The sequence below is a fragment of the Durio zibethinus genome, chromosome 1 (assembly GCF_047325235.1).
Source record: "Durio zibethinus cultivar Kanyao isolate XHJ-2024 chromosome 1, ASM4732523v1, whole genome shotgun sequence".
Classification (NCBI taxonomy): domain Eukaryota; kingdom Viridiplantae; phylum Streptophyta; class Magnoliopsida; order Malvales; family Malvaceae; genus Durio; species Durio zibethinus.
In genome coordinates, this window is record NC_143162.1 from 5,497,604 (window position 1) to 5,569,692 (window position 72,089).

Genomic DNA, 72,089 nt, shown 5'->3' on the forward strand with positions numbered 1-72,089 from the left:
AAATATAAACATATTTTAAAGTTTAACATGAAAAATATCCCTTGCATATGATTATGAAGTTGGCCGCCTTGCTGGCTGCTGCCTCAATCAAATTCATAGTGCCCCTTGTTGATGGGAACTCAAATTTAGAACACACGTTGTGGCTAGTCACCGGCCATTTCCTATGTAGGGGACCTAACACCAAAGAATATTTGTGGTTGGTATAGTCCTTCGAATTCCATCATTATGATGTGTTTTTATCTAAAATCCCAAGACAATTTTGTTTTTCTGAAATGTTTTTGATAAGGTTATCCATCATTACCGAATATGATATGTTATTTTGGCCTCTCTCTCTCTCTCTCTCTCTCTCTCTCTATATATATATATATATATATATATATGAACCCATTATAAGTGAAGTTTCTACATGAATAATAATAATGTTAATTGAAACATGCTTGCATGTTCTCAACTAAAACAATGGAGCAGGAAACTAAACATTAATACATTTGTCTCATTAAGGTTATGCCAGTAGTAAAAAACCACTTTAAAGATTAAGTATATTTCCTTGCATCAAAAAATAAACAAATAAATAAATACAAAGGTGTTAAAAGCTGAGTTATGGACCATTTTTCATATACTTAGCTTTCAGTTTGGGACCGACGTGCAGCTTGGTTAGAATCTGATTCGGCTATAGCAGCTTAGCAGTTCATAAGTTGCTTACACCATGTTCCATTGCCAAAAAAACAACAGCAGTGGGATTTAAATTTTAGTACTTGAAATTTAATTTAATTAATTAATATAATCATTTTTAGATTTAATTTAATATTATTGTTGAAAATAACTTTTGTGTTCCAAAAACTACTTTTCATCCAACCTCAATACTAAATAACCAAAAAAAAAAGCTTTTCAGTTTAAAATTTTGATTTTGCAAGCAAACCAAAAGGCTACTAAAGAGGTATTTTTGCAGTGATAAAATGCTTTTTTGATAAAAAAAAAAAATTATTATATTACCCTATTTTATAATATTTTATTATTTTATGCATATCTTTTTAAACATTTCAATTACTCATAACGTTTTTTTTCCAATAACATTAAATACTAAAAAATTTTTAATCATTCTTTTCTTATAACACTTTTTAAATGCATTTTTTTCAATCCAAAATTTTTTATCTGCAACAGTAATGTTAAATTAATCTTTAATATATGATATTTAATAAATTTAGAATTCAAATTTTAACATTTACAATCTCTTCTCCCATCCTCAAATTTCAATCTCTTTGTAATATATATATATATATATATATATATATAAAATAGCATCTCTAGTTTGGACCTCATTAAGTATTACATAAATATACCTTTGAACTTGATGACTTAGCCAAGGAAATCAAGGGATTACTTTTTTAGTTTTTAATAATTAATTGGTTAAGTGTGTGTGTGTGTCATCACATTAACATAGCCTTATGAGTTTGGCTCCCTCTATAAAAAATTGTTAGGAAAAGGTTTTTTTTTTTTTTTTATCAAGGAAAATTTAATTCTAAGAGCAGTTAACTTCTTTGCATATGAAATCATTTAATTTGTGCTTGCATAGAGTGAATGATATCACCAAATTCTTTGCAAGGTTGGTAACAAACCAGAAGTTTTGAATGCTAACTTCTCTATTGGGAAAAAGATAGGGATGAGCTTTTTAAGTACTAAAAAATCAATAAATATTCTAGTACATAACTTGGGCACGCTGCATGCAGCAAAAATAATAAATAAATTAAATAAATGGTGGCTACAACAAAATCTCAAACCATAAAATTAATGTTTCTTACAAAAGTTGACTTTCGTTGTTACAAATTGTAAAATAATACATCAGTTAATCTAACCCTAAAACGATTTGATTCAAGTTTGTTTATCTCCTTTTTTTTTTATTATATTTTGCATTTTTTTTTAAATTCTCTCACAATTTAGTGTCATAAGGTCAACTTGACCCTGTGGCTAGCCTCGTCCATTGATTTTTTATATTGTTTGGGTATTTAAAGTTCATAGAGGTTGGAATTGATTAAGTTCAACAAACAAAAACCATTGGTGTCTGTTAGTTAATGGGTTAAAGATTTTTTTTTTTATTATCACAAATTAAAAAATTAATTAATTAGGAATAATGAATGGACAAACCAATTTTTTTATAGTTACTAGTGGCTTGCTAGTAGAATATTAAATTTTTAGTCTAAATTATTAAAATTCAAATTTTAATGTTTTAAGTATAAAAAATATATAAATTTTTAAATAATAGTAGACAGATTCCATATGAACAAAGGAAGGTAATGGATATATATCTACACAAAATAAAAAATATATTTGAATTAATTAGTATACATATATATACCCTCTTCTTTGATTATTTATATAAACAACCAAAAAAAAAATTCATTTTGTTTATGATTATCTTATATGTACATTCTATTTATCATCTCCTTGGCGTTGACGCTAAGTTGGCGGCTGAAAAAAGGAAATGGTTTCCTTTTCCTCCTTATTATTAATTTCCATTGAAAATGACGATTGAACAGAAAAGAATTGGCTAATCAGACACGAAGAAGGAAATATATTTTTATTTATAAAAGGCCAGAAATGAATTGTATTGAAGATTTCTCGCCGTCAAGACTCAAGAGGCAGCCATGGGGTCATGGGATATTGACTTAATTTTTGCTCTTTGAACAAAGTTTTGTCCAAAAATTTATAATGAAAAAGTCAATTCTGAGATGATTTGGTGTTCTTACCACTAGGGTCAACAAATTTTTGGTTTCCACTATTCATCACAACCCATGGAAACTTGCACCACTTGAACTTTGTTTACTTTTCATATAGACTACGGCGTCTTTGAGCTTTATTTAGACATAATTTTCATTTCGAGAGGTTTTAAGAGTGTATTGTTTTATATCAATTTAATGTATTTAAAATTTTATTTTTAAAATATTATTTAAATATTCAAATGTAAATAATTAAAATTTTTTCATTTCTTATCAATTGAACTAACCCGCATAAGTGATATCGAAAATTTGTTAAAAGATTTCATTGCTAAGTTCTTGCATAATTAAAAATTAATAAATGAAAAAGAAGGGTAGATTAGTAGGGTTGAGGCATGGGAAATTAATTGGAAAGCTTTGAAAGTGACATGTTCATTATTTTTATTGTTAGAAGTTGAGGTCGAGAAAGCTTTTGGAGCTCAAAGGCAACAGCTAAATGCTACTGTCCAATAGAAACTGTACATGAAGAGGTGAGAGCTAAAAAGGAAACATTTGAAAAGAATAGAAATTATCAGCTCTGCATAACATTTATGATATATTTTATAGTCACGTCATTTTCCTTTAATATCTTTAGGGTTTAGGATAGTTAATGACAACCTCAAGGACAAGGGAGTTAAAAATATTTGAGCCCAATTTGAAGACATTTTATTGGTAATTAAAGGTTAGAGAAAAGTTTCATTTAATTGTGAGTGAAACATATTAAAAAAAAAAAACAAAGATCGATTTTTTTTTAAGATAAGATTAGATTCAATCAACGTATAAAGAAAATAAAGAATAATTTTTGAAAAAAAATTAGATTAGATAAATTTTAAAAATATTTATGATTTAAACATATTATTAAAAAAAAAAAGGAAGTTGGTTGTTGGAGAGTGTAGTTCCAAAATGCAATTCCAATTCATCAATTCAACAATAATTCAAGAGAAACTCAAGTCAAAATCTCCCTCTCATCACTTCCATTCGGCCCCTTTTGGCCCTAATTACAATTCACCATCTTCTTCTTGGAATCTTCTTATAGAAGTTGGCAAAGTTGCAATAACAATTATCTTTTAAACTATCATTAATTGACGGATAAGGATGAGCTATCACTAATGACTGCTTCGTGTCGTTTTCCACCTCCAAATTTATCATTATAAATTCCTTAATGACCGTTTCTAAATATTGAACAATGACCCATCCAAACAAGTAAACCGGACAATGTAGTATATATTATTACTCAAATTAAAATTGATTTTTTAAAAAAATATATTGAAAAAATGTCAAATCACTTACATGAATTTGTTGAAATCAAAATCAGGAATAAAACATTCAAAATTCTTCCAAACTTATTATTTTAAAATACTTGAAATTATACTCTACTAATAAATCAACAAATTTTGATCCCACCAATTCAGTTCTACGGTTACTTTCACAAGATCAAGTTTATAATATCAAAACTCATAATACTTATTTCCCTGGGTTGAAACCATAATTTTTACCATATTAAACCACCAATGGCTACAATGGGGCAAATTATTTTCCATATCGAACAAAAATCCACCACACCAAAACCTTGCAGCCTAAGTTGGCACTTTGCCCTTTCATCATCAAATAGCGGACCACATCCGGAATTTTTGTTTTTCATTTTTAATTTTCCTTTTTTACTTCAAAGAATCACTTCTCGCTCTCTCTCTTTCCCCCTAGATGGCCACCTTACCTGCCTATATAATTACGGGCAGTTTCCCTCCCCTGTGTTTTTTGTATCAGCTTGGTAGAGCTGCAGACGAAGTTCAAAAAACGGTTTTTTTCTTTTTTTTCTTTTTCTTCTCAGAACCCCATAGTTTAACCATAAACACCCATCAGCTGTCTCTTCTGAAAAAGTTTTGTTCTTTTCAGAAATCTTCTTATGAAACATGGAAAATGAAGGGGACCATGTTGTTGAGAAACAGAATGGTGAAGGAACAAGCAAGACCAACAATAACACTCTCGATCCTTCACTTCAAAGGGTACTCCTTTTTTTTTTTGCTTTGCTTTTTTCTTTCAGTTTTTTGGCTTCCCTGCTTGTTAAAAATTATAGCTTTTTTTGGTAAATTTTGAAACTTTAGCTGTTTGTTGCTCAAAATGGTTGATGGGAATTCTTTCTTGCTTAAAGATTATGAATTTTTTCTCCTGCTTTTTCTTTCCCTTTTTTAGCTTTGATTTTTTCTCTATGTTGATTGAGAAAGCCACTTTTCAAGACCTAAGCCTTTAGGGTATCTCTGTTTTTTAACTTTCAAAAGAGAAATTTTAAAGAATGATAGGTTCAACTTCACCCTTGAGCTGTCTAAGATCACTTGCCTGAACTTTATGGACTTTCTTTTTTCTTTTCTCAAGCACATAAAAATTTGCTTTTTGCGACTTCTAGATAAGTTTCTCTCTGTAAATCAGCTCTACTGTACTATCTATACTGGGGAGGTACTGACTTCTTCTCTGGTAGAAAAACTGACTTAATTCTATATTCTGAGACTTGGCTAGGCGAAAGACTTTGCTGCAGTGTGCTAATTTTTGAAGAAGTCCACTTGCAAGGCAGACATAGGTTATCTGGAATTGTAACAAACACTAAAGCAATCATACCATATTTTTTTGAAGTCTTTCTAATCACAAATCTAAACTAAAACTAAGCCATGTTTGGAACTTGCAATTCACAAACATTTTGTCATAACAGATGAGGATGGACTGCCTAATACTTTTTAGTTCTGTAATACTTAAGGTAGCATTTTTGTCAGATCACGTTCCACTTTGTCTTGCTTGGCTACTTAAATCAATCACCTATTCAGCTTTCCCCTATCCTTGTGATTCTATGACGTCATACAAATGCAAATTAATATCTATTGATTGAAGCTAATTCTTTGGTTTCATTGGAGATTGTAAGTTGATTGGAGTTGGTGATTTTTTGTGACGCTATAGAAGCTAAGATGCCTTCTATATAAAGATTGATTGATTAAAAATGTTAACTTTTGTTTTACACCTGATGACCTGATGGATGGGAGTTTTTTACAGGTTGGAGATTCAACTGAGATAATTGAAGAGACACCACTTGGTCAGCACCGAAGGCAGGACGACCTTGTCTTAGAGATACCGCCAAGTACTCTCGAAGATGCCAGGGAGGATTTTGTGAGAATAGACATGGCCATAACACCATCAACTACTCCTAAAAGAGTTAACTTTTCACCCATGTCTAGCCCTATTTTTTCCAGATTTGATGAGTCTCCAGCCAACTCATCAGCAAAAAGTAAATCATCCTTAAAAAGCCTCCTTCCAAAGTTAAGTTTCAAATATCGCAACACTAATTTGGAGATTGAGAAGGCTGCCATCTTAGCACTGGGAGGCTCATCAGCAGACATACAAGAGAAGCCTCGCATCCCAAGGACGTTTTCCGTCTCAAAGCTTTTCACACCAAGAATGAAGAATACATCATCCTTACCTGGTACTCCAATTGCCCATTCAAACCCAGAGTCCATGCATGGTGGACAGGTAACTGGCCTACTAAATCCTGCAGTAAGAATTGAATACATTAGCTATCATCTCAACTTCACTGAAGTCAATTGTGAACTACAAACACAATATTTTGAATTCAGGAACCTCCTCCCTATGCGTCAACTACTCAAGATCCTTAACAACTATTTATGTTGTTAGTACTTTAAGAGAGCTGTTAATTCATCTTGCTCATTATATTCAGTGGTATTTTTTTATCAATAACTGATGCTTATATACTTTGATACCCAATTAATTTCTTTCTCTGAATTTTCTATTCATGTAAATGTTTGCTGCACTTTAAAGTTTGAAGAGTACCCATATTTCTTGAACTTTTTGTATTGCATTTGCACATTCATGACCATTAGTTTTGTCAGGCATTGGCATCTAAAATTTTTAAATTGAATGGGGCCCATGACTTTGTGGATACAGCACAAGGTAGTTTCTATGCAGAACATAAGTTGGGGAACTTAGAATTTCCTTTGTTAATGTTAAGATTTATGCTTCTGAATTTGATAAATATTAGTGTCAATATCTCTTCTAAGGATTGCGGTTTTATTTTTGCATATTGCCTCAAGATATTATTTATGGCATGAATTTTCATTTTGACCTTTATCCTCACAATGTGTCATACTATTTTCTACTTGATTCTTACAGAATTGCTCACTTTACAGAAAGGAGGGGCCAGACCACCCATCCATCGTTCACACTCAGTTCCTGTGCTCAACAAAGATGGAAGCGTAACGCAGTTGGATTCTTTAGGAGGTGTATTTCGTGTAATTCTTACAACTCCACGAGCAGTCAAGGGATCTGTCGTGACAAAATCAAACATAGTTACCAAAAATGATACTGGTAATTTTAATACGCAGATTGTCTTTATTTGCTCTTAGAAGTTTGAACTCCTCACACCTTCCAACCAAGCCCAACATTCCACCCCCACCCACCCCCACTCTCCCTCGAAAACAAACAAACAAAAACTTTTAATTAAAGAAAATTCTGAGGAAAAGAATTAAGTAAAGAGTAGTACCAAAAAAAAAAAAAAGAATTAAACAATGTGTGCAGGACTATAATTTTGAAATCAATAACTTGACATACTAGAAGGCCTCCATCTGTTAAATGGGCCAAGTCAGTTCAAATTGTGTAAACTTCACAGAGCAAGAAATACCTTTGGATTTTCGCTGAGGCTATCTGGGCACTAGATAAAGTATCATTTTCATACAGTAGCAGAACTAAATAACAGCATAAAAGCTTCAACTTTTTGTACCAAATCTTGATTACTTGTCACCTAAAATTGAAAACCACATGCTTCTTATCACATATCTTTCTAAACAGAGTGGCTGCATATGCTGGCAAATTTTTTTATTAGTGAAACCGATTAGATGCTTTCTAATTATTGTTAATAATTATATTTAGCTTGTCAGTTGGATAAACTCTGAATGCTATGATGTTCTAGCTTAACCTCTGCTTTCTTTTTATGCTTCTGATAACCAACCTATGTCTTATCTTAGTCTTATTGTTCAGATGGAAATGATGATGGTGGTGAAGATATTCCTGAAGAAGAAGCTGTTTGTAGAATCTGCTTGACTGAACTGGGAGAAGGTGCTGAGACCCTCAAGATGGAATGTAGTTGCAAAGGTGAACTTGCCCTTTCCCACCAAGAATGTGCCATAAAATGGTTTAGCATCAAAGGTAACAAAACATGTGACATTTGCAAGCAAGAGGTTCGAAACCTACCTGTTACTCTTTTACGAGTTCAAAATGTTCAGGCTCATAACTTGAGAGGCAGTGGGGCACGACTAGCTGAGGTTGCTAGATACAGGCAAGTATTTAGTGTCCACCTATGCAGTTGGCAACAAGTGATACCTGTAATCCATTTTTCCTTCTTTTATGACTACTTCAGAATGTAGAAGTTCTAAACTACTTGGCCGTGGACATTATGCATTTTCTGCTCTTATTTTGGTTCAATATCACTTTCAATGATTGCATATTCTTAACATAAAAGTATTTTTCACAGGGTCTGGCAGGATGTTCCTATTCTTGTCATTGTTAGCATGCTTGCTTACTTCTGTTTTCTTGAGCAGCTGCTGGTAAGTTTAGCAATTTGGAAATGCTTCCTTCGATTCAAGCTTTTCACTGTTCCTAAAGTTGCTATCTGCTCAGGTTTCAAAAATGAAGTCCGGTGCGATTGCCATCTCTCTTCCTTTTTCCTGTATATTGGGTCTCCTTGCGTCCATGACATCAACAACAATGGGTGGGATTAATTTGTTCATGAAAAACTTTCTTTTGATAGTCATTTTCTTGTCAATTTGGTTATCTGTTTTACTGACTCGGAATCTTTTTTCTTTTTAGTGAGGAGAAAATATGTCTGGATTTATGCTACAATTCAATTTGGATTGGTGGTTGTTTCTGCTCATCTTTTCTACTCATTGGTAAGAGATATACTCTTTCTCATAATGGACATGGTTGAACAGTTAGAGTTCAGAAGCTCGGATTATAGCTTGCAGTATAGAACCTTTTTCTAATTGAAAGTGTATCCTTTTTTCTTGTGATCTACAGCTCCATGTGCAGGCTGTTCTTTCTGTTCTTCTCTCTGCATTTGTTGGGTTTGGAAGCACAATGTGTGGAACCTCTATTATTTATGAGGTTTCAAGAGGGTGGAGAAGGCGGTATGCAGAATCAAATCAACAACTTGGTTCTCAAGAGGTATCGAGGCCAGATCAACCACAGGTAACTGCACAACAAACACAGCCGGATACTCACTCTAATGAAACTGAAAGGAGAGTTTTAGAAAGTAGGAATGACAATTAAGTTAGCATATCTATAGAAACCATCTCATTTGGTAGAGATGCTTTACATGCTTGTCTATTTTTGCTGCTTTTATTAACACTGCATGGGGAAAAGCTTCCTTTTTTTTTTTTTGGTTTAATTTCAGTTCCAGTAATATGCTGTAATAATGCTTCAATTCCCGTAGATCATTTTCACAACTCAATGACGAGTGAAAATGAAATGACATCAACAAGTGTAAAAGATGTTGAATCTCAATATCTCAATTCCCAACTACCTCAAGGACGACAACAAGGGGTTCCCTCTCTGCCTTTGATAAAAACAAACATGAGTTGTATGGTAAATGTTTTGGCTAGGGACAAGTTGATGGTGAAAAGATTTGAATCTTGATTCGGTTCCTTTTTCTTCTTATACGGGCTTTGAATTCATTCAACCTTGTTTATCTCAACATAGTTTATTGGTCAAAAGTTTTTAAATGTTTACTTCAACCTTGAGCAGGTGAGCCTGAACAAGTCTTGGGATACGTAAGAGGGAAACATTAACTTGTAAAATTTTTTTTATCATCGTAACAAAAAGAATTATGCAAGATACATCATATAAGTTTAAACTCTATAAAAATTTTGGGGCTGGTTATTCAGTCTATTTAGTTAATTTCAAATTGAATTATGCAAAATCAAATTAATATATTTTATTTTGAATAATTTTGAACACCGAACTTTATTTCCAAGAGATACTTTTCAATTTTATTTCATAGAATAAACAGTAAAATCTTGTGTTTCTACCAAGTACCAAATCATCAAATAGTTGCCCTAATTTCACGACAAACTTGCCCACGTCCAGTCACCTAGATGCGTGAAGCTATCCGCTTGTCTAACATCAGTTTTTGGATGATCAACAAAAATCATATGGTAATGTTGATGATGCATCACCATTAATTAATAATCACTCGAATACACATCTAAGATATACAAATCTTAAAGGAGCAACTTCTTGTTATTCCTGTCTATGTCATAAATATATATATATATATATTCTAATAATAACCGTTTGTGCTTACAATGGAGGTTTCTTTCTTCCTTCAGACCTCTTCGTGCTGTCAATGGCATTTTCAATGGATTCAGTCGGTTCATCTCATTGCAATTCAATTACGTTCACACGGTCGTACTTTGAGAAAAACAACTGCATAAATAGAGATGAACGTCCACACTAGCAAATTGAAACGCAACTCCAGCTGAAAAAAAGAGAGCTTTGATTTGGCTTAAATCTTTTGAGGATAGTCTGGTCATTGTTTGTAGCTAGAACCGCCAATCTTGCAGGAAAGTAATGGCTTAGATTGGAACTAGTACTTAACACAGTTTCACTGTTGCTTCATTGGCTTTCTGCAACACCCGGTCTCATCCAGATTTTTATGTGCCCCTCTCGACAAACAGTAAGTACAGATTCCTGGGTAAAAGTCAAGCCCGAGAGGGGTTCAGTGTGAACACGATGAGCAACCACTGGTGAAATTTTTGGAACATCTCGAATGTTTGGGGCAGGTTGCAGGGTACCCAATGGGAATACACTGTCCCAGTGGGAAGATTGGCTCCCGGTGCTGTAAGTGGGAGACCCACCAGGAGGGCATCGACGCAATGGCACTACAATTTCATCCATTTCCAGGTCCCACAATAGCAACTGCGTGTCCTATAAAGAAGGCAGTAATGAGACATGAAGTATACAGCAGGTGCTGCAAGGGAGTTTCTTTTTTCTCAAGGAAATACCATAAACAAAATGTTCATCAAGTTTATTCTTAGCTATATTACTTGGGCTCTTCATTTTCTCTTAAGCATCCCTATCCAACACATAACCAACCATGGATTCTAAGATCTACCACTCCAAATATATAAAAATATATATATGAAAAAATGTAGAAAAAATTGAGCATATTTGTGCCCACACACAACCATTGTTGCAATTTGCGAATTCAAGAATCCGACCGTTTAGATGAATTTTAAAATTAAAATAAAAAATCACCACTAATCATTTTTATTATCACTTAAAATTTTATTTTTTTAATAAAATTAATTTAAAATTTATCAAAAAAATAATTTTGATATTTAAAAACAAAATTACATTTAAAAGTATGATAACACGTGAAAAATATTTATAATCTTACAACACTTATTTTAAAAATAATATCAATTAATTATGTGTTATTTTTACGGTGTTAGACAAAAATAATTTTCACTTTATTTTATAATAATTCCCTTCACTTTTTGAAATCAATATTTATTAGGTAAAAAAGAAAATATGATTTAGAAATAAAATAAAAACCTTAAAATTAAAGAATTATCTTAAAACTCTCCATCATCTAGATGAAATTTAAAATAACCCTTTTAACTAAGATTCATTATAATAATCCCTTAAAAGTAATATTTATTGCAAATAATAATTATTAATAACTCTTCGACGTCTAAACAAAGTACTAATAATTATTTCCCTCATAATGTTATTTTAATTATATTTCACAAAATCTCCCTTTTTTTAGGAATATCATTTTGATAAAGACCAAACAATTTATGCAACAAAACTGGAAATAAAGTTATTAATAAATAAACAGTAATAATTGAAAGGAACAAACAAATAAGATTAAATGCATGCAATTATTTAAAAAAAAAAAAAAAGGGTTTCAGAAGGTCTAGGTTTCATAAAAATTTAAGGTTTCGGGTAAATTTAAGATTTTAGATAAGTTTAAAGTTTCAAGAAAGTTGAAGGTTTCAAAAAGGCTTTAGGGGAAAACCAAGAATCGATGGTAAATTAAACTTTTCATAAATCCCCAATATTTAAGTGCACCTTTAAAGCAAGTTTAATTAGCATTATCTTTACTTTTTCACATACAATCACTTATAAACAAGGATCAAACTTTATGCAAGGTGTGATTAACATGCATGCAAATAGTTATGACATTTATTAATGCTAAATATGATACTAAACGATGGATAAGGCTTAAACTAATTCTAATGCAACAAAATGACCAAATAACACAAAGTAAACAAAAGGCATAATCTTTGATCAAGATTCATTTCCACTATCATCATCTCACAAACAAAATATTAATGAGCATCAAATTGCAAGAAAAATTAAAGGAACAAGAAGCTTAAACCAAATCCAAACAAAAAACTAAAATCTGGAGCAGCCTTCAATCAAACTCATTTCAAGCTCAAACTATGAGGTGTTTGGCTATAAAATTTTATGCAGACTTAACTAACTAATATATGAACAAGTAGTAAAAATCCTAGAACAAAATAAAACCGAATGGCACTTGAAATCTAACCAAAACCGTGACCAAACAAAATCTAAAATTTCAAATCTAAAAATAGAACAACTCCAATAACTAAAAAACTCAGCTCTAGCTCAAATTACTAGGAATTTTGCTCTCGAATTTTATGTAGAAGTAGTTAACTCATAGATGAACAAGTTTAAAAATCTTGGAGCAAAATTAAATCGAATTGCACAACAATTATTTAAAGCCGAAGCTAAACTGAATTTGGAAAACAAACAGAATCTGGAGTAGCATCCATTCAATCTAGGTTCTAGCTCTCATCTCATGGAACTACTCTCAAGTTTTATGGAGGTTTAATTAACTGATGTATAATCATGTAATAAAAAGCTTAGATCAAATTAAAAACAGTTAGTGGTCATTAACCAAACAGCAAATATATCAAAACCTAGAAACAGAAAACCAGATTCTGGAGCAGCAGTTGAACAATTTCAATTTAAACTCAAAATACATGGAGTTTAGCTCTAAAATTTGATGGAGACCTAGCTAACTGGTGTAATTACAAGAGTTAAAAAGATTAAAACCAAATAAAACTGAATTGCACAAAAAAATTAAATGAAACCGCAAGCCAGAATCCGAAAATAGAGTTTGCTAATTATAGAGTTGAAAAAACATCAAATTATCAATGAATTTAAACATCAACTTTAAAAATGAAAAGACAATGGAAAACTTGAAATATGGTAGCTCAAAATGCATAAAAGATGCTTAAGCTATGAAAGAGACTACATGCAAGGGGATGAAGTCACATGGAAGAAAAGATGAAAGAATGGATAGAAGATACTAACTTTCAAGCTTTCCAATTTTTTTTGCAATTTTTTCCTTTCCTTGTTCAGGGGGGCCGTGACTTCAAAAGAGGGAAGAAGAGAGCAAATCCTCCATTAGCTCTCATTCTTTCTTCTTAAAGAAATCCTCTCTTCCTAGCCATTAGATCAATGTAGAGATTTGTTTGACATTTTCCGATGACACTTAATGTGAAAGGTTTTGAATATAGGCCATTAGATTAAGGAACTGCAATCTAAAGGTTGAAAATGCTCCCTACATTTTCTCGTCTTTATGCATTTTTTTTTAGACCGTAGATTGAAATCATGCCAAACTTAGTTAGCAAGGCTATGAATGTAGATCCATGGATGATTGTACTACAAAATTTGATGGTTCACATTAATTACAGCACATTCCCTTGGTTGTATTGTATATGAAGCTGTCCCATCATGAATGTAAAATTATGAATTTGCCTTTCTTTGAACAAATTAGGCATTTTCACATTTTTCTTTTGATTTTTTGTTCCAATGCCACTCCTTTGATTTTATTATGTATAAAAATAATAATGCACGTCTCTAAACCTAAATTTGCCCTCGCACCCAAAATCCAACCTCGTTTTAACCAAATTTATGAAAATGCCCTTAAAGCTCGTTTTTGGACTTTTGTGGTGCTTTTGGAGTCGAACTTCAATTTTTTAAGATCCCAATTCATATTTCTATTAATTTTAAGCCTCAATAATCCCAATCAATACAATTTTGAAAGTTGACCTAGACTTGACCAAAAGGTATTTTGGTCCAAGATTAAATTTTTTATCAAATTTAAAGTATTTTTATTGAATTAGCTTTTATCCAAGTTTGACCAAGTTAACTCGACTTTGACCAAGTTGACTCGAGTTTGACCCAATTTTAACCGAATTTGACCAAGGGATATTTTGATCAAAATCCAAGCTTTTTTCAATTCCAAAGGTTTCCCACTTAATTTTTTTCAAAACTCTAATATTTGACAAAGTTTGACCAAACAAACCCATGATTGACCAAACAAACCCATGTTTGACCAAAGTTTGACCCAAAAATTTGACTAAAGTATTTTCAAAGTTTACACATGATTTGACCAACGATCCCAGTTTCAAAAGATTTCAAAATTTTCCACACGGTTTTTTGTCTCAAAAGTATAAGTTTAACTAAGTTGACTTTTGACTTTCCTTTGACTTTCACCATCTTTCTTTATTGTCAAGTCCAAAATCAACTTATTCAAATGACTTGAAATATTCATGAAGTTCAAAGTATTTGGAAAAGACCCGAATCTTGACTTTTAAATATCGAATTTGATTAGAATATTTTTGAATAAAATTAGATATCTACAGTTATCTCTCTTTGCATATGTCTGAGAATCAAGAATAATACAAAGATAAAGACTAACAATTTTGTCCAAGATTAACAACTTAAAATGTTTTTGTTTTTTTTTTTTGTTTTTTGCCCAAAAATGCAAATTGAAAAGCTAATCTCATTAAAGGTTCCACAACTTTTGAAAATAAATTTGAAAAAGCTCATTTCAATAAAGGCTCAACAACTTTAGAAATATTTTCACAATGTTGGGGGTTCTAGATGCCGACTAAACTATATTTACAAGACTCTGTGCTAGCTAGGTTGGGCTTGAAAAATCTATCAACTGACACCAAGGGCTTAAGACTTTTATTCAGTACCATGGACTTAAACCTCCATTTCAGCTAGGTTGCGCATAAACCTTACCTAGTATCAACTTTAGTGGTCTTAAACCTTACCTAGTACCAACTTCATTGGTCTTAAAACTCTCCTAGTGCCATCTTCACCGGACTTAAACTTTTGGGACAATTAGATTCGGCTTAAATCTCTCCTAGTGCCAATTTCACTAGTTTTAAACCTCTCCTAGTGCCAACTTCATTGTGCTTAAACTTTATTGCCAACTAAATTAGGCTTAAACATCTCTTAGTGCCAACTTCACTATGCTTAAACTTTTGTGTCAGCTAGATTAAGCTTAAAATATCATCTTAAATAAACTATCTAAAAAAATCTAACTTTTTCCAAAAATCCTCAATGTCTTATCTTTCTAAGAAAAACTTTTCTTATCTTTCTTGTTTTCTAGACATCATATATCTTTTCTATATTTTCTTCGTAGCTTTTTTTTTTTATGATTTGCTTTTTTGTGAACTCTTTCTTTTCTTCCTTATTTTTGAACAGACTTGTTTTCTTATTTTTGACTTGTCAGACTCTTTTCCTCTTTTTTTTTTTTTTTTGACAGATTCTCTCATTTTTTTAGGACTAAAAAAATTTTATACAACTATTTTCCTCAATGTCTGCAAATTTGGCAAATGCAACTATGATCCACACGTCTATTTCCAAAACAATAGCAAAAATGTAAATGTCTTTATGTAGATACAAATGATGTCAAGACATGTAAAAATCCTTATCAATAATGTACATGAAAATGTCCTTTTCATGATGAAAATACCCTTTACAAAGATGCAAATGCATAAAATTTTTCAACAATGAAGATGTGAACTTTTTTTCCATAGTGCAAATGTCCTACAAAAATGCAAATGCAAAATTCCTTACCAAAAAATTTCCTTTTCAAGATGTGAATCCCCTTACAAAGACGCAAAAGCAAATATTCATGCAAATTCAGATGCCTCCCTTTCTTATGATAAAACCTTTTACATAAATGTAAATGTTCAAAGATGATGCATATGCCTCCTTAAAAGATTCTATCAATGTCGCAAATGCCAATGTCTTTTACAAGTTGCAAATTACGCGAATGTAAATGCTTTTTCCAATGATGCAAATGTTCCACACAAAGATGCAAATGCAAATGTCTTTTTCATGATACCAATGATCCATGTGAATATGCAAATACAAGATCCCTTTACCCGTAAATTTACTTTTCGAGGTACAAATGCAAATATGAAAAAGTAAATGCAAAGATCTTTACCAATAATGGAGACGTACATTTCTTTTTCACGATGCAAATGCTTCTACAAGGATGCAAATATGAATATTTGTCCCAACGATGCATGTCCCTAAGAAAAATTAAGACCATAATTTTTTCCGGGCACATTCCAGTCAAACTTTGGCTTTTAGAAGCAAGACTTGGGTCTTTGTCCAAAAAGTTTTGTACCCTACAAGCACTTTGAGTCTTTTGAACAAGTTGATTTTTGGACTTGACACTAAAGGAAAGTGATCAAAATTAAGGTAAAGTCAAAGTCAACTTGGTCAAACTTCAATTTCAAGGTCAAAATCAAGGAAAAAGTTTTGAACCATGTTGAAACCCAAACCGCAAGTTGATCCACACATCAAAACTTTGAAAATTTTTTGTCAAATTTTCAGTCATCCACAGGTCATACCCGATCAAACCCTAGCCAACTTTGTCAACTTGAGCCAAATCGCATGATTTAGATAGAACTTCATGGACAAACCCTAGAGTTGATCAAAACATGCTTTTTTTACCAAAATACCCATCAATCAAGCTTTAGTCAAAGTTGGTCAAACTTGATCAAACCCCGGCCAATTTTCTTAGCCCAAGCCAAATCGTCAAATTTTTATAAAACTTCATGGAAAACCTTAGATTTGATTAAAAAATGCATTTGAACAAAATACCCATCGGTCAAACTTGGATCAAACTTGATCAAAATGATCTAAAGAGGATCCTAGCTTATTCAACTTGTAGTCAATTAGGCCATATGATCTTTGTTGAAGGCATCTCTAACTATTATGTTAGCATCTTTCATTTAATGTATCATGTGTTTTTCAAAACATTACTATTCCTTAGTGTAGGTTAGGTGATTCATGCCATGTCGGATGAGCAAGATATGTGGAAGATGGGGGGGGGGGGGGGGGGTTTGCCTCCTCGTTCCCTTTACCTATGCCATGATGCTCATGGGCAGCTTATCTCTAATTGGATTCCTTTTCTAACTAGATTTTATTTCAAAGATGTGACCTTAAGAGCTCGCTTACACTAAGTATACAATCAGCGCGAACTTTGCTTTCTAGTCAAACCTTGAAAATCGAGTAAATTGGAAATAATTATTAATTAATTTTATTTCGGCTCTCAAAAATCAAATTTTAGTCTCAAACGAGCCACCAAGTCCAAAAACTCCCTTTAGGAACATACCCGTAAACTTGGTCAAAACGAAGTTAAATTTTTTATATGAACACGAATTTAGGTTTAGAGATCCCACTATCATTTTTTCGAATTAATAAAGTTAAAAGATCGGCATTGGAAAGGAAAAATCAAATGAAAATTGCAAAAAGGCCTAATTCGCTTAAGAGGGGCAAAATCATCATTTCACATTGTAAAATTGAATGGTTCACAAAAAGATGAGAAATGTTGGGAGCATTTTCAATTATTTCATTAAAGTACTTTAATCCAATGGCCTACATCCATAACCTTGCTCATCAAGTTTGGCACATAAAGACAAATCAATCTTCTCCCTCGATAGATGTTAATCTAAAGGCTAAGAAGAAAAGTACATAAAGATGAAAAAATGTAGGGAGCATTTTCAACCTTAGATTAAAGTACCTTAATCCAATGGCCTACATTCAAAACCTTCTTCATAAAGTTTTAGAGAAAAATGCCAAACAAATCTCCCCAATTGATGTACATTGATCTAATAACTAGAAAAGGAGGAAGGTTTCTTTAAAAGAAAGCTTTAGTGCTAATGAATGGATTTTTCTCTCTTGGACATTAGAAAAGTGACAGCACCTTAAAGAGGAAAGGGAGAAAAAAAAATGGTGAAAGCAAGGAAGGTAGCATTTTTATCCCTTTTTCCATCTTTTCTCCCATGCAAAATACATTCCCATACATGTAGTCTCTTCCATATCTTAAGAATCTTTTATGCATTTTGAACTACTGTTTTTCAAGTTTTGCATTGTCTTTTCATTCCTAAATCATCTTACCTTATAATTAAATGTTCATCTTGTCTTTAAAAGCTTTAAAACCTTTGCTTTCCATGCAAAGTTTTTTTATTATTTTGATTTTCCCACACTGTTAAGGTACTGTTCTATTAATTTTCACTTGCCATTTGATGTTTGTTTGCTGTAAGATTTTTGTCACTTGTCCATCTATTAGTTAGCTAGTTTCACAAGAAATTTGAAGTTTAAATTTGTTGATTTGAGCTTGCAATTTGATGGTTTCCCAAATCTGTTCTTAATCAGCAAACTTTGTTTCCAGGTTATGAGTTGTTGCAGTTTTGTTTAATTTTCTTACACAATTTGATTTTATTTGGCTCCAATCTTTTTAGCACTTGTTCTTACATCGGTTAACTAGGTCTCCATCAAATCTTAGAGCTAAACTCCTTGTATTTTGAGCTTAAATTGAAATTGTTCAGCTGTTCTGTTTTCAAGTTTAGATGTATTTACTGTTGGTTAATGATCAATAACATTTTGTTTTTAATTTGGTCCGAGCTTTTTAGTACATGTTCATACATCAGTTAGTTACATCTCCATAAAATTTGAATCTAATTCTACGAGATGAGAGTTTTCTAGATTGAATGGATGCTACTCCAGATCCTATTTGCTGATTTCTAGATTCAATTTAGCTTTGGTTTTAAATGATTTTCAGCTGCAATTTGGTTTAATTTTGCTCCAAGCTTTTTAATACTTGTTCATCTGAGTTAGCTATTTCTACATAAAATTTTGGAGCAAAATTCAATGTATTTTGAGCTAGATCTGAGTTTTTTGAGCAGTTGTTCAGTTTTCCAATTTGAAATTCCAGATTCTGTTAGGTCACATTTTTTGTAAGATTTCAATGTCATTCAGTTTTATTCTAAATTACCATCGATGCTCATTTTTAACCCGTAAACCCTAAACAAAACCCTAAAACTTACCCCTTTATCCGAAACCCTAAGCTTAACCCCTAAATCAAAAACCTAAACTCTTAACCCAAACCCTAAATCCAAAACCCTAAACTCTAAATCCAAACCCTAAGCCTTTAACTCTAAACCCTAATCCAAACCCTTGACCCTAAATTTGAACTCGGGGTTATACCCTAAACCCTAGGTTTGCCCTAAACCCTAGTTAAACCGTAACCCTAAAGTTAACCCTAAGCCTTGAATCCATACCCAAAACCCTGATTCCGATTGCATTCATTTGCATTTTAATTGACATTCACATGTTTTGTTTGTTTCATACTCCATTTACATGCATTTTAATTGGCATTTGCGTTACATAATTTATTGCATTTACATGCATTTTAATTGCCATTTGCATTACACAGTTTATTGTATTTACATGCATTTTAATTCGTATTGACATTGTTTAACTTATTGCATTCACAGGAATTTTATCATTTTATGGCAATCAATGGTTTTAAACACGGGGAAGTTTTTTTTTAGAAATAAAATAAGATATATCCTAAGTAAAAATAATTCTTGAGACCTTAAATATTGGAAAAAATATCATCTTTGATTTTAAGGATTGTTATGGAAATCCCAAAATGGAGAATGTTTGCCATATTCCACCTAAAAATTGGGAAATTTAGATAATGTTCCGAAATCAAAGGTTTTTGTTCTAATCCAAAATAATATAAATCATTTTCTTTACAAATGGAAAAGGGATTTTATGATAATAAATTAAATTTGAGGGATTATTTCTAAATATTAAGATTAAGACCACTTTTATCAAGACCAAAGGATGAAATGCGTTTAAATGGTACTGTTTTTAAAACGGGTGCTGTGGGGTGCTAATCATTCCTCACGTATAACTGCACTTCCAAACCCAACTTCATTTTTCATAGACTAAATATGTCTTTTTAATATATCTTAAACTATTTTTAAGTTTTATTTTAAAAAAAAAATTAGGTGGCCGATCTTACCTAATCAAAAAAGATTGATATGACTCCTTGTTTTGATATTTTTTTTAAATTCATCTGGCAGTCGGGTTCTACAAGCCCGCATGTTGCAACATCCATGTTTGACACTCATCTTTCAGTCTGAGTAACATAGATTCTCAGAGCCTAACTTCAATTCTAATATATTAATTAATGCTTAAAACCTGCAGTTAGTTGTCCCCCTCAACAAGAAAGTGGGAATTACTTATTGATAGTCTACAGAGAGAGAAACCATCTCTAAACCTTTTCTGTCGACATATCAGGGACTTGGGGCTCCACAAGATGCTATTTAAACAAGAACCTAAACCAAGTAACCTACAATGTATGGTAACCGATGCAGACCTATAGTTTCATACAATTAAAATCTAAATATTTCCTACAATCTATACTCGACCCATGTACTATACCACCGCTATTCCATCCTGGAAACAGCCAACTGGGGCATAGGTAGAAAAAGGAGGCAACGACAACCTCTAGAAATGTTCCTTCAGCAACAATGATGCAAATGTCAGGCACCAATAACTTGCAAAAGCTAGACTTTTGTGGAACTTAGTAATTGAATTAACATAAACATGATCAAAAAACATGAGCATGAAACAACATTTAATTATTTTGACAAGACTACGAACATCTATATACCTGACCAACAGAGCCAAACCGGTACATCACAGTCTCCCCTCCGCCATCGGAATTAGGTGAAGACCAATACGAATCAAACACAACTTCACTAACCTGCCAGCACATTTACAAAGAAATAAGTACAGAAACATCATCATCCACAATAAATAAACAGAAGCCTTATCTATAAGATAAGAATCTTACCCATGAGTTATGCCCCTCACCCTGTGCCACAACCTTTCGATCCTCCATACTCCAAACTTGAACCAAGTCATCTTCGCCTCCGGTCAGAATATATTTCCCATCCATACTGTTCAGTGGACATTTTTGTCAGTAACAAGTTTTATTTTCTCCAAAGGTGATAGTTCAGATACCATATAAAAAAAAATGGAAAGTGACATTCAAAACACGGTATACTCTAGATAAACAGCATACACAAGTTTAAATAGTTTGTCTAAAACAAGAATACAGAACCTCCAAGCACAACATAGTAGAGCACCATAATAACTTTTGCCACCAAATACAAGCTGTTCTTTTGAATAGTCAAAAACACGCAGATAACCTGCACTCAGTATGTGGAAAGAGAAAAACTTCAAACAAACTAGAAAAGAAAACAACCATAAAAAGCAAATGATGTCAATTTGATTTGATACCATCTCTTCCGACGGTTGCTAAGTAGGCCCCATCAAAGGAGAAAGCAATGCTATTAATTGAACCTTGACAAACGTGCCATCTTGCAATTGGGTTACTCTGCAAGGAAATAATGTCAAGTCAAAAAAACAAATAAAATGTGGAAAGATAGGAGGAAAATTTTTATGGCTTCCTAAAATGATGTCAAACAACAGGCTAATACCAATTTATCTTGCTAAGGCAGGTCCTATCTTGCCAGATATCAAGATTATCATGGCATTAACTGTAAAAAAATAAAAAAATAAAAATACCTATATAAACCAAAACGCAAGCACAAGACTACATTGCCAGCTAAATGTGTTGAGGAAAGGTTTTGAGCATGCATGATTAATCGGGGTTTCTATTAGAATTCCTAGCAGCTCTTCAAAAAAAATACCATGGGAAAAGTTAAGACTACTTACAGCTGTTTAAGAAATTTAGGTGTCAATTCCCATTTTGACAATGTAAACTATGCAACCTCAGCAACACGTGCATCATCTAATTTAAACAGAATGTTGTTTGGCTAGAACCTAGAAGTACATATAGTGAAAAGCTATGCAGCACCTACTATAACTATACACATGATATAAGCATTAACAGCGTCCAGCTTTAGATAATAGTTCTAAGGTAAAGACTACCAATTTTTGGGAAGCATACACAAACAAGAAAGTCCAAAATAGTTTTCCAAAATAAACACTGACTGGTACCTTACTGTAACGTGCATGAGAAACAGAAAATTGGTTTTGGTCTTTGACAACAGAGAATGAAGAATCACTGGCACCATCCTTGTTCTGGAGGGCACAAGAAGAAAAAAAAAAGAGAGAAAAAAGATAAAAACTTAAAAAACAACTTACTGCATAGAACATCATGAAATTGTAAGTTGTACCCCCAGAAGTGAAAAAGTCTTCTTTAATTATTGGAAACTTGCCTTTTCATACACATACATGTTTCCATCAGTATGAGCAACCACAAAAACACCATCACCTCCAGGAACCCATGCAATACTAGTACAGTGACTGCTGGAAATAACAAGCATTAATCAGATAGGCGACAGAGTCAACCCAATTAAAAACATCAATTCAAGATAAACAGTCACAAAAGTCAGTGCCCCTTTTATCATCCTGAGGGAAAGCCCAAGAGGAAAGAAAATTATAGAAATAGCAGCAGAAGACAAGTCGAATATTGCTAACCTTATATTGGCAGTATTGATACCTTAGAAGTACAGCTCATATATTGAAGGTCAAAGAGAAAACAAATGAAGCAGTCTATAGCAAGGTCCCAAGGCAGATAGAAAATTAAATTTATGGGTTACTGAAACACAATATTGCCCCTATAAAACAACAAAAACAAATTCCTGAAACAAGATATTTTCATAATAATTAAAGCGAGTAAGCTGCATATGCACCATTTGAAAGAAAAACTAAGCTATGTAAAATGTCAGTGAAATTATCCTGCTCCAAACCATTGGATGTTACAATCTATCTTTACAACATCCTAGACCAGTTCAGAGCACAAAAATCTACGAATCAAATGCAGGAAGACCTAAAACAGAACATCTTGAACTTAAAAATTTTTAAAAGAAAACTCAGATGGTAAAGAAAGGTTCAAAAAGTCAAAACTTTGAAAAGTCAGAAAATGTATAAAAGGATTTAGTGACGTCAATCTTGCCTGTTATTGACAGAACCTTCTTTATTGTAATGCTGTGCCCCAACAAGCCTTTTTCCAACATCCTGTAACTGCTGTCTCAGTGACACTGAGTAAACTACAGTAATAACACAGAACCCATAAATTTATAAAGTTTAAACCTTAGAATTAAAATTGGAAATTAGAAAAAGCTAAAAAGGATTACCATCACCAGAATTCAACCCAATAAGCAAATCATGCCCATCCTTGGCATCCTGATCAAACGCATGGCAGACAGGGTTTGAATTGCTGAAATGGATAGACTTTATTGGATCCTACATTGAAAACCAAGATACTTAAAATAGCAACATGTAAAACTCTTCACATTTTTCAAAAACCCTAACAACAAAATTCTAAATTACCTTATCCTGAGAATTCAAATCACTGATAAAAATAGCATCACCAACATTGAAAATTAAATAAGTTCCTTTCCCATCAAAATTTGAATTAGTCATGGAATTACTCGAACTCGAAGCACCTAATGACCCAATCCTACTACTACTACTACTACTACTACTACTACTACTAATACTTTTACTCCCAACATTCCCACCAACAAAGCCAAGTGCACGGCTCCCATTCCCAGCACCTAGCCACCTCGCTGCTGCTGATCTTACCCCACTGCTAGCACTGAAGCTGGACGATGAAGCTGTTGGAGTTGATGGAGCTGGTTTGTCCTTCAGATGCGCTAGGGTAACCTGACAATCAAACTTAATCAAATAAAATCTAGAAAACCAATACTGAAACATAATATAACACAAAAAGATTGAAAATTGAATTTAGAAATATGGGCATTGATTCAAAGTCCTTAAAATTCAATCTTTCAACCAACAATGCTCAAATTGATAATACAAATTAACCTAATAAAGACGTTCATTTACTGCTTCCAACAAATGGGTACTTGTTAAAAATCCTATTTTTACTAATGAATTGAAAACGTTCTCATTATCCAATTATAGAATTTAAGTATCAAAATACCAAAAAGGAATCCCATACTACAAAAATAAAAATAAAAAAAGATCAATTTAAAGTGATATCAAAAGAAGGGTCTTGATTAAAACCCAAAAAACAATAACTCAAAAAATAGTTTTTTTTTTTTCAATAATTTAAGAAAATGGACACTAAAAAAAAAAAAAAAAAAACCTAGAAATATGAAGTTACCTGAGTAACAGTTTTGCCGTGAGCATAGTGAAGAAGGCCAGAAGGGTGAGTCTTTTCATAGTGAAGCTTATATCGACCTTCTGGGGTTTTAAAATAAGTCTTCAAACCCGGCGATTGAGCGTTCGCCGATGAAGATGATGCCGAAATCATACCGTTGGCTGTGTTGATCATGGTGTCTCTTATCATATACCCGATAACATCTGATCATGACACTCAAGGGTTTCTTTTTTTCTTCTTCCTTTTGTTATCAATTTTGAACTTTTCTTATTTCCTAGGACAAAAGCAACAAAACCCCAAAAAGGAAAAAATAAAGTAAAACTTTCTTTTTCTTTTGTGTTCTTCGATGTCTACGGAGATCAAAGAAGGAGAAGGGATCCTCGTTGTGGCTTACGAGAAAGCTTTTCAGTTTTCAATGGTGTGTTTGTAATCTGGGTTTTGACAAAGGTTTGACTTTTTGAGAGAATTTGGAGAAAGTCCACTGAATGGACGATGGAGATGGGGTGGAGGATTGAAGAGAGTGCTTTTTTTCTGGCTTTGAAGTTATAGTAAACTGAGAAAGGGAGAGGAGAGAGTGATTAAGAGAAAATGGGAGAGATTTTCTGTGTTTTTCTTTATTTGTGTGAGTTCGAGATTTGATATATTCAGATTTTGCACCTCTTAGCGTGCTCTTTACTGTTTGTGCTCCAAAGTTTTTTTTTTTTTTTTTAAATGATTTTTATAAAGTTAAAATACTAAAAAAAAAATTCGTATATTTTACCATTTTATTTATTTAAATAAATTTTTATATTTTTATGTAAATAAATTTCTGTTTTTTTATTTATATCTAAATAAATTTTTATTTAAAAAATATTAATTTATATTAAAAATTATTTAAATATAAATTAAATATTTAAATTTTATTTGAATACTAATTAAAATTAAAATTTTTATTTTAATATAAAATAAAAATTAATAATCTAATTAAATGTAATAAAAATATAAAAATTTATCTAAAAATAGGATAAAATTAAGAAATTTTTTATTTTTTTTATTTTTTTATAAATATTTTTTAAAAAATATATGCAAAGCTAATGGAAATTCCGTGGCTTTCATTGTGGGTTTGAGTTTGAGGGCTTGAAGATTGAAATGGGCCTTTGGATGAAAATTGGGGAGTATTTAAATAACCATAACTGGGCAAATATACAAGCAATGGTGAAAATTTTTCCATGTGATAAATCAAGAAAGAAAATGAAGGTTGTCGTTGAGGAGATGCACTATAATCAGTTAAAAGGAAAGAAATATTAATTCTTTAGGCAAATTAAATAATTAATTAAAATTTATATTTAATTATATAATTATTTTTAAAAATTAACATTTAATAATTTTAAATTTTAAATTTTAAGATATATAAGTCATGTTTGATATATAAAATTATGATAAGATAAGATAAAATGATATTATAAATATAATTAAATTAAATAATATCATCTTATTTTATATTTGATGTGTGTAAAAATTAAGATATAATAATTTATTTATTAATCAAAATTATCTTTCCTTAAAATTTTTATAATTTAAATTATTGATATAATTTTTAAAAATATAATATAATATATAAATTTAATTTTATGAATTAAAAATAATTTTTTTCACTTTAAAAAAATTGAATCATCATATATCAAAATAGTGATAATTTTTTTTTCTTATAATTCTATCTCTTTCAATTAAATATAAATCAAATATAATATAAAATAATTATTATACTGTTATATATCATCTTATACATCAAATATAATCGTAACTTTTCTTCTATAGTCATATTAAGATTTTTTTTTTTATAAAAAATTAAATAGACACATTGTATTTTCTTGTTTCCATTTGGGTAAAAGAACAAGCTTATTCATTTGATTATTGGGCTAAGAAAAGCAAGTAAAAGGCCCAGTTAGAATTCCTCATTTGGACTCTTGAGCCTAGAAATAAAATGTAACCCTTAGATCGATTGAGCCCATAAAGGGCTAGTTCTTTTCTGAAGCTAGAGCCCATATCATTCCAATTCATGGTTTCATGAGTCCAGTCCAGTTGAATTTTCAATAATTCATCAATTTTGGTCAGGAAACTAATTACTACTAGAAAATATCTGGTGTTGCCGTAGATATTTCTTTATTTTTTTCATTTTTTATTCATAAATTTTTTTATAAAATTTATATAATAAAAAAATAGATAAAAGATAAACGAAAATAATACTTGAATACCTGAATTATTTTTTATAAAATTTATTCAATAAAAATATTAAAAGCAAAAAAGGTCAAAAAAATGTGAAGAAGGAGAAAATAAAAAAAAACAAAATGAGAATGAAAAAAAATAAGGCCTCCTTTTTTTCATAAAATTTATCCAATAAAAAATAAATACCAAAAACAAAAATGATCTAAAAAAGTGGTGAAGGAAAAAACAAAGAAAAATGCATGAAAATGAGAAAAAAAATTAAAAACTCATAGAATGTGCCACATTGACACTTCATACTGAATTTAAAATATTAATTTATTAAATTAAAATAAAAAATAATTTTATTAATATAATACATGCATATGTATAAAATTAAGTAAATAATAAAATATATATCTCAAAATAATTAAGATAAAACAACCTAAATACGTTTTCAAACCAAGTTTGTTTCTCATTAAAAAATTCAAGTTGTCTCAAACCAATCTCGATTTACAAAATTATCCTTTATCAAATCGAAATAGATAGAAACTAATTGAATATATATTATTTTTTAATTAAAAAATACATTAAAAAAAGGTACAAAGAGCCAAATTGGGTGCCATATTGACACCTCTATTGATTTTTGCACAAAATTGCTTTAATAAAACATATTAAAAAATAAAAAATAGAGAAAAAGAAAAAGAAAGAAAAAAGAAAACTCATTCTGTATATTATTTGAACATCTCAATTAAATAGAGATCTATTGAGTATAAATTGTTTTGCCATTTGTTTCATTCAACTCATTTGTTACAAATTTTATTTAATTAAAAACAAAAAAAAAATGAAAGGAAAAAAAAAACAAATTAGAGTATCACGTGGACATTTATATAAGTTTTTTTCACAAAATTTATTTAAATTTAAAAAAGAAAAATTAAAAAGAAAAAAATATATAAAGTAAAACGTTGATATTTTAAATAAAGGTCAAACAAAAATAAAAATAAGTTAAATTTAAATAATGGATTACATCTTTATAGACATTTATTTTGTAGAGATAACTAAGGATCATATTTGAATAATCAAATATAGTTAGGTCTAATTTTATTTTGAATCATAGATTTAAGATTTGTTAAACATTTTTAATTTGAAATTTTGGTTTAGGTTTATGTCCGTTAGTTTTCATTAAGCCTATTTTTTGGGCTTATTTTTGGGATTATTTATAGATTAAATGTTGATTTGATTCATATTTATAGGCCAAATAGGTTTGAATGCCTGAAATAAAAATAAAGCCCACGATAAGTGTTTGCCATCTCTCTCAAATGTTGAAAAAGGAAATAGTTGCAAATACAAAAATTCAAGTAATGATAAAAGAAAATTCTTAAAGTTCATTATCCTAAATTTAGCAACTTTAACACATTTATCTTATATTCAAAATTTTTCAGTTTTCATTGCTACACCTGTATAAGAAGACTTTAAAATTTTCAATTATCAAAATTAAGCAAGGGATTTCAAGAACTCTCTAAAAAATATATAAAATCGAAGGTCAATTTATCAAAGAGAGGGAAAACATAATTTTTATTTTTTTTTCTTTTTCCTCAATCCACAACCTCTTGCAACCACTAAAAATAATAAGCTTAGCCTATCAACCTCATCACCATTAATAATGCTATTACATAACCAATATTACTCTTTCATCACATTTACTATTGTTCCCTTTATCAACACAAAATCATATCAGAATCATTCCACCCATACCCTAAGTACACTTTGTCAATACCTTTGTGACCTAAACTCAAACAACCATTATCTCAACACATAGCCGAATCACCCATATCCCATCAACAAAATGAAGAAAAATATATTTGTAAAAAAAAAAACTACTCTAGCCTGCCATAAACCCAAAAAAAAAAAAAAAACCTACAAAAAATAAAGAGATCCAAACACCCACAAACAAAAAAACATATCCCTCGAGGTGAAAAAAGTAGCATAAAAAGAAACGATGACAAATAAACAATCACAAAAAAATAGGAAAAATGTTTCATTTTATGAGAGTTTGAGATGATTTTAGATTTCGATTTTAAAAAGATGGGGAAATAAGATAGGTATTGTAAAAGATAAGCTCAATCAGCATAATGAAAGAAGGATTTCAAGAGGTAGAAACCATGATTTTTTTTGTTTTAGATCTAGGCCATTGGAAGGAGTTTTAGCAAAAACTAAGGCTAAAAATAAGAAAATGAAGGAAAAAAGAGTCAGAAGAAGCTTTTTAAGATAATTTCAATGCTGACGAACGATGAACGATGATAGAGACGCGATGATGGACGGTAGCAGACCGTCAAAATCTAAAAAAAAAAAGGGGTGGCTAGTTCTTTAAAGGTTTGGGAGAGTTTTTTTTTTTTTTTTTAGAGAAATGGTTAAAATGAAGTAAAAAAAATTTTAACATTTTATGGTTGAAAAAAAAAAGCCAAAATGGTCATGTTAGAGAGAGGATCCACGTACCAACTTGACCTATTGACCTACCAACCAACCCAAAAACCCACATCAGCTTAAAACCAAGATTAGTTTGAATCGAACCATTGGCAAACCGCTTCAAACTATGAAAAATCACTTAAAACCATAAAGAACATCTCTAAACCACTTAAACCGTTTCCTAGACTATTGATCGTATTGACCAATCATTTAGGGTAAATTTTTTATTTTTTTTCGATTATTTTATTTTTGCTAAGTTATATAATTTCTTATTCATGTATATTTAAAATTTCAAATCCCTAAAATAAATATTTAATATTTTCTAGAATAAAATAGTTAGTAAAAATAAAAATTTAGATTCCAAAAAGGTAAAATTTAATTTATTCATGCTAAATGATAAAAAAAATTTATAATAAACAAAAAGAAGAAAAAGAATAATTTTTTCTGACAAAAGGATTCTAAAGAAGTTTGAGTAATGATTTTTAAAAAATCTCCAAGTGAGAAAATATTTCTAAAACTTTGCTAAAGTATTAGGGTGTCTAGAAAAAACTTTTAATACAAAAATTTTCATTTTCCCTTTTTTTTCAAAAGTCATTAAATGATGAAAATAAAAATAGTGAAAAATAATAAACAATGAACAAAAAGAAATTAAACAAGATAATATATAATAAATAAATAAATAAAAAGAAAAAATAAGCAAGATTATTAAGACATGTGAAATTGTATGCATATCATGTTTTATTATTTGCATTTCATACATGTACATTAATCTTGAAAATAACGTGAATTTCCAATTATGAGATTTTAAGCAAATCTGACTTGTGATTTTTAAAAAATCCTTAAGTGAGAAGAATGTTTTAAAATACTATCGAAGTATTAGGGTAATTTAAATAATTTGCAATACCAAATTCTCGTTTACTTTTTTTTTCTAAAAATAAAAAATAAAATTGTACATAAAAAATATAAAATATCATAAATTAATTCATGAGGATCATGTTTATATATATATATATATATATATTAATCTTGAAAATAAATGTGAATCTTAGAAAATGAGACTATAAAAAAGTTTGAATAGAAATTTTTAAAAATCTCTAAGTGAAAAGATTTTTATAAAACACCACAAAAATATTTGAGTATTTAGAATAAATTTTAATAAAAATTTCTCATTTACCTTTTATTTGATAAAAAATAAGAAATAAATTTTTATAAAAAAATATTATTTGAATTAAATTATGAGTATCACATTTTATTATTCATCCTGTAAGTATTGATTATGAGAATAAATATAAACCATCAAATATGAGATTTTAAGAAAATTCAAAATAGTGATTTTTAAAAAATTCGAATTTCTAAAAAATTCTTATGTGAAAAAATTCCTTTTAATATTGTTAAAGTATTGAAATATTTTTAAAAATTTTTCAATACACATGGTTCTTATTTTTTTCAAGCAAAAATTAAAAAAAAAAGATTTTTTTTTTTTGTAATAAGACAAATCAAGGGAGTTATTTTTTAAATATCAAATTTAAGATCGTTTTAATCAAAACTGAAATGATATTACATGATTAATTAATATCATTTTTAAAACAGACATTGTAGAAGTACTAATATTTTTTCACTTATAATCGTACTCCCAAACTTAATTTTTATTTTCGTAAACCCAAAAATAATCTTTTTAAATAATATTAATTAATTTTAAGATTTTATTAAAAAGATAAATTTTTTATATGGTAAATCACACTTAGCTAAAAAATATTGGTGACGATTCTTATTTTAATTTTTCTTTAAAATTCATCTAACAGTCCCGAAACTATTATGACAATCCTAATTACGGATAAATATAATTTAGTAAATAAATATATCAAATTATATCTTTGTTAACATAATATATATAAACATAAAATTAAATAATAAATTAAAAATATAATATTATATATATAGTTAAGGTAAAATGAAAATCATAAATCCGCTTTCAATTTTATCTTAAAATTTGATAAAAACTCTCAATTCAATCTCAAATAAAAAACATACATATCGAATCTAAATGAATCAAAACCCATTAGATATGTGTTATTTTATTATCCATACCTCCATTGATTTTTTTAAAAATTATTTATTGATTTTTTTAAAAATTATTTATTGATTTTTTTATTGTAAATTATTTAATTAAAAATTAAAAATTGATAAAAATATATAAAATATAAAAGGCAAAAAAGTGAAATAGAGTGTCACGTATACATATTTGTATTTTTTTAATAAAATTATCTAATTAAAAAACAAAAAAATAAATGAAGAAAAGATAGCAAAAAGAAAAAAGAAAAGATGAAAAAGCAAAAAAAAAAGATAAAAGTCGAGTTATCATTTATCATTGGACACTAGCAATGATGAGTTTTGCCTAATCTCTTTTTTTTTTTAATTATCAAATTAAAAAATAAAAAAGGTAAAAAAAAAACAAATAACTTTTTAATTAATAAATATCAAATGAACTCCACATTAAAAAGTTAAAATACTTTAAAAATTATAAATATTGAAAAAAATAAATAAAAAAATGATAAAAAAAAGAGAAAAAAAAAGAAACAAAATAATTGACATGTGGCATACCATTCGTATTAAGTTGGCAAGGCAAAAAGAATTTAAAATCTAAAAAAATGTATTAAATATATCAAAATATAAAATAATAGAAAAAAGCAAACGCATGGTATATTTTTAGTATCAAATGGATTCCATTAAAAAATAATTTCAAAATCTTTAAAAAAAATAAAGGTAAAAAGAAAAAAAAAGAGTTTGGTATATACAAAGGGGGTTCACCTTTAAAAAATACAAAAAAAGGAAAAAAAAAGAAAAAAAAAAAAGAAAACAAATTGAATGGCATATGGATAGCTTGATTAGCCTCTTTTTTCATAAAATTTATCCAATACAAAAGACCAAAAAATTGAAAAAAATGAAAAATGGGGAATTAGGAAAAAATGATAAAAAAAGAAGAAGAAATGAGCTTAAAGCAAATGCCATAATTATCACTTTATATCAAGTTTAAAATATTAATTTCATAAATTAAATATAAAAAAACTAATATAATACATATATGTATAAAATTAAAGAAATAAAAAATATATATTTATATATGTATCTCGAAATGGGTCAAAATAAAACATTTTAAATACATTTTCTACCTAAACTCGTTTGTCTGTAAATAACTCAACTTGTTTAAAATCAATTATGATTTTAAAAATAATTTTTTATCAAATTGAAATAAATAGAAACTTGTTAGGTATTAATTATTTTTGTATCTCTATCGATTAATATTTTTCGTTATAAAACTTATCTAATTAAAAAATATATTAAAAAAAAAAAGTCAAATAGGGTGCCACGTCAAACCTTCATTAATTTTTTTCACAAAACTACTTTAATAAAAAATGGAAAAAAAAAAAAAAAGCTCATTTAGATACCATATGGAATTGTGGATATCTCAATTCAATAGGAATCAATTGGATATGAACTTTTTTGTTTTTCCTATTCATTGACTCGTTTTGTTGTAAAATTTATTTAATTAAAAAGCAAGCAAAATGAAAGGATAAAAAGCAAGTTGGGGTGTTAAGTAGAAATCTAAATAAGTTTTTTTTTCTCACAAAATTTATTTAAATTATAAACAAAAAAGGTTAAAAAAACAAAAAAAAAAGTAAAGTAACACATCGATTACATTAAATGAGAGTCAAACAAAAGTTAAAATAAGTTAAATTTATATAATAAACAGATTGATTGATGGGTTACATAATAATTATGGATAAATATAATTTTTTTATTAAATTAAAATATTAAATAATATATTTATTAATATAATACATATATATAATTAAATAAATAATTGCAAATATAATTTAATATATATAGTTAAAACAAGACAAAACACAACATAAATCCCATTTACAACTCAACCTTGATTTTTGAAAAAGATTTTTGATTTGATCTCAAATAAAAAATACACATATCAAATTTGAATGAATTTAAACCTATTGCATATGAGTTTTTTGTTATTCATACCTTTATTAAGATTTTTCTTAAAAAACTTATTTATCGATTTTTTATTATAAATTATCCGATTAAAAAAATAAAAATAAAAAATGTAAAAAAATGAAATAGAGTGTCGCGTATACACATTTGTTAGTTTTTTTTAATAAAATTATCTAATTAAAAAACAAAAAAAAGAAAAAAAAAACAAAGATTAAAAAAGACAAAAAATAAAAATAAAAATAAAGTAGACTTGCCACGTGATATTAGCAATGATAAATTTTTTTAATATAATATTTTAAAAATAACTGAATTAAAAAAATAAAAAAATAAAAAAATAATTTTAATAAATAATATCAAATGGGCCAAACATTGTAAAAGTTAAAATATTTTAGAAAATTGATAAATATTTAAAAAGGAGAAACGAAAAAAAAAAGTAAATTAAAAAATGACAAAAAAAGAAAAAAAATAATTAAGAAAATAATTTGGCACATAACATGCTATTGATATCAAGTTGAAGAGATAAAAAAAAATTTAAAATTTTAAAAAATATTTATTAAATATATAAAAATAAAAAATAATAGAAAAAAAAAAGCAAACACATGACACATTGTTAGTATCAAGAGAATCTCGTAAAAAAATTTGCTATCTTGAAAAAATAGAAAGGTAAAATAAATTTGATATAAAATGAGGTTACGTTTGAAAAATAATTTTTTTCAAAAAATATTTATAAAATATAAAAAAATTACAAAAATAAGAAAAAAATGAGCCAAGTCACGTGGCATTTCTTATGGTAATATGAGAATTCTATTTACACCTCACACTTTTAATAGATATGCTTATGGGTCAGGTTTAGTATTATATTTTAGCATTTTAAGTAAAATAAAGTTCGACTTGATTCGAATCGATTTTCAGATTTTGTTTTTTGTTTAAATTCGTTCTTACATATAATAATAAAGTTTAAATTTGTCAAAAGCATTGATATTTAAAATTGAGGAAATGAGTTTTTTTTTCAATTTTTTGTTAATTATTAATTTAACTAATTTAATCAATTTTAATTGAATTTATGAATCATTTGAGTTTATGTCTAATTTAATTTTATTGAATGTAATTTAAAATTAGATCATTGTTTTGTATAAAGAAGAAATTAGCTTTATCCTATTATAAGTAATAAAGCAAATGGGTTTTGTTCATTATAAAAAATAAAACAAATTGACCTTTTTTCATTATAATAAAAAAATATTTTTTAATTTAGCCCGACTTGAGTCTTAAATGGTGAAATCCAAGTCTAACCCTTTTTTGGATCAAATCTCATTTTTTTGTACATGCCCATTTAATGAGTTTAATATTCATGTTCAAGCTTTTCAAATTTTCATGCAGGCTTTTAGGTTCGAATGGGCCACCCAACCCATGAACAAGTTCACTTTCTACTCTATACATTCTACTTCTAAATACATTTCAAATTTAAAACTTAATGTCTTATTTTTAGTAAATACAATCCAACTTATCACTTGATATTTTTCATTCTTACATTTTCTCTCTTAGCTTTATGAAATCAAGTTTCTAAGAAATGGATATTTGAGAAATTTTAAGACTTATCAGAAATAGATATTAGAAAAGCTTTAAGGATTCTCAAATATTCATTTTCGAAAAACCACAAAGCTTTTTAAATATTTATTTTCAAGAAACTTGATTTTGCTTTTAATCATGCGTTTATGAACCCAGTTACTTAATCATGTGTGCGAACGAAACTAAAATTGATATTTTCAAATATGCATGGTTCAAACTTGGTTTTTCTCTTGAGATTCTAGAAACCCAAGAACACCATTTATTGGTTTTCTGGTTTTTTAATTTTGCATGGGTAAAAAAGCGTTCTTGGTTTTCTAGTTTTAAGACAAGAACACTTTTATGCTTATGTTTGCTTGAGAACTAACATATTTATTCCATTTGCACAAATGATCAAGTAAGTATGGGCATATCAATGACTCATGTATATGCATATGTCACGCCCTGCGTGGGCGCCCTAGACGCTCCAGCTCAAGCACTAAAGGTTAAGGCTCGTGCATAAAGGGCTTGGTGGGGGTTGTCGGAGCCTGTGACACATACATGCTAGTCCGAACTCAAAAATCTTATAAAACATTGACCCTAACAATGTCACCAGTCGACTATCAAATCTAACAGTAAAAACCTCAAATCTTTGGGCCACCAGGGTACTAATAACCCAAAGATTAGAGGTCATTATTGCTAGAATTGAGCCATACCTCGGAGAAATCATTAAAGACGTTTAGAAATCTTGGCACATTCGATTTTTTCATGCTAGACACTGATCAAGAGATTGATTTATTTTAGTATTATTTATTTTAAGATTAAATGTATTTATTTTATTTAAATTAAAATTAAACGTTATCAAAAGTTTATAATTAAATTTTATTTAAACAAAAATTTATGTATTTTTGAAAATAAATTTTTAAGAATACAATATGACTCTCGAAAATTAATTTTTGAGAACATAATATTTTTGAAAATAAATTTTCAAGAATTATATTGTATTTTCAAAAATTAATTATCAGATTTATGAAGGTGGTTTTAAGATATAAAGCTATTGAGAGTATTCTTGTCATTTATTAAAGGTTAAAATTACTATTTGCTATATGGGTATTTTTGAAAAAAAAATTTGAGGATGTACAAAGAAAATTTTTTAATGTATTTAGCAGCACCTTTTGGAAAGTATATTAGCAAAATTTATATTACGAAAGGATATAAGTAAATCAATGGTAGCCCATATATACACTGCTATGACAACTTGCCATCAATATCTTTTCCTTGATAAAATCGGCTATGCTATAGATAGATTGATGAATCTCATGTCAAGATTGATGAATATCATGTCAAAATTAGATTGCTCAATCTTATACAACTTTTTTTTTCCTTTAGTTTTTTCGTGTTCTTGCATCTATGCCTGTATTGTTTTAAGCAACAACCTTTAAACTTTGTCTTAGAAAAGAGTGAAATTTCCATCCATCATTTGGGCAACCAAAACCATCAGCTTTTATTGACAACTCAAATAAAGCAAACTGTTTACTTGTTTACTATTCCCTGGTTTTGCTTATTGAGACCCACATTCATTAGCTGAAATCTGATCCCAAAAGCCCCTGCTCTTTTTTTTCTTCCTGTCTTGTAAAGCAATCCCCCCACTTTTGATTGAAATGTCTTAACAAAAAAAAATGCCCCCGACATTTTCTTTTGCAATATTTCAACTAAAAAGTGACCCTTCCACCTAACATTTATATGAACAAACCATCTGTCATCATCTCTCAATATATATATACCTCAACAAACAAGACCAAACATGCCGTAGGAAAAGACCAGAGCCTAAAAGAATGAGAAAGCAACTGTTGTTTCCTTTTCTTTTCCTGGTATACTTCTTCCTTTGCACCAAAACTTTTGCTCAAATAGCCCCAGCTCCTCCATTGCGCAAGGATAATATCACGTCAATCCTTGAAAAGGGTGGCCAATTCACCTCTTTCATTAGGCTGCTGAAAGCCACCCAGGTAGCTGATCAAATAAACAACCAGCTAAGCACCCCTGATCCAAATGATGGGTTAACGATATTTGCACCAAGTGATAATGCATTCAGTGGCCTCAAGCCTGGAACACTGAACTCCCTCTCTGATCAAGAAAAACTCCAGCTGGTTCAATTTCATATCCTCCCTACCTTGATTTCCACGTCACAGTTCCAAACTGTCAGCAACCCTTTGCGTACACAAGCAGGTGATGTTAAGGGTGGTAAGTTCCCACTAAATGTGACTTCTTTAGGGAATCAAGTGAACATAACCACTGGTGTGGTCAATGCAACAGTGGCTAACACTGTATTCTCTGATCGCCGGATCGCGGTTTATCAAGTCGATCAGGTGCTCCTTCCGTTGCAAATTTTTGGACCAACCCCAGCACCAGCTCCTGCACCAGCTAAGCCAGAGAAGGATGTTCCAGTTTCAACTCCTAAAGCATCTACTGGTGACACTGATTCATCTGGTGCAATGAGACTGAAATTCCATCCCAATGCAATGGTTTCTTTCCGATTTGCATTTTTGGGGCTAATTTTTTGGATACTTTGAGTGTGTGTTATTCGCGTGGGATGTGTTATTGCTTGTAACTGCTGTATCATTTGATCTGATTAAATCTTGATTCTTTGTATAATCTCTTTCTCTTTCTGTTTCAATATTGAAAACGCTATGAATAACATTGGCCAGAGAAAAGACCAGCATTTGTTCCATGATCTCATCCTACTTATTAATAACCGATCCTTAACAAAAGAACGAAATTTAGTTACAGAAGCACATTGCCTATCTATCCTTCTGCTATACAAAAGAATTGGAGGCATTTTGGTCCTGGAAACAAAACTCGAACTAAAGTAGAAGACGTTGCTTGAATTTTGCAAAATTTATATGCAATGAAAGGGCTTTGTTCAAGCACATTTAAGCAGTTGATATAGTTCAAAGCAGCAGCGCAGTATAAAAGAAACCCTAGCTCTACTGAATGAGCAAAAAAGTTCCTTCTTTTCTTCGGAAAATATTCCAGCTCCTTGCACCCTCAAGTCTTACAACGACCGGAATGTTGCACAGGCTGGATTGTCCAACCCCATCTACAGAAGTTATGGTAATGAACTAAAAATGAACCAACTATATTCATTTTTTTTTTGTTTAATTAATGAATTTCAAAATTTTATTTGTAATAGTTTACTAAACTTGATAAATAAATAAAAACCAAACTTATTTACCAATTATTCATTGAACACTGTCGTTTAAACTCTTCAAATGTAAAAAAAATAAAAGAATAAATGAATCTATTATATTCGTTATTTATTTATTCGTTTAATTAACAAATCTTGAAATATTATTATTATTATTTGTTAAATTTAATAAGCAAATCAAAATCACGTACGTTTATACCATTTAATTCGTTTACACTCAATTTTTTACCGCACTGGTTAAACGGATGCAATAGCCTCTGCTACTTCAAAAATGGCTAAAAAACAAAGCAGAGACTATTACTACTAAAGTCGGATGGGATCCTTAAACATATCATCCAATCATTTTCATAGCCACTAATAATACCGCCCACTGAAATGTTTATGCAATCATTTAACTTCTACGTTAAGCAAAATATATATTTATGTCATTATTGAGAAAGAGTAGAATTTACGACAGATTAAGATTCCAAAGCGAACCCATAGAGAAAGACTCAACATATAACTAAATTGACGCTCTTCAAGTTCCTATCAACAACTGATACAAATTTTAAAATGAATAAAATGGAGCAAAACTTTGTGAAGGGGATAAATTGTTCATGTAAGAAGCCAGTTCTAGTGGTGTAAGTTACATTCTCTGCTAGTAATATTCGTGTTAGGGCTCAAGATTGATAAATGCGCTCTTATAACGATTTCTTTAAGGTATCAAAAGTTGAAACCAAATCCACCACCACCACCTGGAAAGCCTCCTTCAAATCCTCCTCCAAAGCCTCCAGGAAACCCTCCATCAAACGTAAATGTGAAATGCTGTCCCCCACCACCGCCAAATGGGTTGAAACCACCACCTTCCATACCAATCTCCTCAATATCTTCTCCTCTGTCATACCTTGATCTCTTTTCCTCATCCCCAAGAACCTGGCTAGCGAAAAGCAACATGTTATAAGCATTTAATTTATTTTATCTAGAATAAATGGCATTGATTAAAAAGTATTAATGATCACAAAGTTTTATCAACCAAAAGTTGATGGTAAAACAATATGCAGATGATAGAGAAAGTTAAATATTAATGAATCAGACCTCATATGCAGCAGCAATTTCTCGGAATTGTGCCTCAGCTTCTTCTCTATTATCAACATTCTTATCCGGGTGCCATTGCAAAGCAAGCTTCTTGTATGCACGTTTTATTTCGGCTACTGAAGCAGTCTTTGAAACCCCCAGAATTTTGTACCAGTCTTTGCGTTTGCTCATCTTCCAAGCTTTCTCAGCCCTCATAAGCACTTCATGGATATTCATATCCTGCAAAGAAATTTTTAGTTCTCATGAAGCAAAAACACACATGATTAGGATAATAACTAAAATATCTCTTAAGTTGATCTGAATTTTTATTAACAGTAACAAAACATAATGAATGTTTAATATAAGGATTTCTATGATGTTACTGTATGATATTCTGTTATCTTATTCTCACTTGGCAACAATTCTAACAAAGAATAAAAAACCGTGAAAGAAAACCATGTATTTTTGGTAGAATTAAAAATTCTTCAAAATGCACAAAACAAAAGAACTTCAAAACTAGTCTTAAATCTACAAAATTCTTATCCAGAAAAAGCTTTGTTTTTAGGTATTTACAAATATACAAATGCATATGAGGTGTCTCATACATAACATATTACTAAACCAAATACCATATGAGAAGCCTAAAACTACGCCCTGGGAGACGAAATTTTAATAGGGACAAATATCATCCATATTTAATATTATGACTAACCTGAGGTGACTTTTGAGCTGCTGATTTCAGATCTTCCACAGCACCTTCCCAGTCCTCTGTTAAAAGTTTAGCCTCACCCCGCTGAAACAGCAAACACAGTTAAATAATAAGAATTATGGCATTATATTCAACCAACTGCGGTAGAAAGTTAGACAAAGTGAATCGAATCTACAGCAAACCTGTACTAAAGCTTCAAGAAGCTCCGCATCAATGTTAAGTGCCTCAGAGCAACTACTTAAAGCATCCTTCCCTCTTCCAAGCTTAACCAAGACCTTACACAATCCAAGGTGAAGATGCACATTATGAGCAAGATGATTTGGGTCCAATGCAAGTGCTCCTTTGTAGTCCTCAACTGCAAGGCGTAGCTTACCCTTGTTTACATTATCTTCAGCCTACACAAGATTCCATGAGTCCAAGTATCTTGACAAAATTAGGACACATAGTGGATGACATGGCCATCTTTAAGTTAAAAAATAAAATAAAATTGATAGTTGTTTGATAAAATTGGGCCAATATCGAACTCCCATGTATCTAAACCCTACACTGATCTCAAATAGGACAAAAAAGGGAGGGAGAAATCAAAAACATGTTTAGTGGGCCTACACTTTTAGTCTTCTTCAATAAATTTTTCAATCCAAAATATGCTTTCTTCAGTTCACTGTGTTCTGGATCAAGGCGGAGACCTTTCTGGTAATGCCTGAAAAGATCATGTAACATATCTATTAAATCCCAATTCTGTCTGTTACCCAAGAGCACCATAATACTTTTTTCAAAGAAAAGATTTAAACAAACCTTTGAGCAACATCATGATCTGCTAAATAGTAGTATGCACGACCACGAAGAAGTAAGGCCTCAAGATTGTTCTCATCTTCCTTGAGAACAAACCCAGTTTCTGATATAGCACTAGAATAGTCTTTAGCTGCTAACAGCAACTTTACCTTGAGGAGCTTAGCCTGCAGCAAATGAAGCACATTAGAGTTTATAAAGATAGCTATAACTCGGAAAAATAAAAGAACAGAAATTTAAAGTATGTGCTACCTTTGAGCATGCTGGAGAAAAAACTAGTACAACTTTGTCCACGTAGTCCAAAGCTTTTGTATAGTCTCCAGAGTCAAAGAGGCTGAAAGCTGTTTCCAAAGCACTTTGAGCCTGATGCAATTGAGACAGCTCCTTTTCAGCGACAGAATTTCCATGTTTTAGTTCCAGAAACTTTTTGTAGCTTTTCTCGGATTCCTCATATCTACATCATTGAAAAAGCGCCTGTGATATAATTTTCCAATCAGAAGATGAAGATAGGGTGGGAGAGGGTGGGAGAGTGAAAATACCACAATTTTCTGGATAGTATAGGAAAATGTCATCAAAGACTTTAGAATATCTCAATAAAGCCACATTTCATAATAATTTCTTCATTTTTGAATGAAACATGAAAAAGAAAAAAAAAGTATTGTGACTGATGGAAAACAAGTATATATCCTAACTTCGTTTCAACAGTACCGGCATAGCTGACGCAGAATGGATGCACGGCGAAAATATGCTTCTGAAAGTGCTGGATCTGCTTCAATAGCAGCATTAAGATCATTGAGTGCTTCACTGTAGCGCTTCACTTTTATACTTTGTGAAACACTCTCAAATAATTCAGCAGCATTTCCCGGCTTTCCATCTACACAACCAAGTGGAAATGTTAAGGCAAAGGAATAGGGAAGGTATGCATTTGCTAACCTACAGTTGCAATCAAACTAATAAACTCCAAGAATACCAATTCTGATATTCAAACAAGATGCACCAACTAGTCAGCTGCAGGGACTTAAAAAGTCGTACAAAAGTCAAACAAAAGATGCATTTCTACAAAAACACTAGCCGAGTATGCAGTCATCACTTTCATGCTTGCACCCGGTGCTTTTCAATTCATTTTGTTAACTATAGTACATTTCAAAAGTAAGAAAAAGAAAATGGAATTTTCAAGCTGAATTATCCAATAAACAATTCTAATCCACCAATATCAACCAGAGTAGGGTAATAACCAAAAATGATGATAAACCATAAAATATGAGGAAACTATTCGTCCTAACCCAATTAGGATCCTAAATTTGATAATCCTTTTACAGGATAATAGCCCCTTTGCAAAGGAGGGCTGGTCTTTCACGTCTTATTTTCTGTCTAGCAATTTGTGCACATCATAAAATTCAAAACTTTTTTCCATATTTATAAAAAAAAAAAATCTTCTTTTTTTTCTCACAGTTCTACTCATGTTCAATAAATAAAGATGGCAATGCAGAAGCAATTAATAAAGCATAAAATGACTAATTGACCATTCAAAGGCTTCTCTTGCAGAAAACCGCAATCCAAGAAAATCTCAAAAAGAGTTTCTTTGACCAAAGATAAATATAACCAACACTGAAACAAACAATTAATATAAAAATTTTGATTAAAATCCAAGACTTCAATTTTCAACCAATCTCTAACCCAAAAACTTCCGTTAACCAAACTCAAGCAAGACCCAGATAATCAATGAAACTATACAACCCAGATTTACAGCAAAGACCCACTAATTTTATCCGAAAAAACCACAGATCAAATCTGAACCAACTTAATGGGAATCCTCCAAAAACACACAAGAGTAAAAGTAAAAAGGTGACCAACCCAATGCAGAAACGAGAGGCTGAAGAAGCAGAAGCTGACAAACCAATACAAAATGGAGTATAAAAGCTGTGTAGGCCAATCCTCTCCAAGCCATTGAATTGAAGGCCCAACTCAAACTCAAACACTTTAACATTGCTCTTCCTCTCTTTCTATAAATCTATAGATTTACGTGGAAATATTTTTTCAATGTTTGTTTGGTGATTTTGATTTGGGATTTTGTTGGTAACTCCAAAGTAAAAGAAAATAATTAGTAATGGGATTTTAGTTTATAAATTTCTTCGAGTCTTTGACATTTCGATGAAGCGTTCAATGAACCGAGGATTTGCATGTCGTTACACGTTGTTTTAGCCAATTGATGGAATACACGTGGATTGTAATGGTCCCAGCATTGTTCGCACCTGAGGAATTTTAGCCAATAGGAGTTTGACACGTCATAGAGTGATTTTTCTCTGGATCAGAGACTGGCCAAACCAGACACTTTCCTGGACTTCCGCAACCCAACACTTCCTTACAGTTGGGCCATTTTCTTACCCGAAAAAAGAATTGCCCAAAGAGGGGAATTCATTTGGCGGTTTTGCTAACAGTTAAGATTAATTAATACATTAATATGGTAAAAGATAATTGGCAGTTAATTTGATAATTTCAGTGCAACAAAAGAGATACTTTTCAAACTTGAAATTTAATTTAATTCAGTTGATTTATATGATTATCATTAAAAAATAATATTTAATAAATTTAAAATTTAAAATTTAATATTTATAATTTCATTCCTATTCCCAAACTACATCCTACTTTGCACTAAAAAAATACTTTGGTAATATGATTATATAATAATAGTCAAAATCTAAGGCTCACAATTGCTATATCATAAACAAAGTTTAAAGCCCAAAATAAAAACTAAGCTTACGAAGTCTAACAGTAATATGTACATCATCAATTAATGGTATAAAAAATATGAGGTAAGGGGACAAAAATCTGGATTGAATATCTTGATACCGAATAGCTCTCTTTTCTGGTTAGCCTCCTCTCTTAGTTGATTAGATTGCTGATTTTACCATCGAAACGCATCTGAAACTCAAACTCTGATGCTCTTTAATTATCTTCTATTCTTTGGTAAATTCTTATCATCTTAGCAGGATAATCTCTCCAAATCGATATTAACAAGTTACCAAAAACCATCAACATTAGAAATCTTAACGAGTATTTTTAAGGTAGTGTTTGATATCAGAAAATAGAACCATTTTCTGTTTTCATTATTTTAGAAAATAAAAAATAAGAGTGAAAACGTGTTTGATAATTAAAAATGAAAATAAATTTTTAAAAAATAAAAATGAAAATGAGTTGAAATTATGAAAATAAAAATAATATTTTCAATTATGAAAACAAGAGATGTACATTACTTTTTTTTTATGTTTTGTAAGTTATCATATTTAAACACTTTTTAATATCATTAATTAATAAATATATATTATATTTATAATTAAATAACATTAATAGTAATATTATTGAATAGTTTATTTATTTTCTTATTTTTACATTTTAGAAAATAATTTTTATTTTTGTTTACCAAATACATTTTTTAGAAAAAAAATACAAAAAATAAAAACTATATTCTAAAAAATAAAAACAAAAAATATTTTTTCAAACCAAACAGAGCCTTGTCATCTTTCTATTTTCTTTCATTCATTCTTTCTTAGTACGTACACGTAACGAAATCTAAAGGATAGGCATTGGATTGTTAAATTAAATATGAATTATTGTTATTTCATGAGAATGCATAATTAATTAAGTATAGAGTAGGCATTAGGAATCTTTTTTTACTTAATTAATTTGGCTCCACAATCAAATCTAGTATATCTAATTTGGTTTAAAACTATTCCAACTTGTTACAAGCATAGATGCTGTGGGAGCAACTTGTTTTGTAAATGTGGAGGCTAGTAAAAACCATAAGACATGAAATATCAAGTCGGTCCAAAATCATTAAATTCTCAATTAGGTCCTTTTTACCCTTGCATATATATAAACCCTAATTAATTAAAGGTTAAAATAATAAAAAACAAAAAAATTTTATGATTTTATTTAGATAAGTTCTAATACTTTTATTGCATCTAAATAAGTTTTTAATTTTAACTTTACAACCAAAATAAACCCTTAAAATTTAATTTTTGTCTAAATAAATTTTGTTTAATTTGTACTTGAATAAACTATTAACATAAATTAATTTTTTTGTCTGAAATAATGATATATTTGGATACAAATCAAAAAATAAAAATTTATTTGAATATAATAAAAATATAAAAATTAATCTAAATAAAATTTAAAAATTTAAAAACTTTTTAAATATTTTAACCTTAATTAAACCTATAGCCATCCCTTAATTGAATCCCAAAACAACATAAAAATGACATAAATTAAGAAATTTATTTGAAAATTACTTGGAGACAAATATATATTTATTACAACTTTTCTCTTTGGCTAAAAATTAACTTGAAGTTTGTGTAACTTGTAAAAAGTGATGAAATTGTTTATTCCAAAATAAAAAATACAAGCAGCTTAAAGCTTCAAAGCCATAGGGTGACCCAGGTCTCAAAAAGCTGGTCGTGACAAGTCCCGATAAAAAGGTGAAAATCATTATTCAATTAACACTCACTTTCTTTATAGGAAAAATCACAAATTAAATATTTTGGATATCTCTCTCTTTTTGTGCATTTCGTTGGGCACATCGATGTTTGCCTCTTCATTGGTTCTCTGAAGTGTGAAGAAGCATTCCCATTTCCCAGCTTGAAAAACACAAAAACATAAAAAAACTGTCTTGTACAAATTGTGGCCAGCAACGGGCTGTTATAGGGACAAGAGACTACAGTGCCCTAGACTAGGCAGGAGAGGTCCTTTTCGGCCAAAATTAAGGGTCTCCCCTGGCCAGTCTTCCCCTTAATCACTGTTAAAAGCCTTCCTCAGTGTTTTTTTCTTTTTTTTGTTAGGTTTTATAAAATTGTAGCTTTGATTGTAAGTAAAAAAGTACTAATACTAAATAAAATTGGTAGTAGTTGTTAGAAAATTTAAGAAAGAAGAAATATGATTTTGAGACATAAAAAATATTATTTTAAAGAAGATTATGCATATAGAATATAATAAAATTTTAAAAAAAAATTTGAATCATAAATAATAAAATTAGTTAAACAAAAAGATCAATTTATAATAAATAAATAATTACAAAACAAGTTAATTCAAAAAATTATAATATTTTATATAGTTATTTTTTTTATTAATAAATTTTAGTTAAATAATCATGTTTTTTGTTCATATATGTTTATTCAAACTATCATATTTTTTTATGTTTAAACATATTTATTCAAAATAAAATTAACATTTTAGTAATATTTTGAAATAAAAAATAAAAGATTTAAAAGTTATATCTATTTACTAAACAAGTCAAAATAACTTGGCTCACTCTAATACTTAGCATAATTACTTAAATAACATAAGTAATCTTTTTTAAACTATATATGAATTATCTTTCTACTCAATATAAGATATACTACATTCTAAACTAACGACAATAATAAATTATTAAAAACATGTTTTAGAAAACAATTCAAACTTTGTTCATGTAATTTTCAATTGGAAACCTAAAACATTCTGTCTTAGTTCCCAGTTTGTTTTGCCTTCTTCCTTTTCTTAGAAGGCTTATATATATAAATATATATTATTTTCATTTCTTTTTATTTTTTTGAAATATCTTAAAATTATGTCATTTTTTTAACATTTAAAACTTTTACTTTTTTATATTTTGAAATTATTTTTTATGATTTTTTTTACTTTTTGATATTAAAAATCATGAAACTTTAAATTTTATAAAAAAATTTAAAATTTAATATTAAATACATTAAAATCAAAAATTTTTTCTTAGATTTTAAGAAAATTAATAATATTTAAACAATTTAAAACAAAGGAAGTAACAAATAAATAAACATATATTATGTATTATGATCTTAGTTATGAAATTTCTATAGCTATATTCAATCTCCCATAATAATCAATACAATTAATATAATGAATAATACTTAAATTATAACAAAATATTCAATGTGATACCTAACATTTAAAATTTTCTAATGTTGTATCAAATTATAGATCTTTTAATTAAGATAGTACTCACTTTTAATATAACTAACTTCAAATAATGGCTTATATTAGATAAAAGCAACTCTTCAAATATTATATTAGTTAATAGATTTATACTTTAAATATTATAATAAAAATTTTTAAATTTAGAACCGTGACATTAATCCTAATCAATAAAAAATGTTTGAAAGTTTTAATTAACAAATTTTAAACTTTTTTTTACCAAACTAATTAAATTATATAAAATAAATAGACTTTTATAATATTATATAGGAATATTTGATTTAAAAAATACATTCGTATATTTTTACTAAAAGAGTCAAAATCAAATTGTTTCTTCTCCTAATAAAATAATTTCTAGAGCATCATAACATTTTCTACAAAGGATTATAAAAGAAAGAATAATAATATTTTCTACAAGTGCAATTGATCTTTTGGATATTTTTCCAAATTCCCATCAATTAGCATTCGACAGATCAGACGGCTATCCTTGACTTCTAACACACCTCCAAAGCCATCATTGGCCCCATATAATTTCACTAGATTTCTCATTGCACTTTAAGGTCTACCTTTCAGCCCCTAGATTCTTCCTACTTTGATCCAACATCACCATTTCCTACCCTCCTTCCTCCCCTTTCACTTGATGATCTAATTTAATATTAACAGCCAAAAACAGTGAAGAAAAAAAAAATCCTAAACTAAATAAACAAAGATATAACTTCCAAATATTTAATTCAATCATTTGTGCATGATTTTTTTTATCTCGAAAACTAATCTTTTCCTTCAAATAAAACAAAATAAATAAATATATAAAAAATAACTCAATTCTTAACTTAATTGATTTAAATAGTTATGTCCAAAAATGATTTTTATCAATCATAACTAAAAACTTCATGGAAGTTAAAAAATAAGAATATGATAGATTTAGAATTTAAATTTAAATATATGCAAAATATTTTAATCTTGTACAATGAGATCTATTTATAAGAATAAAAAACAAATTAGAGATGTATAAAGGCTACTACCCAGTCTTCCCACCAAACATTAAAATATAAACAAAATTATCAGTGCAAAGTAAGCTTTTTAACAAATCTAAAAACCAAGAACAAATTAAAACTAGTAAATTAGTCTCTCTCTTCTCCTAATCCTTAAACCCACCAACGTTGACGACTCTGCCGCATTACTTTGACGAACAGTCAACCACATACTTTACTACGTTTCTGTGCCGTTTAATTTCGAAAAGAAGACAGAAATTTTTAATATTATAATAATACAAATAAGTAAAGAAAAAAAAACAACTCTGAAAAAACGATAAGAGAGTTGAGACACAGAACAAAACAACAAGAACAACAACGAGTACATTCATGACTTGGAGTTGGCTCATTGTTTGGTCATTTCAAACATGGAATTGGGGCCCTTTCCCCGACCCCTTTGGCAGTTTCACTGACCATTCACAAGATGAGCTTCTGTGCTCTTCTGGGAGTTTGCTTTTGCTTTACCTTATACACCGAGACTCCAATTCGGTCCCCAATTTTCAGCTTTTCTAAAACTATATTGCAGATATATTGTATAGGAATAGGACCCCGATAGTATATTTTTGCTGCATATTTTTTATACTGAGCTGTAAGCCTGTAACGGTATTTGGAAAGGTAGCTGAGCTCAGTGGTTGCTGGTGAATTGACTCATGGTTGAGCCAATTGATGCAAATTTGGCTAGTTCTTGGGGTAAAAATGGACGAGCAGATTGATCATTGCCCATGCCAAGGAAGTCTCTAGTCAGGCTTTGATCGATTGAATTTGAACCAGGGTGCGTCTTTAATTGACTTGGGTCACTTTTTTTTGCTCCTGTTTGTGATATGAGCTGATCATGATTGTTGCTTGCTGTACTTGTCATTGGATTCAAGTTCGAACTTCCGAGACCTGCATCAACGCTCATTGATACACTACTTGATGCCATGAAATTCTCTTGTTGCTGCTTCACATTTGGATAGACCTGGTGCAGCTGATCATTTCTATTCTGAGTTGAACTAAAACTAGCTGTGTGAGAAGAAGATGAGCTCATTACACCAAAACTGTTTCCAAAGAACGATGGATTGCTTCTTGTTGAACCCATCTGAGCTGCTTTTTGCAAAAGTGCAGTTGCGGACATGGGTGCAGCAGGCTTAGATTGCTTGTATTGAGTATCAGAATAGAGAGACGAAAAACTTTCCATCAAATTGCCTTTGCTTCCACCTTCTTCTTTTAACCCTTGTGGCAATGGCGATAAGGAGAGATTGGAATTTGTTGAAGTTGCACCACTCTTGTCAAATCCAGGGAAGTTACTGTGGTTACAGAAATTAGTCAGTGAAGATGAGCCAAAGAGATTGCCCGAAGCCATTTGAACCATCTCAGGCAAACCTGTCAAATTCAATAAGATTAATTAGGCTTGATTTAACCTAATAAAAAACAAACTAGGATGAGGAGGATTAATTATATATGTTGGTACTTTGATGAGATTAGTTACCTGATGCAGACATCCCGCTATAATCTTGCGCAAAACCAGAACCAAATTGAGGAATTCCAGCAACATCTTGAACTCCTCGACCAGCAAATCCATGAGGCAGATTCACAGTATCATTTCTGAAATTTAGGTTTGTGGTTGCAGCTGAAGTAAGTCTTGCACTCTCTTCAGCTAAGGCGTCGCAAAAAGCTCTATGGGTGATAAAGCTGTCTTTTCTGTTTGAATTAAAAGAACTCCAAATCAATAGACAAGCAACACCTCAAAATTCAGAAATACAAGCACTTATTACCTAATCATTAGGTTGCATTAAATTCAAAAACTTAAAGCCATGAACCCTCAAATATGAGCATTTAATTCCTTATGATGCAAAACGTTGTAAGAAAAAGAGAAAAGATTTGAAACCGAGAGAAACAAGAAACAAAGGTTTATGTAATACCTGGAAAATAGTGTTCCACAGTCACACTTGTACTCTCTAGTACCACAAGTTTTGGAATGTGCTTTCCAGTCGGATTGAACGGCATATTTCTTTGAACATTTCTCACACTTCCACTTCTTCTCTCCATGTTTTCTGCTATAATGTTTCTTTATTCCAGTGAGGTCGCCAAGTGCCCTGGATGGATCATGGTGTACGCAGGTTTTCTCAGGGCAAATATAAACCTTCTTCCTAACTTCTTTGTTGGTTCTTTGCCTGAGCTTCCATGGAAGATTGTGACCCCTGCGATGAAGCTGTAAGTTTTGGTCTCTTTGGAAACCTTTGTTGCATATTTCACATATGAATCTGTTTGTAGCCATAAGAGTCTTGGGAGATAAAGCAATAACTTCAGCATCTGGATCTGTTAAGACAGAAAAAAGAATATTAATTAGTGGACTAATTGGTTCAACAACAACAACTGAGAAAAGGGTATTATCAAAAGAGAAAGAGGAACTCATTAAGTAAGCTTACCTGGAGTTCCTGGAAGATTTCTCTTCTTCTTAACAGGATTCGGATTAGCTTTAGGGTTAGGGTTTGGATTATTTTGGTCTTGAACAAACCCTCCTATTGAAGCAGGCATGGAAAACGCATCACCGGACATAATTTCTTTCTTTCTTTTTTTTTTTTTTTTTGGTTTTGGAACTAAATTCCGAAAACTGATAGTTTTGAAAATTAGTTGCTAGAAAACAACTAGCTTTCAAAAGGCTTAAAAACAGTAGAAAACAAAAGCAAACAAAGATTTCTCCAAACACAAGCAGATAAATCTTTGGGAGTATATTCAAATACTGACTCTCTTTCTCTTTCTCTCTCCCTCCGATTCTGCCCAAAGAGACAAGAAAAGCACAACTCAAGCTTAAATCTAAAATATCCTCTCCACAAATATATTTACTTACTAAACTTTAAAACAAAAAAGAATGGAGAAAAAACCCTTTCGGACTCTTCTTACAGAGATCTGGTTTTTACCTTGTTTGATTTCAAAAGAAAACACCAAAAATCATGATGACTAAGGAGAATATATCTCTCTATCTCATTTTCTAAGACTCTCTCTCTCTCTCTTTTTTATAGTCTTATTCTTACATTATTCTACTACGTCCTCCTTTTTTATCTTTTACCCATATCTTCAAAGTCGGTCAGCCATTGATTTAGATGGGCCACACCCTCTCCCCTCCCTCTCTCTTTCTCTTTCATACACAAACGCACGATTGTGGAAGTTTGCGTATGTGTGCAAGACAGCAAGCTGCTGCTATTGAGTAACCAGATGAGCTGAAAATGTATAGGTTTCTGCGTGTCTTTTGGAGTAGTTGTAGTAGGAGTAGCTTTTTGAGCTCAAACTACATAGTAGAATTTATATCTTAATAATATTTTAATAGTATTAGCAGTTGTACCCAAGACAAAGAAATTTAAATAATAGTAAAAAGGTTACTACCACTGCTACTGTATCATATCATATAGTTAGTACCTATAAAAAGGGCAATTTGATGGGATTGTTTTACCAACAGAAAAGAAGAGCCGAGAAGAAATGAAGGGTATTTTTTTTATTTTGATTAATTTGTGTTTTTTCTAGTAATTTGCGTCCAGGAAAAAGGGGAACTTGGGTTAAAAAGTGAATTGCCTTTACAGCCATTTTGATCAGGTATGAAATGATTAAACCATAATTAAAAGAAAGACCAAATTTAGGAAGAAGTTGCAGGGTACATGGAAGGGATGATAAAGTGAGAGCATAAAGCAAAATGTGAGAGAGAGAGAGAGAAGGGGAGCTGCTGAGCTGAGCTGATGGCCTGAGACAGAAGTTGGGGTTCCCGAGAGAGAGAGAGAGAGGGGAAGTGATAGGACGGTCCGTGATACCTGTCTGGGTAGAGGGACCCAGATTTGGACTGTGATTCTGATGCTGCACCCTCCTCCATCAACCCAAAAAGTATTGAGTGCATGTTGCCAGTGATATGTACTTGTCTTTGTTTTTGTTACTGATGTTGATGATGATACTCTCCACTTGTACAACACAAGTCTACTATATATATATTTTAATTTTTACTGCACGGATTCTTTCATTGTTCAAGTGTTCTATGGATCAAAACACTTACAATTTGAAAAACCCTTAATTTAATTTGTTGTGATTGTTTATAAATTTCAATGATTCATGAAATATAGGTTAAAGTAGAACTCTGTGTTGGAGTACATATTCATTTTCATAATATGTACTACCATTTTTAGCTATAGTCATTGATATCTTTTTTAGCCAATGATAAAACTCGTTTATCTTATAGGAATTATAACAGGAAAAAAGGGAATTGAATAGGACATGTTACCAATTTCTTGAATTTGATCTTTCATTCCTGATGATGGTGAGATCTCCATCAATGAAACAATTCAGATTTGGTTCAACTAAATTGGCTGTAGCTAAAAATAGTATATTTTGTATATATGTTCAGTTCAAGTACTGAGCATATAGCAAAGAGGAGATAATTATTAAATAGGGTTAAATCTAAAGACAAAATTTATATTCAAATCATAACTTTTGTCAATTATCTTACAATTAAGGTTCAATCCTTGTGGGATTATTATGAGAATAAAATTTAAAATGTCTTATGTCAATGTAAAAGAATGCAGTTTTAATATCGTTCAAAAAAGAGATTAGATTTGGATAAAATCTAAAAATATTCCCGATTGTATTATAGAATTTATAAATAAAAAAAGTAAATAAACCTTCTAATTATCGGACTTTGTAGTTGGATCATAATTAGGCAAGTGATTTAGTTTGATATGAGTTTGAATGGATTGATTATTGGAGCCTGGTACTGCTGATCAAAATTCAAAGGGGTTCGATTTCATTTTCATGTTGATAATAAGCTGGTACATGAATTATCAAATTCCATGACTGATCACTTCCTATAAATGGGTGTAACAGTTGAGGGTCCCAAAATGTGAGAATCCCATGTTCGATGTGTTATTGCCATGATAAGAACTTCTCACGTTACCGCAGCTTAAAAATTGGGATATGATAGTTCATTGAAAAAAAATTATGCCATTTAATTAATTAATTGAATTACCATGAAAATTTTAATCTAAGATGCCATTTTATATCTTATGCTACTATCTTCAGGTGAATAGCTAGTGTGAAAAACGCTTTACTTCTGCCATCTTAATTTGTATATTTTGCTCCTAAAATAGTAATCTCGTAATAAAAATATTGCTTACTAAAGAGTTTACATTAATTTACTTTAATAAAGAGTTTTAGATTAATAAGAAAAAAATAGATAATAATTAGTCAATAATTAATTTAATAAGATCATAATTATCAATTGAAGAAGGTTTACTTCATAATAATAAAACGCTTCAATGTTAATAAAGAAATAAATAAAAATAATGCAATATTTAAATATAATAAAAAATTAATTAAGATCAAAATAGTTAATTTAATAAATTATCAAGAGTGTATATGTCGTTTACTATTTGCACTTTTAGAATTCATCCTTTTATATAAAAATATAAAAATATAAAAATATAGATAAAGATTAATTAGACTCTAAAGTGAACTAGAAAAGAGAAAATTATCAAAAATGAATAACAAAAATTTGACTTGATAAGAAATTAATTTCCCATTTAAATTCTTTTATTTATTTATCTATTTATTTATTTATTTTTATTGTAAGTGTAGTGCATATAAATCATGACCAAATTACAATTTGATGAAATTATTTTATAGCATTATATCAAATACTATATGTATAGAATCTTGAGATCCTAAGTTTAAGTTTCATTATATGTGAGTTTGATTATTTAATTATATTTTAATTTATTATTAATTATTCAGTGATTATAACTTGATCATAATATAATAATTGATTATATAAATGTAATATTTGATTATAATTGTAACTTAAAAAAAATACTCTATATAAATTCTTAATAAAATTAGTTAGGAAATGGTTGACTTCAAACTTATTTGTAAAAGCTACTAGAGTGGGTGACCAACCATATTTTTACTACTCTACATTAAAGTTATATGTACTTTTCCATTAATTTTGATTTTCTTTTCATCACTTCTCACACCTAAGACAACTCTACCAAGACGGTTTGGTATGAAATATAGGATATGGACTTGTCACTCCTCATAACTATTTAAAAAAGCATGCATACCATGGTGAAAAACGTGTTGTAGCTAGTTATTAATTTTGATTTTGATTCTCTTTCGTGCATTGGGGACTCTTTTAAGTCTTTTTTTTTTCTTCCTTGTTACATCATATGTCCATTCATGAATTTTAATCACATGACATTAATTAATTATTAAAATTTTTTTTTGTTATATCAAGAAAGTAAAGCCCTAATACAAGTAAAAAGAAGGGAAAAGGTCTGGTTCGAAATCAGACCCTTGATGTTCCTTCAAGTGTCTTTAGCTACTAGGCTAAAGGCTTGAGAATAATTAATTATTGAGATTTTTTTAATATGTAAAGCTCTTCTCCTCCTCACTTTTTCCTTTCTTTTTTTTTTTTTTTTTTTTCGCTATATAGTTATGTAATATGTATGTATCTCTCATAAATCAAACCTAGTTTTTATGTTGTGGGTACTTGATCTGACAAACAAAGTTATGTCATTCATCATGGACATGTAATAATATCGTAAAATGCCTTAATTTAACTTCTTCGTTGTTTACGAATTAATAAAATTGAATTGTTTCAATTAAACATTATTTAATGCGCGTAAAAATACATACAATATTTTTGCCGCACGTCTACATCAAGTGAGTTCGTTTCATGTGGTCGATGTCTTTATCCAAGCTGACTTTGAGCAAACCCTGCCACTGTTCTATTCTACATTATAATTCGATGGATGCATTCGGTGAAAAAGATCGAATACACACATATAACAAGAGGATACGTATGATACAAACAATTTTAAGCATTAGATAATTCAACTGCTTTTGGCTCTATGCATTCGGAGCTTCCTTCCACAAAAAATGATGCCCCTCTTTCCTTGGTATCTTATGCTTTTTGTTTCAAAAATATCAGTAGAGAGACATGCAAACGTAGGGACACACACAAAATCACATGTCCCGTTTGTTATTTTTTTCCCAAATATCTAAAAAACCCTAATTCTCATATGATGAATTAAGAAATAAGAAGGGGAGGGGAATGAGTTATAAATATAATGTGTCCGACCAGAAACGACATGATCCTTCACATTCATCCATTGCATAGATTCCCAATCCCTGTCCCACTGTTTTACTTATTAGAGAATTCATGCTCAATTTTTTTACTTTATTGTTCTCCCGAAGGCAATATAGAATCAAACTACTTAAATACAAGAGATCTGATCAAAATTTTATTAAACAAAAATAGATAATGTTCCATAAAATACATTGTTTAATTTATATGTTTGTTTGTTTAAATCAGGTTTCAATCGCCCTATATAATTCCCCTTAGATGAAATTAAGAAATAAGTATCTTGGACCGAGAAGATTTGGGATTTCTCAAAAATTTTTAACTGTACCAGCTCAATTAATTATTAAATTAATTATTTTAGAAAAATATTTATTTTCTTGGTTTCAAGTGAAATGAAAATTTTAAAATGCCCATTCATAGAAGTATTTCTCATCAAGTACGATGTGAACATGCAAAAGCGTGATCTTTATTAAAAAAATTAGTGGGAGGTTTGCCTAATTATACTATTAAACAAATTAGGAGAAGGTGACAATATATAGCTTGGCCCATGTATATAATAACCCTCCTTTAGGGGTGTCTATTAGTAAGGTTGAGATTGGAGTTTCAACTCTTTAATCTAGGAATCTATCCCCTTCTATAAAATTGGCTACCCAAAATATATAAATACCAAACTAGACAATTAATAGTAGCAATACTTTTGAGAAAAGAATTCAGTTCATTATTTTATAAATTATATGTATGAACTAAATATGTATATATATAATTATAATTTTTTTTCTTCTAATAATCAGGAAAAAGTGATAAAAGGTGACCAATTGAAAACTTCAGTTTTTCTTTTTTGGAAAAAAAGGAGATTTTTTAACACATTTTTTTGAACGAAGAATATATATTTATATATATATATATATAATTAAGTCAAGTATTCAGGCTGAAAATCTTGAATAAAAATAAAAAATAATATATATATATATGTATATTTTCTACTAAGTTATCTATACCAAACCCTTTGAAAGTGATTGAGATTTTTACAAACTACTATATATACACTATATATGCATATTAATTAAGCTACCACCCTAATGGTATACCATGAATATCAATGGGGTGAAAGGCTAATTCGTGATCCGTGATTCACAAGAAGGATTTTTTTGCTATATTTTCTTTAATTTTCTTTTTAATATTTGAGATTATTATAGACAAATTTTAGTCATTAGAATTAAAAACTTAATATTTTATTAATAAACCACACGAATAATAATTTATTTTTTAATATTTTAGTCATTGAGTATTCTAAAAAATAAAATCAAACAAGTTAGTCTGTCAGAAAAGCATTATTTATTGATTTATTGTGTTAATAAAATGTTAAATGCTCACAACTAACACGTTTGCCCATGGCAAAAAAGTTCGTCTCCTTGGATAATAGCCCCTCATTCCTCATGGGCTGTCTTATGAGGCTGCTTTCAATTGAAAAAGGCATGGCTAGACAAACTGCTTCACTAAATTTATATGTGAATTCCTTATTATCATATTTAACCTAGCTAATTAATTACATATATATGATAAGAAAGAATTAGAATAAAAGATTGGTGAGATGTTTATCTAGACATAATGATCTTAGTAAGCTAGCTTTAAGTTTTAATATTGTCGTTGTTAATCTTGAAGGTATGAATTACATATTCCCATTTTATTAACAAAAATCAAGGCATAGGATAGGAAAGGATTCCGGCTGGAGATTTTTTTTTAACTTATTTGAAGAATTCACAAATGTCAAATCTATCTGATATTAAAATCTGAAATTTAATTCAATTAATTTATACAATAATTATTAAAATGTGATATTCAATAGATTTAAAATTTAAATCTTTACACTTACTTTAATTTTGTTTACTCAAAACTCGAACATATTTCCATTTTCTTTCTCATCCATTTGTATATAAATATAAATATAAATATATATATATATATCTCCAAATGATGGATTAATCTTATAATTGTAGGAAATTGTAAATATATCCCACTGTTTTTGTCTTTGTTTTTCTAAGTCTTTTTACCAAATATATAGAGAAAAATAATATTAATTCTTTCCCATTTTTCCTCCATACACTACTGAGTACTGAACTACAAGTCCCGGCAAAATTAATTCATGCAAGTTTGAGACATTGGTCCAACCTTCCATGTTCACCGTTTTTTGGCTCACGTGATTGTCATTCTCAATTTCTACAAGTTAAAGTCAAAATTTTTTAGTGCTAATGTCCAGACATGTTATTATTATAATTTTGCTAACGAGTTTTTTAAAATTACTATATTTTTTCGCCAGATAAACTTATTATATTAAATAGTTTATTTTTAATACAAAATTTATAATTTTAATTATAAACTAGTGCACTTAATATAAAAATATTTCTAGAAGCAATATTTTAACTAATCTTAAAAATATCTTTTAAGCATCGTTAACAAAATTTTTTATTATATTATTTTCATAAGCTCCAAGCATGCCCTTAATTCTTGCTTGTTCGTTAATAGTAAGGACCAAATTGGCTTGGAGCTGTCGGTACATGCCAAAATTTACTAAATGAATTACTCTTTGAATAAGGAAATTAATAATATAATAAACAAGGGTCATGTCTTAGTTATCGTCTACGAAAACATGGAAATCTTCTTGGAAATGTGACTTTGAAAAATGATAATTCAGTTCCCTTTTGTTCTTTTGTGGATTGCCATTTCATTTTTCACCAAGTTTTTTCCCTTAATTTTAATTATTAATTTAGATCTTACTGAAGATTAATGAGAACTCTAATTATATCCGGTAAGAATTATTCCAAATAAACTAGCAAAACCCACTCCTAGGATTCAACGTTTATCTTGTCCACAAACGATGAAATGGAACCTCGATGTAAACGAGATTTATTAATTAATTTATCATAAAATTTTGTCTTGGCCCAATATTATAAAAATAATAATTATAAAATTTAAAATTTAATTGATTTATACAACAATTAATTGTGAAAGATGACATTGATATTTAAATCTTTATTGCATTGATATTTTTATCTTATATTCAGATTACGATCTATTTTGTAAAAAAAAAAACAATAATTTTAGGCAATAATTATATTATATTCAAAAAACATAATCAAATCCGTGCAATTAGTCTTTGAATGGAAAAAGGATGGCCATGGAGTTGGAGTGATGTGTTGAAAGAGACATTTTAGGATATATGGACAAAATTAATAAAGAAAAAATAGGGAAGAAACTTACAGTGAGGTTCCAAGTAGAAGAAAACATGCAATCGAATCCCTGGTATCAAGTTGGCCTTATTATGTCCCCCCTCCCACCTTTTTCTTATGTTCTGTTTCTTGGAGTTTTGCACGCATAAAGCACCAAAGCAAAGTCTAAAAACGACTTAGCGCCATCTCTAGATTCTAAATCCCATAATTTTCTTATTGTGTTTTTTTCTACTTTCTGGTAATATCTGTACCTTTAATTAGAGGAACCACACTGAACTTGTCAGCCAGTTAAGGACATATTACATACCCTTTATGTTTTTTTTTTTGTAATTGATTACTTAATTTTGCCATGTTTCTATTATGTGGATAATATTACTTTCTCTTTGATCCATTTTAATTTTCCTTACATTTTTAACTGTAATAAAACTTTTTCTCGTCTTATAAATTTTATCTGATTCATTTCAAAATCTAATTTGAGATTGTTAGAATAGACTCTCAAATTATAACAGCTGAGATGGATCCACTTAAAAACTATAAAGAAGCTTATAAAAGTAAGGGTTAATTAGAATGGTAAATGATATATATCCGATTCTTTATTGGCACTCCAAAAAATTTTACAATTACTGCATGAAAATGATGATTTCTATCAGGTTATTTATGTCTGCCAATGTCTGTTTCTCATTGATCAGAATTATTCTCTTCTTTACATCTACAAAGAAGTTAATTTTGTTCAAATTTTTTTAACAAATTATGCTCACGATTACAAATTTGGTATTGTTAAGTTTTTTTTTTTTTTTTTTTTTTTTTTTTTTTTTTTTTTTTTTTTTTTCTATCTACCTTAGGTAGATTGTTATAAGAACTCTTGAGCGTTGCAAGACTTATAATGTGTAGTGTAATTTGTAAACAGTTTAACAACTCTTTTGAAAAATAAAAAAGTTTATGCTATGGTAGAGCCAATATATAATTGCATATGTAATCATAAGATATATGATTCAACCCAATTCAATTAGATCTTCCATTTACTTAATTACACAATGTGAAGATGTAGGTCTTTTCAATTAAGAACTTTATCAAATTAAGTTAGTCAACAACTTTAATTGTAAATCTTAAAACGTGATCTTCATGAAAGATTAATCATTTTAACTACTAATTATCAGCTGAAAAAAGCCAATAATTGGGGATATAGCCGAAGAAGAGCCAAAACATGAGCTTCAAAATATTTATGAATGTTAATGCTAGCTATATAGCAATTGGACATTATGGAAGAAAAAAAGACACCAATAAAACAACATCGAGTGCAAGCAATAGAAAATAGTTGGTGGATAATTGTCATTTGCCAAATACGTTTTGCAAGAAATAATTTATTGGCGACAATCATTCTTGATCATGCACAGGCCTGTCCTAACCGACACTCCTTTTTTTTCCTTTCTTTTTCAACACATTTCCCTTTAAACAAACAATATCTCATCATCATAAATTTGTTAGAACCGACTTTTGTTTGGACCTATTCTCACTTATCTAAGTTCCAATCACTCTTGTTCTTCATATATATATCTCCTACTTGGAGAAGCAGCAATATTGCAAAAATCTTTTTGCCAGCCCACTTGACAAATGCATTTTTGTCAATATATAACATTCAATTTTTGGATTCCTTCCGGCAAAAGATTATACCCCCTTTTTTTTCTTTTTTTTTTCTCTCTCTCTCTCTCTGTCTCTCTCTCTCTTTAGTAGCCTCCAATCGATTGGCAAATGCTTGTTTCTTGCAATCTAGATTTTTTTTTGTTTATTTTTTTGCTATTAATTTATAATTTGCTTAACCTAAATGGCTAGATCCCTAAAAGCTAAGACAACTATTTATTTGAACCAACTATCACATGATCATGCCAAAATTATTGAGAATAATGATTCAAATCTCATAACAAATTTATTTGAGATTAGCTATATATTACTCGACGGATAAAAAGACTTGCAGAAGAAGAATTTTAAGAGAAAAAAAATCTTAATAGGCAAGTTTGACTTATAAAAAAAAAATTTTAAGAGGAAAAGTATTCTTAATAGGCAAGTTTGTATGTTTATCAATAGGTAAAGTCTCTATAAGATTAAATATGAGAAAAAGATGTAAGAAAATTGTAAGATTTTATGGGATAGACATCCTATAAAACTACTGAAGATTTACGTCTTATGAGTGTATATGTTTAAGAAGACTAGAGGAAACTGAGAGGGTCTACATAGGTATAGTACATGGTGTATAAAGGTATGTGTTTATTTAGGTTGAAAATAGTTCATAAGATTATAGGAGATTGAGAGGGTGTATGAATATTGATTGTTGAGTGGTTGATATGGTTTGTATATTTATAATGCTTTACAACTAGTAGATATTATTTTTTACTTATGAACATAGTTTAATTAAACCAAACCAAGTTAAATTGTTGTATCTTGTGTGCTTGATTGATTGATTATTTGATTTTGCTTTTGCGATGTGATTAGTTTAGGGTTATTTGATCTAACAAGTGGTATCAGAGTTTATGGTTTGAGATGTATGAAGAGCATGGTTCGAGGCATGGAAAAAAGCAATTCTAGAAGAGATTGATTCAAAAAAAAGTTTAAGTTCGTGTTTTGAAGATCAATTTGCTTGAAAATGAAGATACATAGAAGAAGATGATTGTGAGACTTTTATTTTAGGTGAAGCTAAGCATCTCTAGCATAAAGACATATGATTTGATGAAATTTGAGTCGAGATAAAAATTATTGAGAATAGTGACTCAAATCCCATAATAGATTTGTTTGGGATTGGATAGATATTGCTTGATAGATAAAAAGACTTGTAGAAAAAGAATTCTAAGAAAAATATTCTTAATAGATCAGTTTGACTTACAAAAAAAGAATTTTAAGAGGAAAAAAATTTTTAATAGGTAAGTTTGTATGCTTATAAATATGTAAAATCTCTATAGGGTTAGATATGAGAAGAGAATTGTAAGGTTGCTTGATAGACAAAAAGAGTTGTAGAAAAAGAATTCTAAGAAAAAATATTCTTAATAGATCAGTTTAACTTACAGAAGAAGAATTTTAAGAGGAAAAAAATTTTTAATAGGCAAGTTTGTATGCTTATAAATAGATAAAATCTTTATAGGGTTAGATATGAGAAGAAAATTGTAAGGTTTTATGGAACAGATACCTTAAAAGACTATTAGAGATTTACGTCTTATGGGTGTGTATATTTGAATGGACTAAAAGAGACTGAGAGGATCTATCTAGGTATGGTGCATTGGTATACAAATGTATGTATTTATTTAGGTTGAAAATACTCCATAAGATTAAAAGAGATTGAAAAGATGTATGGGTATTAATTGTTAAGTGGTTGATATAATTTGTATGTTTGTAATTTTTTACAACTAATAGATCTTATTTTTCATCCATGAACATAGGTTAATTGGATCAAACCACTTTAAATTGTTATCTCTTGTGTGCTTAATTGATTGATTATTTGATTTTACTTTCATTGATGTGATTAGATTAGGGTTATTTGGCCTAACAAGTGGTATCAGAGTTGAAGGTTCAAGGAATGAAAAGAGTATAGTTCGAGGCATGGGAAGAGGCAAGTCCAAAAGAGCTCAATTTAAGGAAAAAGTTTGAGTTTATGTTTTGAAAATTAGTTTGCATGAAACGTGAAGACACACAAGAGAAGATGATTGTGAGACTTTCATTATAAGTGGAGCCAAGTATGTTTAGCATGAAGACAGATGATTTAATGAAATTTGAGTTAAGGTAAAGATTGTTGAGAAAGGTGACTTAAATCTCATAATAGATTTATTTGAGATTGACTAGATAATGTTGAGAATTGATATTTGAGATGTGGAAATTAATTGCAAATAGAAAAACTCACAAAGAAAATAACTCTTAAGGATTGAATAATGATAGAATATGATTATTGGATAAAATGGATAAAAGTTCACTACCAAGACTAGAAACTAAGGAATACAGAAACACAATCTTAAGAATTTTAATAAAGGATATAGAACAAAAGAAGTTCACTACTCTAGAAAATCTACCTAAGAGATACAAAACTATCTAGAAGATTATTTAAAGATAAAAAAAAAACTATTGCTTAAAGTTAAAGAAAACTTTATTATGCCTTTTACCAAAGAATAATAGAAAATATATAGGCTAGGAACATCCCTTTAAGCATAAAAATTTTTAGATTGTATTGCTAGAATTATGCCTAAAATCATGAGATTTGCATGTGAACATAATCTGCCTATTTATTCACATAGATTATATGATAATGAATTTGACCACAATTTCATCCATATTCATACTCTTCTTTTCTAGCTAGTGTGAACATAATCTTTCTATTCTAGCCCATCTTATTTATTTATTTATTTAGTGGATTTGGACCAAAGATAGGTTCATCTTATTTTTGGATAAATCTGTCTTAGTCTCAGCCTAAGTTGTATGATGTGCAGACACTTCAATGTCAATATCTTGTGGTTGAAAAAGACTTGTCCTCAAGTCTGAACTAGTATTCTCGTCATGGTAGGGTGGCAAATCAGTAACATTGAAAGTGAAATATACTTCATAAATATTGGAAAGCTCTATCTTATAGGTATTCTCTCCAATATGTTGGAGAACTCTAAATAGACCATCTGTTTTAGGTTGTAATTTGTCAAACTTCATTGGAGAAATATCTTTTTTTGTAAGCTAATCCACACTAAATCACCTTCTTTAAATTTTACATATTTTCGATGCTTGTTTGCTGCCCTTTTATACCCTCATTTTACGGTAAAATTTTAATTTTGACTTGTTCATGCAATCATTTAATACCTTCAGCCATTTTCTCTGCATCTATACTAAATTGTTAATTAGTAAGAAGAGAAACTAAATCTAGAAGACTGATTGGATTCTTACCATATATCACTTCAAAAGGGCTACAACTAATGATTTGTTTGGTGAACGATTGTAGGTAAACTCTATTTGAGATAAAATAAGATCTCACTGCTTGATATTCTTTCCCACATAACTTTTTAGAAGGTTACCCAAGCTGCGGTTGGTTATCGCTATTTGAGGATGATGGGAAGAACTATACTTGAGATTGGTGCCAAGCTTCTTTTAAAGGGTACGCCAAAAATGACTAAGAAACTTAAAATCCCGATCAGACAACATGGATCTAAAAACTCTATGTAACTTCACAAGTTTCCTGAAATATGAATAAAAAACATGAAAAGTATATATAGTTTTGTTACAAGGAATGAAATGGGCCATCTTGAAAAAATAATCCATAACCACCATGATAGAGTTTTGTTCCTTTGAGTTCTAGGCAATCTAACTATAAAGTCTAAACTAACATCATCTCAAGGAGTATTAGGTACGGGAAGTGGAGTATACAATCTTGTATTTTAACTATGACTTTTGGCAATATGGCACACTCTACATCGTTCAAGGTGCTTCATCATATCCTTTTTCATTTTTGGCCAATAAAATCTATCCTGCAAAAGAGCAAGTGTTTTATCTCTTTCAAAGTGTCCACCTAGTGCACCATCATAAGCCTTAAAAAACATGAAAGAATGCAAAGACTGTTAGCCTTGAAGAGATATCCATCATGCAATAAAAACTGATTGTGTGGTCTTTACTTACATTCTTCTCAAACTCACCAAAGTAAAGATTTGTCTCATAGAACCATTTGATCATGTCGTAACGATTTTGTGTCCGTTCGATGAATTTAAAAATGAAATAAAAATAACGGAGTCACCGCTAATCTTTTTTGGCTAGGTGCGATTGGTCACCTATTACAACATATCCTTTTAATAAAATCTTAAAATTAATTAAAATTTATTAAAAAGATAATTTTAGGGTCTACGTAACAATCTGAGTTTGGGAGTCGGTTACATATGGGGAAGGATTAGCACCCCATAGCGCCCGTTTAAAACGATACCAATTAACTACATGTTATCTTTTGATTTTGATAAAAACAGTCTTATTTTCGGTATTTGAAAATTAATTTTTTTGATTTTTTTTATTGTTTTTATATTCAAATATTATTTGAAAAAAATAAATTAGAACCTTTTTATTGAAATTATTCTTAAAATATTTCAGTACATTGGTAACATTAGAAGAACTCTTTCTCAGCTAGAGATTTTCTTAGGCATCACTTCTCGAAATACCTTAGAATCTCATATTTGGAGGTCTAAATTTACTTTTCGTAAAAAATTATGTCATGTATGCAATGCAAATAATAACATATTGATGCACACATTTTATTCTTTTTCAAAAATTTTATTAATTGTTTTATTAATTTTTTAATTTTAATTAAAATTTTAAAAAAAATGAATTTAATTATATTGAAGATTTTCTATAAATATTCCAATACGCTGGTAATATTTTACAAAAAATCTTCTCACCTAGAGACTTCTTAAAGCATTTCTACTTGAAATACTTTTAAAATCCCATCATTGGATTAAATTTCTTTTCTTCCTATTTTTATTACTTATATTTTTAATTTATTAATCAATTTTTATTTATTACTAAAAAAAGAAAATTTTTACTGTATTGAAAATTTTTTATAAATACTCAAATACACTGGTAGTATTTAAAAAAAATCTTCTTACCTAGAGATTTCGTAGGCATCATTACTCGAAATATCTTTGAATCTCATCGTCGGATAAAAATTTCTTTTTCCTACATTTTTTATTAGTTTAGTATTATTAAAAATTTATTTTGATAAATTTAAATATTTTTACATGCATAAATATTAATAATAATAATTAAAAAAATCTTTAAAAAAAATTCAAAAAAAAATTTAGGTCCAGTTGGATCAACGGCTCGGTTCAGTCTGGCAGTTCAGCGGTTCAAACGCTGTTCGATTCGGTCTGATGGTTCAGATGGATCGATCGGGTTGGGTGCGAGGACCCTGGGTCGGGTCACGGGTCGACGCACGGATCCTTAGGGGTTAAAACGACGTCGTTTTGGGTATTAGTGAAACGACTTCGTTTTGGGTTTTGGCAGCTTATATAAAACCAAGAATTTTTTTTTTGTCATTTTTTCTCTTCTTTCCAAAAAAAAATTTCATTTTATTCTCTCAGGCAAAAAAAAAATCAGGACCGACCAACCGTCGTCGCCGTCGTGCCGCCGTCGTTCGCCAGTCACCGGTGGTCAGAAAATCCTAAAAAAATACCCAAAAAATTTTTCTCGTCATCCTAAACACAGATCCGGGTTTGATTTCTCCCGAAAGTAACCCAAATAACCCAGATCGACCTTCAAAGTTTCGGTCAAAAAAATTTTCTTTTTTTGTATGTTTTTTAGTTTATTTTTTTGTGTGTTTTTATACGTGTATTTTTGGTGTTGGATTCCCCGTTCTAGGGGACTATTTCTGCTTTTTTTTGTGTTTCTGCAAAAAAAAAATTTTTTAATCGAAGCTTTTTTTTTTGTAAAAATTTTTATCTTTTTTTTTTTTCGATTCTCTCTTTCTTCGTTTGCAAATAACAAGCTCTATTTATAGAGCTTTTTGGGATTCAAATCTCATATCTTCTGGGATTCGAATCCTAATTTTTTCAACTGAGAAATCATGCATGCCGTTCGTGATTGACGACTTGTCGGTTGTCGTTGACAGCTAGCGACAATAATTTTGGACTTTAAGGATTATGTATTTAATGCACTAGATTTGAATCAGATAAGAAAGAAGAAAAAAGAAAAAAAAATAAGGAAAGAAAGAAGAGAAAAAAAGAAGAAGAAAAAAAATGTAAAAAACGAGAAGAAAGAGAAAAAAATTAAATAAATAATAATAATAATAATAAAAAAAAAAAATAAAAAATGGTGCTTACAGTTGTCCTTCTTTGCCTATTTCTGTGAATCAGGAATAAGGTAAAGACAAACAAACAACCATTTTATTTGGAAAGATGAAACATTGAGAAAGAAATTTTTTTTTTATTTTTTTGTTTTTTTGGTTCGACAGAAAATGGCTCTTCTCAACAAAGGTTCAATCGATATTTTTGAAAAGTTTAAAGGGCTCATCTTAGCAGAGGCTCAAAATTTTTTTTTTTTTTGTGTAAAAGTTTCTTTCAGCAGAGGCTTAACAACTTTAAAATCTCATATCATGAAAATGGCTCATCTTAGCAGAGGCTTAACTACTTTAAAATTCTTATCTTGAAAATGGCTCATCTCAGCAAAGGCTCAACAACTTTAAAATTCTTATCTTGGAAAAGTTTCTCTCAGCAGAGGCTCAACAACTTTAAAAATCTCATATCTTGAAAATAGCTCATCTTAACAGACGCTCAACAACATTAAAATCTCATCTGAAAAAGCTCATATCAGCAGAGACTCAACAACTTTAAAATCTCATCTGAAAAAGCTCCTCTCAGCAGAGGCACAACAACTTTAAAATCTCATCTGTTTTCAAATTTGAGTTCTCATCTTTGAACAAGTAAATTTCTCTCTTTTGAATTATTTTGTTTGATCATTGTCTTTACCAAAATCTTATTTTTCATTAAGAAATGGAAATTTTCTATCTTTGTTACAACTTTTCATGGATGCATGTACTGAATGCTCTAAATACAATGCATGTAATGTAATCAAAATTATGCATTGTAGCAAAAAGGTTCTCAAAATCTCTCATTTTTTGCTTCTTTTATTTGAAACAAATATGTTCTTAACATCTGACCACAATATTTTTCTTCTTTAAAAGTTTGCAACATCAATGTCTTGTCATGCTTTTTCATCCTTTTTCATTTGCCTTTGTCAATTTAAAAAGTAATGCTGAGATCTTTCATGTTTGTTTTTCTTTTCATCATTTTAAGTTCAAGATAAATAAAATGCAATCACACATTTCTCTTATTCACTTGTACGATGAACAAAAATATCAAATAAGGATAAAAGAAATGATAAGTGTATTTCATTAAGCTGATAACAAGTGTATGTCAAAGTGTTTGAGTTGAAACAAAGGTACCCAAATAATGATCACAAAATAATCATGAATAAAATATTCTCAGATTCTTTCTTTAAAACTAAATCAGATGACTTCTTTGATCATTCAGAGTTCATCAAACTATACTTGCCCCTGTGTTATGAGATCTTCTTCTAATGATGCTTTTGCTTCACATTCAAATCTCCTTTTTTTAAGCAAAATATTTCTTCACAACATCTTAATTTATTGAGGTGGGCAAATCACCTCCGTTCATTTCTACCAAAATCAATATCCCACTAGAAAAAGTCTTTTTCACCACATACGGGCCTTCCCAATTTGGTGTCCATTTCTCTCGATTATCATGTTGATTTGAAAGGATTCTTTTTAGCACTAAGTCTCCTTCCCTAAAGTAACGTGGATAAATTTTCTTGTTATGTGCTCTCATCATTCTCTTTTGATATAATTGACCATAACAAAATGCTGATAGTCTTTTCTCTTCAATGAGATTTAACTACTTGGAGCGATTTCAAATCCATTCTGCTTCCTCTAACTCTACCTCCATCAGAACAATCAATTAAGGAATTTTCACTTCGACCGGTAGCATAGCTTCCATTCCATATACCAAAGAGAACGGGATGGCCCCAGTAAATGTTCGAACTGATGTTCTATAAGCATGCAAAGCAAAAGGCAACTTCTCATGTCAATCTTTGTAAGTTTTAGTCATTTTTTCCAGGATTTTTTTGATATTCTTATTCGCAGTCTCCACTGCCCCATTCATTTTTGGACGATATGGTACCGAATTACGATGACGAATCTTAAATTGAGTGCATACTTCATTCATCATTTTGTTGTTCAAGTTTTTGGCATTATCAGAAATAATTATCTTTGAAAGCCCATATTTGCATATTATCTCTCTTTTTATGAATTTACATACCACAGATTGAGTCATGCTAGCATATGATGCAGTTTCTACCCATTTGGTAAAGTAATCAATCATCATAATAATGAATCTATGCCCATTTGAAGCTTTTGGAGTGATGGGACCAATGACATCCATGCCCTACATAAAGAATGGCCACGGAAGAGCCAAAACATGTAATGTTGATGACAGAGCATGAATCTTGTCAGCATAAATCTGACATTTATAACATCTCATAGCATAATCAATATAGTCGCCCTCTATTGTCAACCAATAATAGCCAGCCCTCATAATTTGTCTAGCCATCATATGACCATTTGCATGCACCCCACAAACTCTATCACGCACTTCTTCAATAATATTTTTTACTTCAATTGCATTTACACATCTTAAGAGCAGTTGATCTCGACCTCTTTTATAAAGGATATCTTAATCAATAAAGAAACTTATAGCCAATCTTCTGATAGTCTTCTTATCATTTTTTGTTGCATATTCTGGGTATTACTGGCTTTTAATGTATTGTATGATATCATGATACCATGGCCTCCTATCAATTTTTTTTCAACACTTGAGCAATGTGCTGGTATATCTTTTACATTCAGCTTGATGGGTTGAATTTCAGTATTTGCATCTATTTTAATCATTGCAGCTAGAGTGGCCAGTGCATCAGCAATTTAGTTTTTTTCTTTGGGTAGATGCTCAAACTGGACTTCTTTAAATTGCTTGACCAACTCAAAGATGTAGTTATGATACCAAATCAACTCAGAGTTTCTTATCTCCCATTCACCTCGTAACTGATAGATGACTAGAGCTGAATCTCTAGACACATCTAACACTTTGATCTTCTTTTCAATTGCTGCTTGTAGACCCATAACACAAGCCTCATATTCAGCCATATTGTTTGTGCAATTAAAATTTAACCTGGTTGTGATAGGGTAATAATGCCCATCAAGAGATATAAAAATTACCCCAATACCATGACCCAAAGCATTAGCAGCTCCATCAAAATACATCTTCCATAATTTTTCAACAGATTTATTTTTTTCAATGTCTATCACATCCTCATCAGAAAATTCTAATTTCATTGGCTCATAATCTTCGACTGCACGATCAGCAAGAAATTCAGCTATTGCACTCCCTTTAATAGCCTTTTGAGTCACGTAAATGATATCATATTCTGAAAGCATAACTTGTCACCGTGCTATTTTTTCTATCAATAAGGGCTTTTCGAAGATATACTGAATAGGATCCAGCTTTGCTATGAGTCAAGTAGTGTGATAAAGCATGTATTGTCTAAGCCTTCAAGCTGTTCAGGTTAATGGACAACATATTTTCTCTAATGGTGAATACTTTGACTCATAATCAGTGAACTTCTTGCTCAAGTAGTAAATTGCTCGTTCTTTCTTATCAGTTTCATCTCTTTGCCCTAGCACACATCTCATTGAATTTTCATGCACTGTTAAGTATAAAATCAAAGGTTTTTCTAGCATTGGTGGCATCAACACAGGTGAATTTGATAAGTATTCTTTGATCTTATCAAAAGCTTTCTGGCATTTATCATTTCATTCTCCAGGATCATGTTTTTTGAGAAGCTTGAAAATAGGATCACACTTATAAGTGAGTTGAAAAATGAATGGAGCAATATAGTTTAATCTCCCTAAGAAACCTCGCACTTTTTTTGAGGTATGATAAGGAGATAAGTTTTGGATGGCTTATATCTTATCTGGATCAACTTCGATTCTTTTTTCACTGACTACAAAGCCCAATAGTTTTTTTGATTTGGCTTCAAATGTACATTTGGCAGGATTCAACTTCAACTAAAATCTTCTCAATCTATCGAACAATTTTTTAAGATTGACTATATGATCCTCTCTTTCACGAGATTTTATGATCATATCATCCACATACACTTCTATCTCTTTATGCATTATGTCATGAAAGAGAGTTATCATTACTCTTTGATAAGTAACACCAGCATTTTTCAACCCAAAAAGTATAATCTTGTAACAAAATGTCTCTTACATGGTCACAAATGTGGTTTTCTCTATATCATCTTAGGCTATCTTGATTTGATTATAGCTTGAGAAATCATCCATAAAGGAAAATATGGAGTGCCTAGCAGTATTATCTATCAGAATATCGATATGGGGCAGAGAAAAGTTATCCTTGGGACTTGCCCTATTTAGGTCTCAATAATCGATACACATTCTTACTTTTTCATCTTTTTTAGGAACTGACACTATGTTGGCTACCCATTCAGGATATTTTACCACTTCTAAAAATTCAGCATCGAATTGTTTCTTCACTTTTTCTTTAATTTTTAGCAACATCTCTAGTTTCATGTGCCTTAGCTTTTGCTGCATTGACTTACATCCTGGTTTTAAAGGTAACTTGTGCTTTACAATATCAGTACTGAGTCCTGGCATATCTTGATAAGTTCACATGAACACATCTTCATATTCTTGGAGCAGCTCTTTTAACTTCTGTCTTTCAGCTGGTAAAAGAGACATATCAACTTTAATCTCTTTTTTGTTTTCACTATCTCCCAAATTCACTAATTTGGTAATTTCTTGATGGGGTTCAATTGGCTTATCTTCATGTTCTATTAATTTTAACAAATCAAGAGGCAGTGTGTAGTTATCTGAATCTTCCTTATTATCAAATTCATCAATATGAATTAAGTTTTTAAAATTAAATATGAGATTATCACCATGATTATCTTCATGTTCATTGTTTGTGACCCTGCAAATGGTAAGATGAAGAGAATATTGGCACACAAAAATGGAATGGCAAGAAAATGATGAAATGAAAAAAATGGAAAGTAAAATGAAGATGAAAGCAATAAAAAAAATACGGATGCATCTTCTAAGTCTTTTATTAAAATGACAAACATAAACACATCATAAAAGATCTCTTAATACTCATAGAAAGTAATTAGGGATTTAAGGTTTCACAGTACATTACTTTTCCAAACTTTTAAAAACAACAGGCAGTTCTGTAACTTTTTAATTATCCAGTTCAAAATCTGAAGGATAAGGGTACACAAAAGCTCTTCATTTTGACTATTCTTTTCTCCATCATCCACCATTTGAATGGCCAGCTCTGAAAATTTTTTTTATGAATCCTGCACTTAGGGCTCCCAGTAAATCTGGATAACTGTATCTTTTTGAGTGAAAAGAATCATAGAGTTATGGAATGATTATGGGCTCTGACTTCGGCTCATATTCCCTAAGATTAACTATCCTCTTATCTCTTTTCTCATTCATCATTTTTATTCTGTCCCCTCTTGTTGGCTTATATCCTAAGCCAAATCTGTCTCTCTTTTTATATATGGCCAATGGCTTCGTGATTCCTTGCAGGTTCTTCTCAAGTTTAGCTTCAGGTCACCATCCCATATTGGTAAGCTGTTTGACTACCATTTTAGTTATCGTAGACAAGTGTGACGAATGTAATTTAGATCCTTCAACTATATATGTTGCATTGGTAATCTCGAAAGATCTATAAGAGCATTCCAGAGCTTCATCTATTGATTTCACATAAAGAGTATTTATCGATTGAGTTACCAATAAATTTTTTTCTCCTACCACATATGTTAGCTTTCCTTCAACAATGAATTTAACTTTCTGATGTAATGAGGATGGGACAGCACTGTCATATGAATCTCGGTCTACCCAATAAACAATTATATGAAGGAAAGACTATAACTTAAAATTTCACATTAAAAGTGCATGGGCCAATCTGTAATGGCACTTCTATATCTCCTAGCACCTCTCTTCTGGTTTTATCAAAAGCTCTCACTATCATATAACTAGGTTTCATATAAATTCTATCAACAAAGAGTTTTGTCAGAGTAGTCACAAGCATAATATTGATGGATGAGCCATTATCAATCAAAATTTTAGCCATTATATGACTTTTATATTTTACAGTAATGTGAAGAGCCTTAGTACTTCCTCTACTTTCAGAAAAAATCTCTTCATCATTAAAAGAGATATAGTTTGAAATCATCAAATTACCAACAATCTATTTCACATATTCAACAGAAGCATTGTGAGACACATATGCTTGATTTAACACATTCAGCAAAGTATTACGGTGTGACTCTAAACTGAGCAATAACGATAATAACGAAATTCTAGCTGGCATCTTGTTAAGCTGTTCTACTACGCTGTGCTCGTTATATTTTATTAACTTTAGAAATTCACCTGCTTCACTCTCAGATATTGGTTTCTGACATTCTTTTTCTGGGGTTGTGTCAAGACCACTCTGACTTTCATTTTATTCTCCTACCTTGGCTTTCTCCTTTTTAGCTTTTTCTAGAGCCTCTGGGGTATAGCACCTATCACTTCGAGTTATGCCTCTTACACCCGTTATGTTGACAGTATCTAGGTTGACTACGACATCATAATCATACTTTTAAGGTACTGCTTTATCATTTTGATATAAAAAAGAGCCAAAAACTTTAATTGTCACCACTGGTCAGGAAACAGGCTTTTTTAGCTTCGATGTTGGCTTCTCATCATAATAGATAGTTACCGATCTATGCACAAACTTATTCTTTGAATTAATGGTAAACACTTCAGCTTTTACCAACTCTTCTCTCTCTTGGTAATACTCTATTCGGCCCTCATCCATCAATTTTTATACCTCTTGAAGAAATTGGTGACAATTCTCGATAGAATGCCTCAGAACACCTCTGTTATAATTACAGCTTTTAGTTGAGTTAATCGCTTCAGAGTAATTTTGAGGTTCTATTGGTTTCAACATATCAGCTTTGACCAAGGCTTCAAACACTTTAGCCATAAAAGTTTTAACCTCTTCTATTCTTTTTTTCACATAGCTTGTTTGTCCATCAACCAAAGCATTTATTGTGGCCTAGTATG

The 72,089-nt window shown here is 30.0% G+C and overlaps 5 protein-coding genes across 8 annotated transcripts; 2 read left to right on the forward strand and 3 right to left on the reverse strand.

Moving 5' to 3' along the window:
- Positions 1-4,507: 4,507 nt before the first annotated feature.
- LOC111311854 (uncharacterized) lies at positions 4,508-9,455 on the forward strand. Of its 2 annotated transcripts, XM_022911631.2 has the most exons (9): positions 4,508-4,547; positions 4,644-4,753; positions 5,787-6,260; positions 6,935-7,112; positions 7,782-8,079; positions 8,275-8,347; positions 8,421-8,511; positions 8,610-8,689; positions 8,817-9,455. In XM_022911631.2, the coding sequence occupies exons 2-9, from the start codon at positions 4,661-4,663 to the stop codon at positions 9,066-9,068; spliced, it is 1,539 nt and encodes a 512-aa protein (XP_022767366.2). In that variant the 5' UTR covers positions 4,508-4,547; positions 4,644-4,660; the 3' UTR covers positions 9,069-9,455. The 2 variants fall into 2 exon arrangements, with proteins under 2 accessions (XP_022767366.2, XP_022767362.2); XM_022911627.2 differs by lacking the exons at positions 4,508-4,547; positions 4,644-4,753 and adding an exon at positions 4,947-5,201.
- Positions 9,456-9,948: 493 nt separating this feature from the next.
- LOC111311853 (uncharacterized) lies at positions 9,949-24,751 on the reverse strand. Of its 3 annotated transcripts, none has more exons than XM_022911622.2 (11): positions 24,109-24,737; positions 23,310-23,645; positions 23,114-23,222; positions 22,933-23,026; positions 22,193-22,280; positions 21,972-22,055; positions 21,249-21,345; positions 21,070-21,157; positions 20,800-20,905; positions 20,617-20,709; positions 9,949-10,724 (listed from the first exon to the last, which is right to left on the reverse strand). In XM_022911622.2, exons 1-11 carry the CDS (start codon positions 24,292-24,294, stop codon positions 10,413-10,415), a joined length of 1,593 nt encoding a protein of 530 aa, XP_022767357.2. In that variant the 5' UTR covers positions 24,295-24,737; the 3' UTR covers positions 9,949-10,412. The 3 variants fall into 3 exon arrangements, with proteins under 3 accessions (XP_022767357.2, XP_022767356.2, XP_089616686.1); XM_022911621.2 differs by having other exon boundaries at positions 22,193-22,283; XM_089760560.1 differs by lacking the exon at positions 9,949-10,724 and adding an exon at positions 15,368-20,462 and having other exon boundaries at positions 22,193-22,283; positions 24,109-24,751.
- An 11,369-nt stretch (positions 24,752-36,120) lies between these two features.
- Positions 36,121-37,045, forward strand: LOC111311037 (fasciclin-like arabinogalactan protein 11). The gene has a single exon (XM_022910414.2). The coding sequence runs from the start codon at positions 36,138-36,140 to the stop codon at positions 36,870-36,872; it is 735 nt and encodes a 244-aa protein (XP_022766149.2). The 5' UTR covers positions 36,121-36,137; the 3' UTR covers positions 36,873-37,045.
- A 942-nt stretch (positions 37,046-37,987) lies between these two features.
- On the reverse strand, positions 37,988-42,180 carry LOC111311038 (dnaJ protein P58IPK homolog). The gene is made up of 9 exons (XM_022910415.2): positions 41,913-42,180; positions 40,767-40,932; positions 40,311-40,512; positions 40,065-40,225; positions 39,876-39,969; positions 39,452-39,664; positions 39,273-39,353; positions 38,582-38,800; positions 37,988-38,419 (listed from the first exon to the last, which is right to left on the reverse strand). Exons 1-9 carry the CDS (start codon positions 42,043-42,045, stop codon positions 38,210-38,212), a joined length of 1,479 nt encoding a protein of 492 aa, XP_022766150.2. The 5' UTR covers positions 42,046-42,180; the 3' UTR covers positions 37,988-38,209.
- Positions 42,181-47,280: 5,100 nt separating this feature from the next.
- On the reverse strand, positions 47,281-50,077 carry LOC111311040 (zinc finger protein JACKDAW-like). Its single transcript, XM_022910416.2, has 4 exons — positions 49,480-50,077; positions 48,973-49,369; positions 48,540-48,751; positions 47,281-48,433 (listed from the first exon to the last, which is right to left on the reverse strand). The coding sequence occupies exons 1-4, from the start codon at positions 49,607-49,609 to the stop codon at positions 47,697-47,699; spliced, it is 1,476 nt and encodes a 491-aa protein (XP_022766151.1). The 5' UTR covers positions 49,610-50,077; the 3' UTR covers positions 47,281-47,696.
- Positions 50,078-72,089: the final 22,012 nt, after the last annotated feature.

Excerpts from the sequence above, each read along its gene's own strand:
- LOC111311853 (XM_022911621.2), bottom strand. The coding sequence starts at position 24,294 with ATGATAAGAGACACCATGATCAACACAGCCAACGGTATGATTTCGGCA. Across the intron at positions 20,710-20,799 it reads GTGAGGGGCATAACTCATGG|GTTAGTGAAGTTGTGTTTGA; the intron begins GTAAGATTCTTA and ends ATGTGCTGGCAG. Across the intron at positions 10,725-20,616 it reads GGTTTGGCTCTGTTGGTCAG|GACACGCAGTTGCTATTGTG; the intron begins GTATATAGATGT and ends CCTTCTTTATAG.
- LOC111311038 (XM_022910415.2), bottom strand. The coding sequence starts at position 42,045 with ATGTTAAAGTGTTTGAGTTTGAGTTGGGCCTTCAATTCAATGGCTTGG. Across the intron at positions 40,513-40,766 it reads ATTCTGCGTCAGCTATGCCG|ATATGAGGAATCCGAGAAAA; the intron begins GTACTGTTGAAA and ends TCAATGATGTAG. Across the intron at positions 38,801-39,272 it reads CAGCTCAAAAGTCACCTCAG|GATATGAATATCCATGAAGT; the intron begins GTTAGTCATAAT and ends ATTTCTTTGCAG.
- LOC111311037 (XM_022910414.2), top strand. The coding sequence starts at position 36,138 with ATGAGAAAGCAACTGTTGTTTCCTTTTCTTTTCCTGGTATACTTCTTC.
- LOC111311854 (XM_022911627.2), top strand. The coding sequence starts at position 5,094 with ATGGACTTTCTTTTTTCTTTTCTCAAGCACATAAAAATTTGCTTTTTG. Across the intron at positions 5,202-5,786 it reads GTACTATCTATACTGGGGAG|GTTGGAGATTCAACTGAGAT; the intron begins GTACTGACTTCT and ends AGTTTTTTACAG. Across the intron at positions 7,113-7,781 it reads AGTTACCAAAAATGATACTG|ATGGAAATGATGATGGTGGT; the intron begins GTAATTTTAATA and ends CTTATTGTTCAG.
- LOC111311040 (XM_022910416.2), bottom strand. The coding sequence starts at position 49,609 with ATGTCCGGTGATGCGTTTTCCATGCCTGCTTCAATAGGAGGGTTTGTT. Across the intron at positions 49,370-49,479 it reads AAATCTTCCAGGAACTCCAG|ATCCAGATGCTGAAGTTATT; the intron begins GTAAGCTTACTT and ends CTGTCTTAACAG. Across the intron at positions 48,434-48,539 it reads TAGCGGGATGTCTGCATCAG|GTTTGCCTGAGATGGTTCAA; the intron begins GTAACTAATCTC and ends TGAATTTGACAG.